Source organism: Pinus tabuliformis, chromosome 7 (genome assembly GCF_031772625.1).
Source record: "Pinus tabuliformis cultivar Carrire ecotype Pingquan chromosome 7, CPIR1, whole genome shotgun sequence".
Classification (NCBI taxonomy): domain Eukaryota; kingdom Viridiplantae; phylum Streptophyta; class Pinopsida; order Pinales; family Pinaceae; genus Pinus; species Pinus tabuliformis.
This window is the reverse complement of record NC_142293.1, coordinates 739,002,096-739,074,184: the sequence shown is the minus strand read 5'-3', so window position 1 is coordinate 739,074,184 and position 72,089 is coordinate 739,002,096. Positions and strand designations below refer to the sequence as shown.

The 72,089-nt window shown below is 35.4% G+C and overlaps 3 protein-coding genes and 1 pseudogene across 3 annotated transcripts; all 4 read right to left on the bottom strand.

Annotated features, from left to right (window-relative positions):
- Positions 1–24,453: 24,453 nt before the first annotated feature.
- LOC149249649 (uncharacterized) lies at positions 24,454–25,619 on the bottom strand (annotated as a pseudogene).
- A 20,380-nt stretch (positions 25,620–45,999) lies between these two features.
- Positions 46,000–47,102, bottom strand: LOC149249648 (uncharacterized). Its single transcript, XM_089456296.1, has 2 exons — positions 46,874–47,102; positions 46,000–46,772 (listed from the first exon to the last, which is right to left on the bottom strand). Exons 1-2 carry the CDS (start codon positions 47,070–47,072, stop codon positions 46,000–46,002), a joined length of 972 nt encoding a protein of 323 aa, XP_089312422.1. The 5' UTR covers positions 47,073–47,102.
- A 6,628-nt stretch (positions 47,103–53,730) lies between these two features.
- Positions 53,731–54,947, bottom strand: LOC149249647 (uncharacterized). Its single transcript, XM_089456295.1, has 2 exons — positions 54,749–54,947; positions 53,731–54,647 (listed from the first exon to the last, which is right to left on the bottom strand). Exons 1-2 carry the CDS (start codon positions 54,945–54,947, stop codon positions 53,878–53,880), a joined length of 969 nt encoding a protein of 322 aa, XP_089312421.1. The 3' UTR covers positions 53,731–53,877.
- Positions 54,948–61,637: 6,690 nt separating this feature from the next.
- On the bottom strand, positions 61,638–62,743 carry LOC149249646 (uncharacterized). Its single transcript, XM_089456294.1, has 2 exons — positions 62,512–62,743; positions 61,638–62,410 (listed from the first exon to the last, which is right to left on the bottom strand). Exons 1-2 carry the CDS (start codon positions 62,708–62,710, stop codon positions 61,638–61,640), a joined length of 972 nt encoding a protein of 323 aa, XP_089312420.1. The 5' UTR covers positions 62,711–62,743.
- Positions 62,744–72,089: the final 9,346 nt, after the last annotated feature.

The following is a 72,089-nucleotide window of genomic DNA, read 5'->3' as shown; positions in this document are numbered from 1 at the left end:
TGCAAAATCCCGAGGAGGGACAGTTTTCCAACAGGCAGACCATCAAAGTACCCATGTTGTAACCCAAGCAGATTAAAAATCAAATAACATTTATTTCCAAAATCAATTACATTGTTGTTCAGATCGTAAGTACATAACACATCGGCAGTTAGACGGCGGGACCACGTGGGCTGGCCCCATCAAGTGGTATCAGAGCAGCATTTTGAGAAAGTAGAAGAAGATGGAAGTACAAAGACGAGGATGTGGGAGAGGTGCACGTAGAGTAGCAGACGAAGGATTGAGAGAACAGTTGAGAATCCTTACAGCTCGCTTGGAAGCAGTAGAGGCGGGTAGGCGAAGAGACCCGGAACTTGGGGATGACAGTGAAGATGAGGCAGCAACTGTTACAGATGGGTCAGAGGAAGAAGCCCCAGAGTTAAGGCTGTTGCGATCAGTTCTGTTAGCCAGCAGCAAACCCAAACCGGAGATCCCTAACTATGATGGCAGTCTGTCCGCAGATGTCTTGCTGGATTGGATAAGCGAATTAGACAAGTATTTTGAAAATGAGGAAATCAGTGAGGATAAAAGAGTTAGATTTGCTGCAACTAAATTAAAAGGGCACGCCGCCTTATGGTGGGATAGTGTCCAAGTGGACAGGAGACGAATGAACAAGTTGCCAATAAGAAGGTGGCCAAGGATGGTGGCAAAACTGAAGGGCAGATTTTTGCCGAAGGACTACCAGGTTGAGCTTTATCGACGAGTGTAAAATTTAAGGCAGAAAGGTATGACTGTAAAGGAGTATGTTAGCGCTTGAAATTTCACCTCAGGCTGAGAAAGGAAAACTTCAAGGCAACATCAAACCACTTAGCCTCGTAGCTAGCCCTACGGGGCAGGAGAGGGCTCTCTCCGATCTATCTCGGTAAAGATCTTCAACGGGCGAGATAACCAATAAGGAAACACTGATTTTAGGCTAGTAAACTGATAAAAAGAGTTTGTTTTGGGATTTTTTGGATTTTGGTGGAAAATCGGGGAAAGGCAATTTTGGGTGCGGGGATTGGACACAGTTTTTGCAGGGGGTTCTTTGGGGCAAGGTAGGAGACTGTATTGATGCCTTTAAATTAAGTGAATGGGTAGGAATGACCGGTGAGGAGCTAAGGAGAGCAAGCAATCACCTTGAGTTCTCCTTAAACAGATGAAAACATTGATATTAAGCAAATTTAAAAGCAGAGCATGGAAATCATGAATTCTACTTTAACACTTCATTTGCCTAATTTCAGAAGAAAAAGAAAGAGGATGATTTCACATAACACACTTACAAGTACAAAGAGAAGCACACCATCAATACATGTAACCACAGGAATCCCAAAAAGGACTGCAAAACCCTGGTCTTTCTTCCTTTGCCAAAATTGCAGAGATACAATGAATAATACAATAGAGCTTTCTCCCTCAAGAGTCCAACCTCCAACCCCTGAAAATGACTAAGAAAATACATAATATAGGCAAGCTAACACCTTTCCTTGCCTCTAGAGGTCGAGCTCATCCTTCTAGGAGCTATTTCAACCAATTCTAAACTGAGCACTAAAATCTAGGCAGTCAAAACAACTTGCCTCTATAAGCTAGGAAACCAATTCATTCATTAAATGTTTTCTATTTCATGAATGAATCTTCTAGAATAGGTAAATAAGTGTCATGTCAACATGAAAATACATTAATTACATCAAAGAGGGTGAAAAATCCCATCCCAAGTCAAAACTGGCCAAAGCTGGGGCGAATTCCTGAGCTGTAGGTGAAAAATTATGAAAATTGCCTAATAGGTCGCGCCCTAATCCTGATAGGTTGCGCTTCTTTGGAGCTCCGTTTGAGGCACTTCTAGGTGTCCAAATGAGGCAAAAGTGGGCTTGTTGGAAAGGTCTGGATGTCTACTTTCCAACCCAACTCGAATTTCTGAATTTGGTGGCCATTTGCCCCTCCAAAATTGCAATCTCCCAAGACTGCTCCCTGTTTGTCAAAAAGGTGGCAGAAAGTCAATTTTTGCATGTTTTTTGACCTTCTGGAGGCTCAAAACTTGATGAAATCTCTTGGTAATTGCTGAGAAGGTGTATCTTTGCATGAAAAAATCCAGAAATGTTGAGTTTTCCTAAAATGAAGTTGTCCATCGAATAGGTCGCGCGCCGCGCGCCGCGCGACCTATCAAGGAGAAAAACCTGTTTTTTGCCCAAAAATTCATAAGTGACCAAAAATGCTCAAAACTTTTTGAAATTTGTGTTGTAGTGAGGTCATTTAATATCATGCTCCTTCAAGGAAGCCTCAACCAAGATGTGGAGGGGATCAGGCCTTTTTCGTCATTTTAGTGCCTTGGCCAACCGCCCTTGAATCACCTTCATTTTCGCCTTGCATACGTGCATTCGGGACCAATAGTGGTTTTTCATATTTCGGAGCAGGTCCTTATCTTTGTTGGCCTTAGCCAGCAGCCTCTCCAAATGAGCATTGACCCGGAGAAGCATAGCCTCTCGAGAGATAAAATCCTCCCATGGGATACCCTGCTGTTTTGACTGTTTAAATGTTGCTCCAAGGGGACAAAAACACAAGGGAGATGTTAGGGAGGGGAGACTTTGAAGGGAAATTGGGAAAAATATATGAAATAGGGAAATAGGGAGTTAAGGGGAAGAATCATGACATACATATCATCATACAATTCCATTTGCAAGGATGTTATAGGAAGTAGGGTTTAGGGTTCGATTCTTGATTTTTAGGAATAGGGGTAGGGTTTTAGAGGCTTTTGATATTTTGGTAGGGAGATTAGGTAGAAATGATATAGGAGGTGGTAAAGAGAAGTGGGGAAAAAGTGGGGTGACAAGGATGACCTTGAAACAACAAAACAAACCATAGTTCTACAAGAATTTTGACATTTTTAAGGCAAATATACATGAACCTCTCATTTCAATTTGACGACATTAAAACACCTTTCCCATGCTCATTTTTCTTTATCAAGTAAAATACTTTGATGATCAGAGGCCTACCTGCAGTCTTGAAGAATTTTGAGGTCGTTTGGGAGTTTACTGGCGGTTTTTGTAGATGAATTTCCCAACAGGTCGCGCGCAGGTGCTGATAGGTCGTGCGCGCTCGATAGGTCGCGCCAGTGTAATTTTTCAACTGGAGGAACCCCCTGATAGGTCGCGCCAGTGTAATTTTTCAACTTGAGGAACCCCCCTGATAGGTCGCGCGCGCTCAATAGGTCGCGCGCAAGTGCTGACAGGTCGCGCGCGGGCTCAGCTTGCCAATTTTGCTAAATTTCTCTCCAAATCGCCCAAATCGCTCTTCAGTATTGCTTTGAGACAAATGATGATGAAATAGAAGGAGAGAGGGGCTTTATAGGCTTGATTCAAATTAATTTCTCCTCAAACCCTCTTTCTAATGTTTTTAACTTGACACTTTTTCAAAATTTAATGTTGTTGACTTTATGGTTTCCTTTTGTCCTAAAATTGTTTGAACTGATGCTTTGTCTTGAAAATTTCTTGTAGGGATAGCTTCTGAGGATCTTGGCAAAGGGGACCAGGGCTGTATGCTGTCCTTTGAAATTTTTTGAATTTTTACAATTTTTTTACAAAAATGAGAAAAAGACCTTGTCTTTAAAAACAGGGTTTTTAAATCCAAGGTTAAAATTAACTGTACAAGATGAAATCTTTGAAGAAATATTTGAAGAAAAACTTGGATAGTCATCCCTCTGGCCTGCTGGGCATTTATTGACCTTTAAAGACATGACCTCAAAGACAAATTGGACCTAAACCCTAGACCTAGGACTTTGACAAGACAAGGAACCTTGAAAGAATTTATAGACTGAAACAACTTGATCCAGCAGTGCCAAGAGGGGAATAAAGACACCAGCTCCTCCATCAGGGTTATGGCATGCCTAATGGAATGCAATGAAATGACACTGATGAGACACCTACTTATGCAAATGCAAAGAGTTTTGATCGCTGATGGAGGGCTACTAGACCGACTCTAACATTGGCTCCAATGGGGATGGTAGCTCCTTGGAGGTACCAAGAACCTTAGACCTCTGGGAGAGCAGACCAGTGCCTTTCGATCATTGGGCAATGGAGTCATTATTTCATATGTGACCCAAAACGGGACAGCTTTATTGACTTTAACAACTAACTGAAAATTGGACTAACTTTGACCCAAACTAACTCAACCTTTGAACAGAAAATGGACTGATAAAAACAACATAAAAACTCACACCAACTAATCCCCATCTTCAGAATTATAGCCTTCACCGCGGGCCCCAGACTAAAGATGAAATATCAGTGCACACTTGCAATGAAATATAAAGTAAAATGGTAATTACAATGACAATGGCTAGAGCAGAAAATGCTCAGACATGATACCTTTTGAGCAGTCGGCCATTGACCGACCCTCCGAGACAATCATCACCGTTCATTTCTTTGAGAAGAAAGGCATTTGGACCACGGTATGCTGCAATTTTGTAAGGACCTTTCCATAAGTTATCAAAATTTCCATGTTTCCCTTTGTCTTCATTTCGGGCATCCCACCTCAAAACAACATCATCTATCTGAAAGTCATCCGGCTTTGCTTTTATGTCATAGATTTTCTTTATGCGCTCTTGCAAGTTGAGAGTATTCTGAAGAACGTCCTCCCGTGTCTGCTGTAAATGAATCATTTGACTAATCCGCCTTTGCATTGAATCTTCCTCACCACCAATTTCTTGAAGCAACTTTGCTACCGGAATACTAAGTGAAGTAGGAAACAACGCATCTGTCCCGTAAACCAATTCAAAAGGTGACATCCCAATTGACCTTTTCTGACTTACACGATCAACCCATAATGCATTTACTAACTTTTTGTGCCAGCTCTTTTTGTTGGTTTCCAGCAATTTCTTTATGATGTTTACCAAGGATTTATTTGAAGATTCTGCCAGCCCATTTCCTTGCGGATGATAGGCGGACGAATGCCCCAAACTGATATTATATTTGTAGCAAAAATCAATCATCTTCTTTGATTTAAATGCTGCTGCATTATCTGTAATCAACTTATGTGGACAGCCGAAACGTGACAATATGTTATTCTCAAGGAAAGAAATAATTACCGAGTCCGTGGCCTGCCGGGTGGGAATGGCTTCAATCCATTTTGTGAAGTAATCGGTGGCTGTCAATATCCATCGATGCTGTCCGGAAGATGCTGGATGAATTTCACCGATGAAGTCCAAGCCCCACTGCTGAAATGGTGCGCTGACTTCAATGGGCTTGAGAGGCAAAGGCTGTAATTTCTGCTTTCCTTGAAAAATTTGACATTCATGACAACTTTTGACTGCTTTATATACATCTGAAAAAAATGAAGGCCAATAGAAACCTGCCCTTAGGATCTTGTTTTCCGTAGTCTTCCAAAACAAGTGGCCACCGCAGTCACCTTTGTGGAAATCCTCAACAGCTCTCTTAGCTTCTTCCTCAACCAAACAATTCAGCAGTATGCCACCGGGGTCTTTCCAATATAGTGCAGATTTGATGATGCAGAATTTGGCAGCCTTTAACTTCAATGTCCTTGCTTTGTTTCGAGGCATTCCGGGAGGTGAAGACAAGTTTTGAAGCACATATACAATATCAGCATACCAAGGAGAGGAAACAAAGATATCGGATACCTGTAGCGCTGAATTTTCTTCATCTTCATCGGACAAGGCAGCAATCAAATTAATGTCTAGGACATGGAGATTTGTTTCAGCCATCAATTTAGCGAGACCTTGGCCCTTGATCAGCTTGGTAGGCTTGATTTCCACATCATACTCTAATAGTGCAGCAATCCACTTACCCCGTTTTCCTTCCGGCTCCGCTTGGATCAAAACATCTTTAACAGCCGCATTAGGAACATATGCCAAAATATGAGAATTCAATATGTACACACGGAAATCTTTCAAAGCTTTTATCAGCGCCAATGCTTGTTTTTCAATGATATTATACTTCAGCGCTCCATCCCTTATAATACGACTGAAAAAAGCTATGGGCTTCTCAACTCCATCTCGTTTTTGCATGAGCACAGCTGCCAATGTATGCTCAGAAGCAAATGAAAATAAAATAAAATCTTGTGTGTAATCCGAGCTGATTAGATTTGGGGCTGAAGATAAAATTAATTTTACCAAATTGAAAGATTTTACCGCCTCTTCGGTCCACTTGAGCTGGCTGTCCTTTTTGAGCATGTTAGTGATTTCTCTGAGGTGTTTGGCAAGATTCGGGATGAAGCGACGCAGAAAATTCAACTTGCCATTAAAGGACTGAATCTCCTTCTTGTTTCGGGGTTGTTCTAATTGCTGAATTGCTTCCACACGTGCAGGATCTATACGAATGCCATCTTTGGAAATGATGTGGCCCAACAGCTTGCCTTCACTCATGGCGAAAAGGCTCTTCTTCGGATTCAATGAGATACCATATTTTCTGCACTTTTCAAACACCACTGTCAAATGATACAAATGCTCTTCATCAAATTTAGAAAACACAGTTAAATCATCAAGATAAACGACCAAAAAGACATCTTTCTCATTAGCAAAGGCCATGTCCATCGCCCGCTGAAAGGTAGCACCTGCGTTCTTCAATCCAAATGGCATCTTGGCATAATGAAATGTTCCCCATGGAGTAGTGAATGCAGTCTTGTCGTGGTCATCCTCATGCACCAAAATCTGATTGTACCCGGAATAACCATCAAGTAGAGACATCCTTGATGCCCCAACTACCCGCTGCAATATATGATCCATCTTGGGCAGCGGATAATTGTCCTTTAGCGACACCTTATTGAGATTTCTGAAGTCTATACACAAGCGGATCTCACCGGTCTTCTTTCTCACGGGCACCAAGTTGGAAATCCAGTCGGAAAATCTGATTGGCACTATAATTCCAGATTTGTACAACCTGTTGACTTCCTTCTCAATCAATGGTAGCAGCTTAGGATTAATTCTTCTCAACTTTTGTCGGAAAGGCTTTTGATTTGGCTTTATGGGAATGGTATGCTGAATGATACTTGTGTCATAAGTTTTCAAATCTGAATAGTCCCATGCAAAAACATTAGAAAATGAAGACAACAATCTGATATACTCTTTCTTTACCTTAGGCGAAAATGCTTTCGATAATTTCACCATCTTTGGATTTTCAGCTGTTCTGAGATTCACTTCTTCGACACCTTCTTCCGTTGGCCTCAAGGTTGGCTTGCGAGCCACGTCATCTTGATCAAACAGCTCCTCCAAAGGAATTAATCCTTTAGGAAAGAAATTATCCTTAAGCTGCAATACATCCATTTGATTTACTTCCTCAGGTTCTGTATCTATGGAAATGTCTTTGAACTCACCTTCAACTTGCAAAAAATCCTTGATTTCTTCATCATCTTGGAAAACTTGCCAACATCTTTGATTGTCTGGGATTGTAGGACGGTGCTTCACATAAATCTCAAACTTATTGCTGGAATTCATGGGGATTTTTAGATTACTTGCTGCCTTAGCCAATGCATCCGCAACACCATTTTGGATACGGGGCACACATGTCAAAGTATGTTCAGAAAACAGCTTTAAGATATCTAGGACAACATTTCGATATGCTCGCATACGAGGATGCTTGGCCTGAAACTCACCTTTCACTTGCTTTATAACTAACTCGGAGTCGCCATATACTGCTATCTTCTTTGCCTTCAACTTCCGAAGGATTTTCAGACCAGCAATGAGAGCCTCATACTCCGCCTCATTGTTTGAACAATCAAATGCCAGTTTGTAAGAGCATACTCGTACCTTGCTTGGGACTTTGTTTCGGAAAGAAAATGGACTTCGAATCCACACACCTATACCAGCACCATCACTGCCCACAACGCCATCAAAATCCATGGTCCAAAGACCATCCTCATCATCCTCTAAATGTTGAAAATGTGATGTCTCTGCATTTTTTGTTTGCTGCCCATTGATCTCAGCTGTTGGCTTCATGACAACGGACCTTTCTTCACTTTCCTTCCTCAAAATTTCTCTGAAATTTTCTGAAATGTCTGGTATATCTTCTGCTTGAACTAACTGACTATCTATCTCATTAAAATTCTCCGCAAACAAAACAAACGACTCTAAATCTGTATGTACATAATTTACAGGATGATTAACTGGCTTTTCTTTACTAGTGATCATGTATTTCATCTTTTTCTCCCTATATAACTTCCTCATCTGACCAAAAACCGGGATTGTAGCATAAGAAAAATCGAGCTGAAGTGTACCTTTGAGCTTCCCTCCCCAAGATCTAGAAAGTAACATCCCGAATCGCAGAGGAATATCCGCCACCACCACATCCATCAAAACATTCTTTGCTGGGATTTGATCTAAGCTCACCACCAAGTCCTTGATCAAACCAATACATTTTACCCGGCTGGAATCAAATGAATACAAATCATGATATTTCCTTGTGATGTCTAGTCCCATCTTTTCCATAATTTCTTTCGGCATCAAATTATGCGAAGCTCCCGAGTCAAACATGGCATTATGTAAAACATATTCATGCAATCGCAAACTGATATAGAATGGAGGAACATCACTTTTGGGAGACTCACCATTTAAAGCAGGCCCAAAAATCAATTCTGGCTGATCATCTTCTACATTCACCGTGTCTAGCATTGGATCAAAATTCAGCATCTTGGAAATTTGGCTGCGGTAAGTGTTGTTCTTCATGATTTCCGTCAAAGGAATGGACACTTTCAACTTTGAAATTTCATTCTCCAAACTGAAAACTGAAACCTTTTCACCTTCTTTAGCAGGAACCTCTCTTTTGTCAATTTTATCTTTCGGTGTGTTTGATGGCTGATCTATCTTGCTTGCTGATGATGATTGACTTGTTGAAGGATCAATTATGTCTTTTCCTTTTGTGTGTGGGGGAGCCGAATCATTCTTTGCTGAAGTATCTTTCCTTTTCTGAATGGGATTTATGGGAACAGCTCGGTTTCTTAATTGTCTCTGCTGAGCGGATAAAGCATTTAGGTACCCTCTTTGATACTCTTCCGATTCTTCTTCAAGTGCTGCATCATTTGACAAGATATAGTGTTCATCCTGAGGGATGATGGAGTGATTTACCAATTCTTCTTCTTCTGTAACATAAGTGGGCAGATCATCAGGAGTGAAGAAGTGGTTTTCCTCTCCCACCGTATCACCTTCATCCTCTGATTCTTGGCTAACAAAATTCTGTTGAAAAGGAGGTTTAATTTGCTGTTGAACTGCTGCCTCTTGTGCCTTTGTTTCACACTGCTTGATTCTATATTGTGGCTGCTGTGCACCTCAGAAATTAGGATTACGAATCTAAGGCTCTAGCTTATCAATACGAACATTTTCAAGTGCCCTTTTAATCTTTTCAACTTCACGAAGAAGCTGATCTGATGTGGATGCTTCATCTTTGATTGTGACTCGCTTTTCCGCCTTCATTCTTGACCTTTTATCATTCAAATTCGCTTCAACACTAACAGCAATTTTCTGCATATCCTCCAAGGTAGGCGGATCTCTATCTTGTAATGAATAAGCCATCTCTGGATCAAAACCATCCGGGAATTTGAGAAGTGCTGATTTTCTAGATGGCCTCAAATCATCTGGAATAGCATTGTAAACTGTGTTAAATCTGATAATGTAGTCTTGGACCGACTCACCATGATTACGTTTGAGGTTGTTGTATTCGGCATTAATCTGAAGCGGATCCTTTCTGATTTCCCATCGATCTAGAAACTGGTTCTGAAGTGCTTCCAAGGTGGGAATGCTTCTAGTTGTCAAACCTCTGAACCATTTTCTTACTTCGCCATCAAATGTTTGTGCAAACAAACGCATAGTTACATCCTCTTCATCTATCTCATATAGATCAAAGAAATTCGTCATTTTGTCAATATGTTGCTGAGCAGAGATACTTTGTGGAGTGCCATCAAACATGGGAATTTTACTTTGATAATTGGCTGGCATATCATGCAGATTTTGGGGAAGAGCAAGTGGGGCAAACCGGGCAACCATTGCTTTAGGTAGATTGGGTCTAGGAGTAGCGGTTGGAGTAGGTGTAGCTGTAGTATGAGGAGTATGGGGAGGAGAAGTGGTATGGGATGTAGAAGGTGAACCAATTGTAGATGCGGGATAAGTGATTATGGGAGAAACAGAAATAAAAGGAGGATTGGACTACTCATGCGCCGTGATAGTAGATCCAATATGACCAGATATAGTTTCAACGAACTCGGCAAGATTGGTAGCATGGATATCCGACTGAAGAGATCTTAGGATGAAATTGTCAACCAATTTATTGTGTCTCTCAATTTCAAGAGCAGCTGCGAAATCAGGGTTAGGAACTAGAGAATCAAGTGCACTTTCAGATTTAGTTTTGAACAAGGACAACTCAAAACTCTCGTCAAAATCAATGTCTTCAAGATACTCAAAAATAGCTGGAAATGAATGAAATTTGAATATACGACCAGAATTGGAAGCCAGTTTGGAAATCAAGGAACAAATAACCAATCAGCCTGTGAAAACTCTTAACTAATCATCCAAAAGTTCAGAGTTTACAAATGAACTGGGGTAAAATGCAATTGAAGTGTTGTATTCACAAGCTCACGGAGATTGACTGAAGCAGCGTTTATCTACTTCCGCTTATGCAAAGCAAAAGCGTTTCGAAGGCTACCTGGCGTAACTTCAGGCTCCGTCTAAGACTTATGAAGCAAACACATCAATCAACAGACAATTTGTTCTCCCCAGTATGGTCGCCAATATGTTAGCGCTTGAAATTTCACCTCAGGCTGAGAAAGGCAAACTTCAAGGCAACATCAAACCACTTAGCCTCGTAGCTAGCCCTACGGGGCAGGAGAGGGCTCTCTCCGATCTATCTCGGTAAAGATCTTCAACGGGCGAGATAACCAATAAGGAAACACTGATTTTAGGCTAGTAAACTGATAAAAAGAGTTTGTTTTGGGATTTTTTGGATTTTGGTGGAAAATCGGGGAAAGGCAATTTTGGGTGCGGGGATTGGACACAGTTTTTGCAGGGGGTTCTTTGGGGCAAGGTAGGAGACTGTATTGATGCCTTTAAATTAAGTGAATGGGTAGGAATGACCGGTGAGGAGCTAAGGAGAGCAAGCAATCACCTTGAGTTCTCCTTAAACAGATGAAAACATTGATATTAAGCAAATTTAAAAGCAGAGCATGGAAATCATGAATTCTACTTTAACACTTCATTTGCCTAATTTCAGAAGAAAAAGAAAGAGGATGATTTCACATAACACACTTACAAGTACAAAGAGAAGCACACCATCAATACATGTAACCACAGGAATCCCAAAAAGGACTGCAAAACCCTGGTCTTTCTTCCTTTGCCAAAATTGCAGAGATACAATGAATAATACAATAGAGCTTTCTCCCTCAAGAGTCCAACCTCCAACCCCTGAAAATGACTAAGAAAATACATAATATAGGCAAGCTAACACCTTTCCTTGCCTCTAGGGGTCGAGATCATCCTTCTAGGAGCTGTTTCAACCAATTCTAAACTGAGCACTAAAATCTAGGCAGTGAAAACAACTTGCCTCTATAAGCTAGGAAACCAATTCATTCATTAAATGTTTGCTATTTCATGAATGAATCTTCTAGAATAGGTAAATAAGTGTCATGTCAACATGAAAATACATTAATTACATCAAAGAGGGTGAAAAATCCCATCCCAAGTCAAAACTGGCCAAAGCTGGGGCGAATTCCTGAGCTGTAGGTGAAAAATTATGAAAATTGTCTAATAGGTCGCGCCCTAATCCTGATAGGTCGCGCTTCTTTGGAGCTCCGTTTGAGGCACTTCCAGGTGTCCAAATGAGGCAAACGTGGGCTTGTTGGAAAGGTCGGGATGTCTACTTTCCAACCCAACTGGAATTTCAGAATTTGGTGGCCATTTGCCCCTCCAAAATTGCAATCTCCCAGGACTGCTCCCTGTTTGTCAAAAAGGTGGCAAAAAGTCAATTTTTGCATGTTTTTTGACCTTCTGGAGGCTCAAAACTTGATGAAATCTCTTGGTAATTGCTGAGCAGGTGTATATTTGCATGAAAAATCCAGAAATGCTGAGTTTTCCCAAAATGAAGTTGCCCATCGAATAGGTCGCGCGCCGCGCGCGACCTATCAAGGAGAAAAACCTGTTTTTTGCCCAAAAATTCATAAGTGACCAAAAATGCTCAAAATTTTTTGAAATTTGTGCTGTAGTGAGGTCATTTAATATCATGCTCCTTCAAGGAAGCCTCAGCCAAGATGTGGAGGGGATCGGGCCTTTTTCGTCGTTTTAGTGCCTTGGCCAACCGCCCTTGAATCACCTTCATTTTCGCCTTGCATATGTGCATTCGGGCCCAATAGTGGTTTTTCATATTTTGGAGCAGGTCCTTATCTTTGTTGGCCTTAGCCAGCAGCCTCTCCAAATGAGCATTGACCCGGAGAAGCATAGCCTCTCGAGAGATAAAATCCTCCCATGGGATACCCTGCTGTTTTGCCTGTTTAAATGTTGCTCCAAGGGGACAAAAACACAAGGGAGATGTTAGGGAGGGTAGACTTTGAAGGGAAATTGGAAAAAATATATGAAATAGGGAAATAGGGAGTTAAGGAGAAGAATCATGACATACATATCATCATACAATTCCATTTGCAAGGATGTTATAGGAAGTAGGGTTTAGGGTTTGATTCTTGATTTTTAGGAATAGGGGTAGGGTTTTAGAGGCTTTTGATATTTTGGTAGGGAGATTAGGTAGAAATGATATAGGAGGTGGTAAAGAGAAGTGGGGAAAAAGTGGGGTGACAAGGATGACCTTGAAACAACAAAAAAAACCATAGTTCTACAAGCATTTTGACATTTTTAAGGCAAATATACATGAACCTCTCATTTCAATTTGACGACATTAAAACACCTTTCCCATGCTCATTTTTCCTTATCAAGTAAAATACTTTGATGATCAGAGGCCTACCTGCAGTCTTGAAGAATTTTGAGGTCGTTTGGGAGTTTACTGGCGGTTTTTGTAGATGAATTTCCCAACAGGTCGCACACAGGTGCTGATAGGTCACACGCGCTCGATAGGTCACGCCAGTGTAATTTTTCAACTGGAGGAACCCCCCTGATAGGTCGCGCGCAAGTGCTGACAGGTCGCGCGCGGGCTCAGCTTGCCAATTTTGCTAAATTTCTCTCCAAATCGCCCAAATCGCTCTTCACTATTGCTTTGAGACAAATGATGATGAAATAGAAGGAGAGAGAGGCTTTATAGGCTTGATTCAAATTAATTTCTCCTCAAACCCTCTTTCTAATGTTTTTAACTTAACACTTTTTCAAAATTTAATGCTGCTGACTTTATGGTTTCCTTTTGTCCTAAAATTGTTTGAACTGATGCTTTGTCTTGAAAATTTCTTGTAGGGATAGCTTCTGAGGATCTTGGCAAAGGGGACCAGGGCTGTATGCTGTCCTTTGAAAATTTTTGAATTTTTACAATTTTTTTACAAAAATGAGAAAAAGACCTTGTCTTTAAAAATAGGGTTTTTAAATCCAAGGTTAAAATTAACTGTACAAGATGAAATCTTTGAAGAAAAACTTGGATAGTCATCCCTCTGGCCTGCTGGGCATTTATTGACCTTTAAAGACATGACCTCAAAGAAAAATTGGACCTAAACCCTAGACCTAGGACTTTGACAGGACAAGGAACCTTGAAAGAATTTATAGACTGAAACAACTTGATCCAGCAGTGCCAAGAGGGGAATAAAGACACCAGCTCCTCCATCAGGGTTATGGCATGCCTAATGGAATGCAATGAAATGACACTGATGAGACACCTACTTATGCAAATGCAAAGAGTTTTGATCGCTGATGGAGGGCTACTAGACCGACTCTAACAGAGTACACAGAAGAGTTTTACCGTGTAAATTTACGTGCTGGTTATACGGATGATACTCCAGAAAAAACAGCGAGGTATGTAAATGGCTTAAGGTTGGAAATATTGGACGAGATCAGTATTCTCTCTCCCTGAAATATTGAAGAAGCCTTTCAGAGTGCTGTAAAGGCTGAGGAGAAAATCAACAGGAAGCAGAACAACAAGAGAGGGAGAGGGAATGGCAGTGGACGAGGACAGTCCTACGGCAGAGGGAGAACTGCCACAAACAGCAAAGAAGGCAGCAGTTCCAGAGCTTCAGGGACAACAGAGAAGGGAGAAAGCACTAGAGGAGGTCGGCCATATCAGCGGGGAAGAGGAAATGGTCGCAGAAGAGGGACTAATGTCCAATGCTACAGGTGCCATAAGTGGGGGCACAGATCCTTCGAATGCCCGGAAGCTGAGCACGCTGGCTAGAGGGGAGCATTTGTTACGAAACCTGAGGAAGCTGAAGCACAACCCCAGGAGATAGAAAACGTGGCAGAAACGGGGGAAGCTCTAATTTTGAACAAAGTGCTGTTGAAACTAGCCAAAGAGATGGCTGAACAGACCCAGCGAAAGGCGTTGTTTCGAACAGTTTGCAAATCACAGGGGAAGTGCTGTAAATTGATTATAGACAGCGGGAGTATAGACAATTTGGTTGCCACCGAAATGGTGGAAAAGCTGGGCTTGAAGCGACTTAAACACCCCACGCCTTACAAGGTGTCGTGGCTACAGAAAGGCCACCAGTTACTAGTTGATGAACAGTGCGAGGTAGAATTTCACATTGGCAAATATCACGACACGGTGGTCTGCGATATTATGCCAATGGACGTGTGCCATATACTGCTTGGGAGACCGTGGCAGTATGATCGGAAGGTGACACACGATGGGAAGACAAATTGTTATAAATTTGTGAAAGATGGGATCAAACATACGCTTGTACCCATCAAAGAGGAGGATGCAGCAGAACCGAGTGGAACAAAAACATTGTTAATTGGAGGAAAACAGTTTGTGAAGCAGATTGAGGAAAATGAGGTCAATTATGCAATTGTAAGGAGGACAAGACCGATGTTGCTGAACACAGAAAAATCAGAACTGCCTGTAGAAATTCAGGAGTTGTTGAAAGAATTCCAAGACATTGTAGTTGACGATCTACCAGATAAGTTGCCTCCCAAGAGGAGTATTAGCCATCATATTGATTTTATACCTGGAGCAAGCTTGCCAAACAAGGCAGCGTATAGGATGAGTCCGAAAGACAATGAAGAAATTCATAAACAAGTGCAGGAGTTGCTGGATAAGGGAATGATCAGAGAAAGTTTGAGCCCTTGTGCAGTACCAACAGTACTTGCACCTAAGAAGGGTGGAGAATGGCGAATGTGTACAGATTCACGGGCTATTAATAAAATCACGATTCGATATAGATTTCCCTTACCCAGGATGGACGACATGATGGATTGTCTTAGCGGAGCAGCTTATTTTACAAAGATTGATCTGAAGAGTGGTTATCATCAGATCAGAATTAGGGAAGGAGATGAGTGGAAAACAGCTTTCAAAACTAATGAAGGGTTGTACGAGTGGCTGGTCATGCCATTTGGATTGAGCAACACTCCTAGTACCTTTATGAGATTGATGAATGAGATGTTAAAGGAATTTATTGGCAAGTTCGTGATAGTTTATCTTGATGACATTTTAATTTTCAGCAGAACAAAAAGAGAGCATCTTCAACATGTTCGAAAGGTGTTAGAGAAGTTACAGCAGAACAAACTGCTGATAAACTTAAAGAAATGCACTTTCCTGCAGAAGGAGCTGGTCTATTTGGGGTTTGTAGTTGCAGAAAATGAATTGAAAATGGACCCCGAGAAGATTGCAGCAATTATAAGTTGGCCGTCACCGAAGAGCTTATTTGAGGTACGTAGTTTCCACGGATTGGCAAGTTTTTATCGAAAATTTATTAGAAATTTCAGTGAAATCTGCACACCAATGTTAGAGACTATCAAAAAGGCCAGTCAGCCTTTTTGTTGGACCAAGATGGCAGAAGACAGTTTTCAGCTTTTGAAGCAGAAGATCACGGAGAGGCCAATCTTGAGGCTGCCCAATTTCAATAAACTTTTTCAAGTTCATTGTGACGCAAGTGGAACAGCTATTGGCGTTGTGCTCAGTCAGGAAGACAGACCAGTGGCATTTTTCAGTGAAAAACTAAATGAAAGCCGGCAGAAATATTCCTCATATGACAAGGAATTTTATGCAGTGGTCCAAGCCTTAAAACATTGGAGGCCCTACCTGCTGGGCAATGAGTTCATTTTGTTTTCTGATAATTCGGCATTGAAATACGTAATGCAGCAACACAAGTTAAACCATAAGCACGCCAAGTGGGTAGAATACTTGCAGAGTTTCACTTTTGTGTTAAAACACATAAGTGGGCAAGCCAACAAAGTGGCAGATGCTTTGAGCAGAAGAGCCTTGCTCTTACAGGAGAGTAGCATACAGGTATTGGGATTCAAACATTTGAAAGATTTGTACCAAACCAACACAGATTTTAAGGAAGCTTTTGAAGCCTGCCAAAATCCCGTATTAAGGAATGCAAGCCCATGGTTAGACTATAATTTACAGGAAGGATTATTGTTCAGAGGTGGGCAATTATGTATCCCGGACTGTTCAATGAGGGAGAATATTGTATGGGAAAAGCATAGTGGCGGATTAGCGGGACATTTTGGCATCAACAAAACTTTGGAGCAACTCGGACATTTTTATTATTGGACTAAAATGAGCAGGGATGCACAGAGATATGTAAACAGGTGTAAAGTCTGCCAACTGTCAAAAGGACACAGTCAGAATACTGGACTTTACACACCACTACCTGTTCCAAGCAGGCCATGGGACTCAGTCAGCATTGACTTTGTTCTCGGACTGCCTAGAACACAGTGGGGGTATGATTCAGTAATGGTGGTGGTAGATAGATTTTCAAAAATGGCTCATTTTATTCCTTGCCGGAAAACTAGTGATGCCACGTACGTGGCACACTTGTTTTTCACGGAGATTGTTAGATTACATGGCCTACCCAGAACTATCATTTCAGACAGGGATGTAAAATTCACAGGACACTTTTGGCGCACCCTGTGGAAAAATTTGGGCACACAACTGAACTTCAGCTCTGCGTATCATCCGCAGACTGATGGACAAACGGAAGTGGTGAACAGAAGCTTGGGGAACTTATTACGGAGTTTAACTGGAGAAAATTCGCGGTTATGGGATCGAGCTCTCGCCCAGGCAGAATTCGCTTATAACGATTCGCCCAATCGTAGCACCGGACACAGCCCATTTCAGATCTTGTATGGCATGCATCCTCGGGGAATACATGAACTGCGAGATTTGGGAAAGTTGGAACGGAGAAGCGCGGATGGGGAAGACTTTGCAGAAGCAATGAGCGAGCTTCATGAAAAAGTCAAACTAAGGTTGCAGGACAGCGTACAGAAATACAAGCAGCAAGCAGACTCAAAGCGACGAGAGGTGCATTTTAATGTTGGGGATGAGGTCCTTGCGAATCTGCATCGGGAACGGTTTCCTAAGTGCACGTATAATAAGCTAAAATATAAGAAAATTGGTCCCTGCAAAATCCTACGTAAATTTTCAGCCAATGCTTACGAGATTCAGCTGCCACCTGACATAGGCATATCACCTATTTTCAATGTGGCAGATCTGTTCCCCTATAATGCCCAAGCAGAGGATGATAGTGTGGTACAGCCACAACGGGACACCCAATTTGGATAGTTCTTGGAAGAAACAATTTCCTTCGGCCCAGTCCCATGAGATTGAAGGGATCCTCAACACCCAGGTAGCCAAGAAGACACGTAGGAAAGAATATATGCGTTACCTCGTCAAGTGGAGAGACCGTCCAATGGAGGACAGCTCATGGCTCGACGCGGCGCAGATACAGAAGGCTGGTTATTCGGTGGAGGAACTCATGGAACGGAGCCATGAATTTCTTTTACCCCGGGAGCCTGATGCAGGAGCATCTGGCTAACAGGGCGAAGACGGAAAGAAGGTTGACATGGTTTCTGAGAAGGACAGAGAACACGGCTCACTGGACGGACAGCGTGTCTGTCTTTATTTTTATCTGTTGTTTTTATTTTACTTTTCTGTTTAAAATGCCTAGAATAATGTAATGACTTCTAATTAGGAACAGTAGTAATTAGTTAGAATCATTCGTTTCCGAACAGTTATATTACTGTTGTAAATACAAGCAAAGGAAAACGTGCTAGTTATGAATAAGTTTCAAATACGAAATAACTATTGTAACTGACAACAAAACAACTAACAGCAGTTATCCAACTGTTCGAGAACAGTGATACAAAAGGAGGAAAACAAGCCCAATACGGGTTCGACTGTGAAAAAGCAATTAACAGAAAAGAATATATTCATTATTTTTCAGTGCACATACAATTCCTACGAGCGTCCTCAAATACTGTACAATTCAATGCTGTGCATTCTTTTTATGGTGTAAACATTGTTAAATTTTCACTATAGATTTTGAACCAGAACGAAAAGACAACTAATCAAAAGAAGAGCCAAAACGACCAGCGCGGGTCACACAGTCATAGCGTTCAGGCGTATACACTTATAACAGGTATGCAAACAAAACCATAAGAGCGGTTCCAGATTTATTTCCACATAAATTCAAAGGATTATAACATAATCATCCAAAGTCTATATAAGCATTCACATTCTCTGTTCACAATAATTACAAGACCAACCCAGTTCGCAGACATAGGAACTGACACGATTATAAACAAAAGCCATCAGCATAGAGTTCGAACTCATCTCTTGAAGCTACCACTAAGCTTAACAACTAAGGAAACAATGACAGACAGCGGCACAAGGCCAACAAAAACCAAACAGACCCTACAAGTCGGAAAACCCAACCAAGCACAGCTAGAACAATAGAACGATTCTACTTGTATACTGTTCGGGGCAGCCGGAAGTCTAGGCATCCAGACCAATGAATGGCTCCACTTGCACAAAGGCAAACAGAGGAAGGGTTAGGTTCCAACCACAGCAAAAAAAAAAACAGAGAACGGGAAAGAAGCTATTGAGTAAGATAAACAAGGGTCATTACCTGATAGGCGAGCCATAACTGTAATTTCTCACCCGGACGAACCCCTGCTCACAGAGGAGCCAGGCCATTAGTCTCAAAACAAACAGCTAAAGAAAATTCCAGCATAGAACGGAAGCTTACCAGGTTAAGTTGACGGAGGGACGAACAGAGCATGCCACACGACCTGTCGAATTTGGAAGCCAATGAACCAGAGCTGAAGCAAATGTCACCATGAACCTTACAGCTCTCGACTAGCTGTAAACCCTTGTGAGATACGGGTAGACATTGACCAGAACACACAGAGGCAGACATTAAAGCCGAATATATACCACAGTGACAGCGAAAACACATGCAAACAAATCCCGTAATGCAAACCTTACCAGGGTTTCGCCGAGCAAACAATAGCATACAGGCCGAGACTTAGAACGACTGAGACCACGACCGCAACCAAAAGCACACCACTCCGTCGACCAGGCAGGCAGAACTCACACACTCACCACAGAAAATACAGAAGTTACAAGGAATCGCCAGGAGCTCGCAGAGCCAAAGACCGGAGTAACAATGAAAGCCAAAGGAGCGCGAACGGTGTAAAACCCCAAACCAAGGCGGGTTTTGCAAAATCCCGAGGAGGGACAGTTGTCCAACAGGCAGACCATCAAGGTACCCATGCCGTAACCCAAGCAGATTAAAAATCAAATAACATTTATTTCCAAAATCAATTACATTGTTGTTCAGATCGTAAGTACATCACACATCGGCAGTTAGACGGCGGGACCACGTGGGCTGGCCCCATCATTGTGCATAACAATATCGGTTGAGGGTGAAAACGTGAAGATGGGTTACACTTTTGTGAGAAGCAAGCAGGGGAAAATCGCAACGACACGTTTTTGACCAAAATAAATTATTTTTCCCAAAAATATGGAAACTAGCATTTGGCCCAAAAACATATTTTGGTTGTACATTAGAATAAATAGAAACCTCTACATTCATGCATTAGGTGAGTTGTCGGAGAGAAAGAAAGATGACAACTAATTTTTTGATATGTTATTTTGGGCGAAAACATTTTGGCTGAAAAAATATTAGCCAAAAGGTTTTCTATATATACCAAATACCATGTTGATGGTCCATTTTTTAAATTTTTACTATAATTTGGACGTTGATGATGCCGAGGATGTTGTTGATGTTGTCAAGGATGTTTTTCTGCTGAGACCATTGAGGACGGTGCAAGGCTTTTGTGTTGCAATGTATATTTACTCTATTTCATTGCAAAATGCATAAATTCTTTAACTAGTAATGTCATAATCGACTCTTTGCATCATTTTGTAGCAATATGTTATAGTTCATTCATATTGATTTTTTTTAAATTAGTATCTTACAATGAGATTATATTTTATAAGAGCCTTTCTTTTTTTTTCCTTTTTGGGTAGAATCATAATTGGTTAGAAACTGAGTATCCATAGGATTGAATCCCTAAATGTGTGAAGACTTAACCATTATCAATAAAATTCAGAAATAGAAATATAATTCCAACAAGTAGAGATGCAACATTCAAATGATAGGATGTTCACTGTTGATTAACTTACATCCATGTGAAGTATGTCCACTAATTTATGTAAGAAGTTAGGATCACTCGAGCTAGTTCCATCATAATAACCCTCTATGCTTATGATGGTCATCCTTCTCTGCATAAAAGATGCAAAATACAAATAGTTAAGTCAATCCCTTTGCAGAATGGCATTGCACGAGACACCTATGCCTAGTAAGTAGGGGTGAGAGGATGGTTCCTTTGGCCTGAAAGTTATCCTTTTGCATAAGGGGTAGGAAAATCTTTATGTCAATCTTTTAGCTCTACGAGACTAGAAAACAAAGAATATCCCCATTCTCTTTGCACTCACCTTTAAGATAGCACCTATATCCAACATTTAGGCATTGATCTTGCACCTATTTCCAAATATAGTAGCATTTCCAACATTTATGCATCGATTTTCAAAGATGATGTGTTGTTCATGATATCTTATTTTGAACATCTTATAATGCACCTGCAAAGAGAATAAATAGAATTAGTAGTTAGAATTGTCACATTACCTTTGAAAATTTCATGATATGTTTTCGATACTAAGTAGTAATAAAAACTTAGCAAAATAATAGAGAGTCAATGAACTTTGACTGTGAAGCGAGTGCTATAGTCCTTGGCGAGGTAGGCACTGCTAATAATAATAATATATTGAAAACTTGTTAGAACCATACCTCTGAAATAAGAGTGGGCAATCAACTGTGTGCACTACTATATCAATGTGGACATGTTTTAATTGATATTGGAAAGCAAAATGAAAGCTTCTTCTGCACTCTGCATAACTTTAAACGATTAAAACATGTAACATTTTTCAAACTTTATAGTAAAAATAACTACAAAAATTTGAGGCATAAAAAATTTGGGTAGGTGATTCATTGTCCCCATTATTGTTTCTACATGGGTTCGTTTAATTTGAGCTTCCCGAATACTAAATGCATTTATGATTCGACATTTGTCAATTAAATAGTTATCATCCAATATTAAATGAAATGTCTTTGTAATGCATATGAAGCAGTGTTGTGCGAGAGAACAAGTGTGTGGATCAAGTAATAGAAAATTTCTCCCCTTCGTACGTTTCTAGAAATGGTCCCTCACACTTAATATAAGTTGGAATCTACTAAACATTAGGTAATATATAAAATCTCGAAGCAAATTATCGAAAATATACTTTCAATTAATATTTTTGTATAACATCTCAGAATTCTTTTCAGAAATTGGTAAATATATTTAGAATTTGAACACGGAGTAATTAGAATTAAAATTAGGATTGAATGCAGGTTCATGGTCTAAAGAATAATCTTTGTTGCATAAAGCACTTGTCAAAATCTGGATACTTAAATCGTAAAAGTAAATGTATTCGCCCAGATAGGGATTGTGATTGGGATCCCGTAAACTATAATGTGAAAAAGGTGTCTACAATGAAAAACAAGAAACTGCATCTAGGAATTAGATTAGTTCACAATAACATATCCAACATGCTAGTCTTTGAAATAAGGGTGGAAAGTGAACTGTGCGCACTATTATGTGTATGTGGATTTGTTTTATTTTATAGCAGGATGCAATTGAGCTTTAGCAAAATTTCTTTGCGAGTGGTCTGGTATCAAGTTCTCAAAACTATATTTGGTGGATTTGAGTGCAGTGGTATGGTTGTGTGCAGTTATGAAAGGAGCATAATTAAAATTTTAAAATATACATTATTCCAAGTGCATAGAAAAAAGTTTGACTCAATATAGTCCCTTCTCTTTAATGAACTTCCCCGCACACAATTTCTCCACATACCCTTTCTCCCGCACTTCCCGCACACCTGATCACATCCCATGGTTAGCATGAGGTCCTCCATATTGATGAGAGAAAATCTTCTCAGGAAATTCACTTCTTCATTGATAGCCAAAGCAAGAAAATATTTGAATCTTCTCATTTGTGCTTTTGCCTTATCAGATGACCCTATTTTTTTATGCTAGAATGTAATATCTTGTTTTTTCTTGTACCCCCATGATAAATCAAAATCATACCATTTACATATTAAATCTATATATAAAATCTTCTTCTACATATATGTTCAGCCCCGCACACCCTTTCTCCTTCTTCCAGATAAGAGCTCTAGTGAAATTTCTTTGTGGGGTTCTCAAAACTATGTTTGATAGCTCTTAGTGCAAAGATGCAGTTGTTCATGGGTATGAAAGGAACACAATGAAAGTTTCTTTTACACCTCTGCATCAACTATTTTGAAAAACAATTTTGTTCTGTTGAATTTGATAGTCAGTTGAACCTATATTGCCCCGATATTGCTAATTTTTAAATAATTTTTTAACTTTATAGCCACTTGCACTTCCGCACTTCGAACAATCAAAGAGGTGGGTGTGCGATAGTAATATGTAGGACAGAAGAAGTTCTTGTTCCTTGTTAAAAAAAAGTGAAGCCTCAAACACTTGGAAGCACTTGTAAATGAAATTAACTATTAGTTGTTTTGAACAAGTTTATTAAACATTGAAATAAATTGGTTTCCATCTGATTTGAAGAGTAATTTTAAAAATTTTAAAATATACATTGTGTTGAATGCAAAGGAAAATAGTGTGACTCAATAAAGTCCCTGATCTTTAACAAAATTCCCACACGTAGTTTCTTCGCACACCCTTTCTCTTGTACTTCCCACACACCATTTCTCTACACAACAAAATAGTAGTAGTTTCATATTAAATTAATATAAAAGTTTCATCCTCATATTTGTTCAGCCCCACCCAACCCTTCTTCCCCTTGCTTACATAAGGGACTTGCAACCTCGTCATTTTTTACATCATTGGCCAGAACACTCACCACTGAAACTAGCGTTTTTTATCCATGTCTCGACACTGCATATTAAATTAGTGTTGTGTTGCAGAAGAAAGTTTGACTCAATATAACCCCTTCTCTTTAACAAGCTACCTCGCACACAATTTCTATGCACACCCTATCTCCTTCCTCTACATATTTGTTCATCCACCATCCCATCGCTTACATAAGCAACTTGGAAGCCCGTCAATTCTAACATCTTTGAGCAAAGCAATAACAGTGTTGGGCATAACACTGTGAAAGCACTCACCCATAGAATAGTCACTCACAAAATTTGTCTTTCTTTAATTTAAAATGATTTGTCAAACACCGACGAATATAAAAAATAAATCACCCTCCACCAAAGAAATTATGTCACATCAAGACTCACTTAGCCAATTAAATATTAGAAATAAAATTTGTAAAAATTAAAAAATTATTTTTGAATTTGCAAAACAATTAGCATTTCTCTTCTATTTTGTTTAAAATTGCAAATACTCGAGCAAAATAATAGAGAAAAAACCCTCTTTGAATGCGAGAGAGTGATCTGTATATATATATATATGAACCGTTATGAACCGCGAAGATACTTTTCAAATTAAAATATACCATTGATCAATCTTATGAGTGAAATGGTTTTCTTCTTTTAACGATCAAGAGGGCTGTCATACATCTACAATATTCAGTAAAATTAGAATTCATAAACTAGAAGTAAAATAGTTCGCCAACCAGAAGTGAAGAATTCCTAAACCAGAAGTAAAATAGTTCTCCAACCAGGGAGACGCACATGGACAATTTCAATCCGTTCCAAAGTAATAACAATCATACATTGTTGAGCACACAATCACCAACTAGCACACAATCACCAACTATCCAATTCCATTATTCGTTCATGGACCTGTTTGATTTAGTTGGTGGCAAGCCAAATCACCGCCCTTATTACTTTTTCATCATTGTTGAGCACACAATCACCAACTATCCACTTTTTCATCATTGTTGAGCACACAATCACCAACTATCCAATTCCATTATTCGTTCATTCATGGACATGTTTGATTTAGTTGGGGGCAAGCCAAATCACCGCCCTTATTACTTTGTTATCAGCATTATCCCACTACCTGCGGCAAACAATCCCGCGACCACCGCCTCGCCCGCTGTTGCAGTCGAGTGCACTGGTTAAGGCAAATTGATAATCGCTGGAGGAGGAGGCGAAGCGACCTGCGGCAAACAATCCCGCGACCACCGCCTCGCCCGCTGTTGCAGTCGAGTGCACTGGTTAAGGCAAATTGATGATCGCTGGAGGAGGAGGCGAAGCGGGCAACTTTGCAGTCTGCGGCGAAGAGACTGGAAGTGACATATTTGGATTCCCCTCCCATGACCGGCATGGCCACCCCCATCTTCACAGGGCTCCTGTATTCTGCCCCGTATGTCTGTCCAAGCACACCGCTCACATCGGGGCTGAGGGAGTAGAACTTGAAGCTCAGCTCCAGATGGGCGAAGCAGTCCTCGCCGGCAATGACCCCGTACTTATGGATTCGAGACTCCTCTTCAGTGATAGGCACCACGCGGGCACTAATCTTCAACTTGTCCTCCACTTGAACCACCACTGCATTGCCGTAGTTGGAGCGAGTTACATTAATTCCAGAGGCAGTTGTCCATGTAGCCCCCACACCGGGAGGAAGAGTTATGTGTTGGCCATCCAACGACATGAACACCTGGTCCACTGAATTGTCCCACACGCTCACCTTTTTGGCGCCCAAGTAGAGTTGCCTACCATCACCCAACAGCACTCCAATGGACTGCACCCACGTGAAGTCTCTACCCATCCCTTGGCCTCTCTTGCCAATGAAATGAGCGTTGATGTGGAAGTTGGTTTCGGAAATGAGACAGAAATCCTGGTCTCTCTTGCCGTGGAAATAGAACATGATGCCATCCCCTCCTATAAAGCGGGGATCCTGGCACACTCCTCCAGGGTTATCACAAGCTGCATCACATTCACCAACACCATATTAATAGTATCATTCAACCTTAAAGAATATACTAATAATGAAAATAATATTACTTACAACAAACAGTCTTTCAGGTGTCGCAGTCCATGTCGCAGTTATATGGACGGTGAATCGTGATCAGGGCAATCATATTCATATCCATAGCATCTGGGATACCAGTTATCCGTGCATTTAGCTTTGCCTACTGCAGACGCCGCGTTAACCATGAGCATCAAGCAAACTGCAACAACAGCGACGACATTGATGAACATATTTGCAGCCATGATCGATCGTTCATGTAATTGCAAGGATTTGTTGTCCTTGCCTCGCTTCACTGCGCCGCTGTGATCAACTTCTTCAATATCAATCGCATTTTATAGCTGGTTCAGCCAAATTTAGCTGGTGGAATCACATCTTTCCTCCACTACTTCACGAATTCACCGCTACGTTAATGCATTATATTCTATTCATTAATATGTACAACTCATAAATCAAATCTAGATGGACCAACCACCATCTCTCATTCGTGGTTCGTGGGCGGCCAGGTGATTCAAGTGATTTCTCGTTTCAGCGATGCGATTGGGCAGTGGGAATCCCTTTTCATCATTTTTTGATTTTGTAGCCATAAAATCAATTATATAATGGATTAGGGACCTCGCCTACGCAATTACTTTTGGCTTTCCACAAATACGTGCAACGAGATTGCTTTAAAAGTATAAATGCTTTCTTTTCCTAATAATAAATTGTCTTTGAATCAATGAATTACAGGTTGCTAATGCAAATGGTACCTTAATTTTAATCGCTAGAAAATATTTTTGATTATTTATCGATATTCCTTTCACGCCGTACACATTGGTTCCCAACCGTTTTAACAGACCACTTTAATTTACGTACTCGGCACGATTTGACACACTTGCCACAACTTCTCAGACTGCGGAAATCAAAGAGCGTCATTTTCAAATAGCATGATCTTTAACTAAGATAAAAGAAAGAAAACAAAAGATCTAAGCAAATGAACATGGCACGGTGAATAGAATTGAAAAGCCAAAGGAAAGAATTGGAGGCGGATGCCGCCTTCTTGGTCATCAATAACATTTACAGGGTGGTCGCAGTAGACATTTGCTTTCCAATTCTGGTCTCAACTTTAGGACTTTGGTCTTAGGTTAGAGCTTTCTTTGTAAAATTTTGTTTTTGTTTACTATTCTTTACTTTATTTTACTTTACTTTACTTTGATGCTCCAAGATCATGATCAATCAACCATAATTAAACATGAGTCACTATTATTAAATATAATCATCCATAGTTAATGATGGATAAACATACACATTAAACTAAATTAACCTCAATGCAACATAATTCTTGATAAATGTTGCAACAAACATACACATTAAACTAAATTAACCTCAATGCAACATAATCCTTGATAAATGTTGCAACGCAACATAACTATTATGGAATGTAGCAATTTGACATAGGTTAACCAAGAAAATTTTAAAATGTGACATAACCATTGAAGAATGTCACATTTTGACATAACAATTAAGTAACAAAAAAAGTCCACAAAAATCAACGAAAATGACCATCACAATAGATATAAGCATTATATAAACATCTTCATGTCAAAATGTGATGTATTATTGAAATCAACTTTTTAATGTCATAATGCAATTATATAAACATCTTCATGTCAAAATGTGATGTATTATTGAAATCAACTTTTTAATGTCATAATGCAACTGAACTCTTAAGTAATGCAATAATGTAACCATAACCATAAATTGAGGAATATGGAAATTCAACATAAGTTAACCAAGGTGAACATTGCAATGTGAAATAACCATTAAGGAATGTTGCAATCTAAAACAAACCTAGAGTAATGTGGCAATGCAACATAATCCTTAATGAATGTTAGAATACGACATATGATTGAGTTAAGAATGACCAAAATGCATAATCAACTTAAGGATATCCTTCAAACATGGTCAACCATAATTAATGGTATTAAAATATGGTGAATCAAATTAAACTACAATTAGAATGCTCAACCAAAGTCAACCATATCACATAGTTAATAATAAGATTCAAACATGGTCATCGATAATCAACCATATTAACCCTTGTTTAACTATAAAGAGACAAGGTCAATTATATTTAACTATAGTCTAATGCAATAATTATTATTAATGGTGGTCAAACATAAATAACCACAGTTAAACCATGTTTAACCATATTCAAACATGGTCAAGCATGATTAAACATAATGTAGTCAAAAATAGTTGATCATCATCAACTATAGTTAAACATGATGAAGCATGGTCAAACATGGTTAACTATATGTCGAGGTGTCATATTTATCTATCTCAATAGCAAGGATCATATTAAACCAAACATGGACAAGTTTGATTGGGCCTCATCTTTGGGTATTATTTTAGATTTCTCTATCTCAACACTATAGTTAACCACATCTATAAAAATAATAGTCAACCATATCCAACCATGTTCAACTTAATTTGAAGTCAACCATAACAACACATGTCACGGAACATTGAAATCAAGCTCTTCATCTCATAATATGATTGAATATTGAAACATTTCCAACCATAGTCAAACATGCTCAAAACACAGTTAAATATGGTCATCCATAGTCAACTATGGTCAAACCAAGTTGACATGGTATACTTTAATTAACAATAATCAACCATGATCAACCATGCTTAACCAAATTCAACCATGCTTAACCAAATTCATCCATGCTTAACCAAATTCATCCATGTTCAACATAGTCATCAATAGTAAACCGTAGTCAACCATGGACATCATGGTCAACCAAAATTAGACATAGTTAACAAGTGTAAAACATCATGACCATAGTCAACTATGGTTAACCATGGTAAAACATGACCAACTAATGTCAACCAAGCTTAGTCTAACATAATTCATGATGAATGTTGCAATGCAACACAACCATTATGGAATGTAGCAATTGGACATAGGTTAGCAAAGATCAATGTTACAATGTGACATAAAAATTAAGGAATGTGACATTTTGACATATCCATTAAGAAACACAAGTCAACAAAAGTTAACCAAAATAAACACCACAATATATATAACCTCATTATAAACATCTTAGTGTCACATTGTTACATAATATTGAAATCAACCTTTCAAAGTCATAATGTGATATAACCCATAATGAACACTATAATGCAACCATAACCATTGATAAATGTAGTAGTTCAACATAAGCTAGCCAATGAATATCATAATGTGACATAACCATTGAGGAATGTTGTAATACAAAATAAAAATTAAGGAATACAACAAATCAAGATAACCCTTAATGGACATTGAAATGAAACATAATTAAGTTAAGGGTGGCCAAAATGGGCAACTAAGTGCAAGAACATTTTCAAATATAGTCAACCATAATTAACTATAGTCATACATGGTCAACCATAATTAAACATGATTAACCAAAGTTACACATATCTAATCATTGGCAATCATAGTAAATCATGGTTAACCATAGTCACCCTTATTTGAATCCATAGTGAAATATGGTCAACCATAATCAAACTTCACAACCATGGTTATCAATGGTCAAACCAATTTTAACCATATTCAACCATGGTGAACAATAGTCAATGACGTTTAAACAAGGTCAACCATGGCCAAACATATTCTTCCATCATCAATCATAGTCAAACATCGTGAGAAATGGTCAACTATAGTAAATCATTCCTAATAATATTCAATCATGTTTAACTATGAACATTTTATATTGAAGTCAATAATAGCAACAAACATCATAGAATATTGAAATTAATCTCTTCATATCGTAATGTGATTGAATATCAAAACATTGCCAACAATAGTCAAGCATTAATTGAAAATATTTCTTCTTCAATTTATGTGTATTTGAAGTGAAATGTTCAAATGATATCATATCATCTTCATTACCATTGAGATAAGTAATAATCACCTCTTAATTCCTTCTCGTGGAAAAACAATGAAAGTATCAAACACACTACTGCAAGAAGTTTTAACTACATTCAAATTTTCCTCTCATTATTCCTTCATTACAAGCATGCATTCCCTTATTAATCGTGGTCCCTTAAGATATTCAACAATTTTATGTTATTTAAGAAATGCATTAATTCTTTTATCTTTAATTCTTTAAAATATTCTTTTATGGGTGGAAACATGACGTCTTATTTAACCGTGAGTGGAAATATTTCTTCTTCAATTTATTTAAATTTGAAGTGTAGTGTTCAATTGATGTCATGTGTCCCTCATTGTATCTGAAAAAAGTAGCTAACTGCCTCTAAATTCTTTGTTATGGAAAATCATTGAGGCTATCAAACTCACTAACCAGTGAAGTTTTAACTACATTCAATTCTTCCTTTAATTGTTCATTTATTATAAGTATGGATTCTCTTATTAATTTTGATCCCTTATAATCTTCAACAATATTTGTTTTTATCTTCAATTCTTGTACCATTGGTAATTAAATATTGTAAACTACGTTTCCTTATCAACCATCATTATGGAGTTTGAGGGTAAAATCTATTGATTTGTATGAAAATCACTTAAACTTGATACTTAGAAACAAAAGGACTTAAATCATTTTTATAAAAGCATTTGTCATGTTTCGAATATTTTTTTAAATACCCCTTAAAGATTGAAATTGTTTATGTTTATGACAAATTCCTCAAATTTGTACTCGCCTCCCAAACTTCTAAAATGATATTTAATTTTTATTAATATTTTTAGTGAGATACAATATCATTTTTCTAAGCAACTTACCATCTTTCTTTATTTGTGTTGATGTCCTTGGTGTAATTTGAGGCATTTGATCTGGAGCAATAATAGTTAATGGTATTATAAACAAATATTTAGGACTCAACGCATCCTTGTTCTCCTTCTAGACTCCTTAAATTGCATATGATTATTTTAGACTCCTTATATCTACACATGTGAGTGGACCATGGAGTGGAATCAAAAAGGTAAAAGATAAATTATAGTTGAAAAATTATAAACTCACAGACATCAAAAATGAATAACCTCATTCAAACCATCACATCCATCCATTCAAATAGTGAGAGAAATAGATTTGAAGCAATATTCACAGATTAAATAGGACTGATGTCCTAGAAATTCGAAGTTTTAAATAATTTAATTCATTTAAAATCACAATATGCATAGGAGAAACATACATGAGATTATATAAATTCTAAAACCACAAATTTTATGAACTCCTAGAAAAGTATTCTATAAGATTCAAAATATTACAAATTGATGTTCAATTTTCAAAAAAGGGGGTGCCTATCACACAACAAATGTTCTTGATGATTAATAAACAATTAAAGGAAATGCATTTATCCAAATGGACTTAGATGGGCCTCCCATGGACCAAATAAAATAGTAGGAGTAAAAACAATAGTAGAGGACTGGCATATGGAATGATCTATCTCTTCAACATTAGTGTCTTCTCGTGTGTTTTTGTTGGGGGGGGGTTACTTTAGCATGAGGGCCTTCTTGTGTGTGTGGGAGGGGGAGGGGAAGAATTTAGCATGAGGGCCTTCTCGTGTGTGTGTGTGTGTGTGTTTTTGAGGGGGAGGGTGAGAAGGTGACTTTATCATTTCTATTGTAACTATTATTTGGTAGTTATTTTGGATTAACAATCTATTTTGAATGATTTTTGAGTCATTCTTAATGGTGGAATCTTGATGTCTTATTTAACCCAAAGTGAAAATATTTCTTCTTCAATTTCTTTATATTTTAAGTGCATTATTCAAGTTCAATATCATGTTGCCTTCATTATCTACTCATTATCATTAAGAAAAGTAACCAACAACCTTTTAATTCCTTCTTATGGGAAATCAATAAGAGTGTCAATCTCACTGGCACATGAATTTTTAACTACATTCAATTATTCCTCTAATTGTTCCTTAATTATAAGCATAGTTTCTATTATTAATTGTTTTACCCTAATATCTTCAAAAATGTTATATTCTTTAAAAAAATGCATTAATTTGTTTATCATTAATTATTGTTTTAACGGTGAAACCATGATGTCATATTTAACCTAGATGGAAAAATTTCTTCTTTAATTTTGAAGAAAAAAATTTTGACTAATGTCGTGTGGTCTTCATTATCATTGAAAAATGTAACCAAACACCTCTTAGTTCCTTCTTACAAAAGACTAGTGAGAGTATCAAACTCACTGACCCATGAAGTTTTAACTACATTTGATTCTTCCTCTAATCATTCTTTTGTTATAAGCACAATTTCTCGTATTAATTTTGGTCCCTTATGTATTCAATAATTTTATGTTCCTCAAGAAACACATTAATTCTTTTATCATTAATTCTTGTACAACTAGTAGTTGAATCTTGTAACATATGTATCCTTGTCAAACATCCTACTTTTAACTATTTTATTGTGCAGTTTGAAGATAAAACCTATTTATGAAAATCACTTAATCTTGACACCCAAGCAACAAAAGTACTTAAATCATTTTTATAAAAACATTCATCATGTTACAAATATTTTTTCAAATATCTTGTAAAGATGGAAATTATTTTCGAGAAAGTCCTCAAATTTGAACTAACTTCCCAAGCTTCTAAAATGGTATTTAATTGCTAATTAATGTTTTTAGTGATATACAATCTCACTCTACTAAGAAACTTAGTAGATTTGTTTATCCATGTAGATTTCCTTGGTGCACTTTGAGGCATTTGATCTAGAGCAACAATAGCTAATGGTTTTGTAAAAAAGGGTTTAAGACTCAATGCATCATCTAGTTTATTTATTCTTCTTTTTAATCTACTATTTTATAGCTCCTACTTTGAAAAAGAATGAACAAGAGCATCCAAAATAGTTATATGTAATTTAAGGAGTAAGAAAAGTTTATGTAAGAAAATATTTACGAATCGTTTCATCCTTATTCTCCCAATGCACTTTGAACATTAGATTATCACTTCATGAAATAAGAGCTTTGGTTGTTTAAAGACTTAGTTGATGAATATCATTTACTAAAACATCCTTTCATCATGTACCATCTTCTTAGTGACATGAAGAAAAAAAAATGGAAGTTAATTGAAAAAGAAAGTGCTTCATAAGAAAATGAGGCAATCAATCCACATTAACCCCAAATTACCACTTCTCATCTTGTGGATTGGAATTTCATTAATGAATCATAAGTTACCCTTAAAAAGTGTTCAAGGTGCATAATTAGACAACTTAAAAATTCACTAAGTGTGGAAGAGTTATCTAGTAGTGTAGAGGAAATGATATGTAGGGATGGAAAATGTATAGGGCATGGGTATACAAGGCTCTCTGCACCATAATCATCATAAAGTGACTTATTGTGCAACACATCTTATGTGGTATAGGATATTATGTAGAGTGTAGAAAAATATTCTTGTGTATTGTGCAGAGAAATTGTGTGGAGAAAGACTTTGTGCATAGTGACAATCTATTCAAAGAGAGTTTTAAGAGGAAATTCTCCATACAACACAAGGATTTTAGCATAGGTTATAAAAATGATTAAGTGTTAAAGAAACTATGAAATTTCTCTTAACATAATGAAACTATAGATCCATGGTGGATTATGAATTGAAAAGGAAAGAAAAGGAAAAGAAGTGATATGTATGATTAAACTTGGAAATCAAAGGTGATGTATGAAAATGGGTCAATGGGCACATGAATTGGGGCCTTTAGGATTTCTTTGACATGATTTACAAATTCAGATTACTAAGTATTCAAATATCTAGTAACCAATAAAACTGGGCTATGCATGTGACAATTTCAGGAGGAAGAGAAGGAGGAGGTGGGGATCCACCTGAGGACTAGGCCATATAAAAACATAGTGAGGATCAAGGTATCATTTGTCATTTTGTTGTTAAAAATTACATTGATACATATTTCTACTCATGAACCATTTCTTAGTTTATTGTTAACAAACATCACTAAAGGAAATTTTCTATATTCATGATGCCAATATTATTAATCTTTCTCTCTATGTTATCATACATCAAGATTTAAATGATTGGAAAACCTATGACATTTATTAGTCCTTACTAGTACTATATGGCAATAATCCAAGGTTATTAGTTAATCTATATAGAGTGACCAAAATATTTTTCTCTGTTAGTTGAAGTCACTTTTCTACGATAGAACTTAAAATAATTAATCTTATAACTTGTGCAAATATTTTTTTACTTTTGCTTAAAGGGTTGATTAGATTTTATAAAATATGATTTGGATATGATTTAGGTAGCATAATTTTTTGGTATGAATGTTATTATTATTATTATTATATTAGTAAATAATAAAAATTTAGTGATCAAAATAAATTAATAATAATAATGCATTTTATTTGATTAATTTTATAAAAAATTGTACAAAGGGGTTGGATTCAATAATGGAAAGTGGGAAATTTTTCATCATTGGGTAAGGTTCAATTCTCGTGAGGGCTTGTCCTTTAAGCCATAGTCATGGGACAACTTTAGCTAATGGTTGAATGTGTACTTCACTCCAGAGAGACTATATAAAAATGGTATCATGATCCATGCACACGGAAACGAATGAAATCCCACCTTTGTGTCTTCTATTAAGAACACCTTGAGGTAGTGGTTAAACATATGGTTCCATATATAGAGGTTATATAAAAAATGGTCTATTGACCCATGCACATGTTAATGGATCAAATCACACTCCCATTTTATTCTCTTATTAAGCCCCAAGAGTGTATATCAATTGGTGATAAAGTGCATTGTTAAGGTACTCCATGTGGTAGTGTTGTTTCAAACCTCAACTACATTGTGTCTACATGTGGGAAAGCATAGGTATGTTTAGAGTTTATAGTGGTAGTTGTTGGAATAGACTCGATGTCATGTGAGTATAAGTCCAACCTAATCGTCAATTCCAAATAATCATATAAATATAATGAAAAACTAAAAGATAAATGAAAATTTTAGTTATATGTGTGTGTGAGAGATATGTTTATTCATTATGTGAACCATATTAATTTACATGAGATATTAACAATTATTATGAGGCTACTCTGTCATAACTAAAATATTTATATTAACTTATACACTATCACAAAGTTTATACTTTGGTAGATGGTTCTAAATTGTTCGAGTTCTACTGCTCCACTTCCATGGTTTTGATTTAATTTATCTAGTAAAATGCAAAGGAAATTTGTTTTTTTTCAAATTTTGATTTATTGTGCTAGATAAATTTATAGAATGTTTTCAGCAACTTAATTATTGGTGGATCTATCACATGGTATTTAATAAATATTAACCAATTTCTATCTCTGTTTTAGGGGTTTCCTTCATTTCAACTCCTTTAAAAATCTCTTAACATATTGCAAAGAGTGATGCTACACTCGATCCAGTTGAAGGGGCCCTTGTCAGATGCTCAAATATCTCTACATTTAGATTCCAATATTATCTTTCCAAACCCCGAATCCGAGTGTCCAACTGATAGAGGGATGCATTAACCACCCTCATGATTATTGTGACCAAAGAAATTAATTAGAGAGAATGGTGGTGGCTCTGGCCTGCCCTCTCGGTTGCCAAAAATTCAAGTGCTAGTGATGGTGGGATGCTACTATCAAAATTTATGGCCTGACGAGGATTGGTACACTTTTCCACTTGATTGTTGTAATTGTCTGCTTGAGGAGAATGTTAAGAAGGTTGGAGGTGTTGGTAACATAAGGAAGAGGTGCTAGTTGCAGAAGGCTTAAGGTAATAGAAGGCCAAGGTGTTGGCTATAGTGTACATACACCACTGTTATGGTGAGAGAGCATGGCATATCCCAAAGGGGAAACAAAGACAAAGGCATGCCACCTCTCCCTCCTAGTCATGGCTAGGGAGAAGAACACTTTGATGACAACACCCCCCAATGATATCAGCACTTAGTTACAAACTTGGAGGCCAAGGAGTTAGGCAACATCAGCGACAATGTGGGCTCTTTGCAATTTGTTGGGTCACCACCTCAAAGATCAGGAAGATGTTACTCCGATTCTCAAGTGTCGTGTTTTGGACCTTGAATTTCACATGAGTCATGCCTGGGCAGCGTTGCGAGCTATTTTTGGTGTTCTTGGTGTTCAACTCCTAAACCCTTCCTCATCTTTGAACAATTCCTCTTCTCAGAGCTCCATTGGTTTTGCCTCACAAGACACCATACCACATATGAAGCATACATGAAGCACTAAGGGTGAATCTTCATCCAGGCCTTGGTGGTTGCACAAATCAATGGAGGACATTCTTTTGGATCCAAGAATGTCTAGCAGTAAAGGAGAAAAAACTAAAGTCCACAACAACATCAACCGTCATCTGCTAGTAGTCCACCATCCGCCAGTAGTCTGCCATCCGCTAGTAGTCCACCATCCACGAGTTGAGCACACTCTACCTGATGACGATGACTACCACAGACTAATTCCAATGGAATGGGAAGATCCACCCAAGATCAAGCATGGCAAGAAGAACCCCAACAAGTAGAACTTGGCATTTCTTAGGCTACCAATATAAATTAGGTTATTTTGAGGCTTCTGCCCTTCTGTTGTTTTCATGCTTTTTTGATGTTCTAAACTATCTAAAAGGTCATTTGGTTTCCCTCACAAAGACAGAGGGTCCTACCTATAACAATTTTATGACAACCAACCTTTTTTTCTTTTGGCTCAATACAGTAATTGGCTGGCTAAGTCTCTCCAAGTGTGTAATATTTGTAACTTTTTTATAATGCAAAGATTTCTCACTTTTATATATATATAAAATCTTGCTAAAATATTCTAATAACATAATTCATCAAAATTTGTCCAAATATTTTAATTATCATCTTAAGACATCTAAATAAAATAATATTACAATAATAAAATATTTTTTTAATCTTTTAACTTTTTTATATGTAAATAAAAAAATTACTTCAATTAAAACCTTACCATCTCTTAAATTTACAAAATAAAACTATAAAAATAATTATAAATATTAATTTTCACACACAAATGTTTTTTTTAAATAAATTAATTTACATCTAAATTTCCTTTATCCTTTGAAAATTATGCTAAATTGATTTTTATAAAAAATATTCCATAAAAATTAACCATCTATTTAAACTTAAATTATATTTTAATAAAATATATATTACTTAAAATATTTAATAAAACTAACCATCTATTTAAACTTAAATTATATTTTAATAAAATATATATTACTTAAAATATTTAATAAAACTAGATAAACATAAATATTATAATATATAATATACATTAATAAATTTAATACATCATGCTATTACATGAAATCAAGCACCTTGAAATTGAATTTTATTTCAAATTACCTCAAAAATAAATGATTCATTGAGTTTATTTGTTTATATGATCCATGTTACCATAAAATTTATTTTTAAATAATTAAATCTTAAATTTAAGTTATAAGTTATATATATAAATATAAATATAAATATAAATATATAGAGTAGGAAATATATATATTAATTATAGAATATAAAATATTTTAAAAATGGTATAATTATTTTATTGGTATAAAATTTAAAATAATTATCTATATATATATATAATTTGTTATTAATAAATAATTATATTTTATTAAAAATTTTAATAAATTTTTTATTTTTAAATATTATATTATTTAATTTTAACCCATCACAATTATTTTTAAATGTATTTAAATTCACTTATTCTTAATTAATTTAAATTTAATTAAAGTTCTAATAGTATAAAGATTGATATGAGTCTCCGAGATTAATCACATTGAGCAAGGATGCATCACTGTTTAGAGTTTGCTGTTGGAAAATAGCCGTTGGGAAATAGCCATTAGGTAACTTGTTATGTAATAAATAAATATTTAGTTTCGATATTTTAAAATGATAAAATTAAATTTAGTTATAAAATTAAAATTACATAACAGCTATTTTATAACTAAATTTAATTTTATCATTTTAAAATATGGAAACTAAATATTTATTTGTTACATAACAAGTTAACTAATAACTATTTTCCAACAGTAAACTCTAGGCAGTGATGCATCCTTGCAATTTATTTCAAAACGTCAACCAAATCCTAGCGATGTGATTAATCCGAAAAACTCATATCAACATTATAGATTTCAAAAATCTTAGATCTAAATAGTACAAAGATATCAAATCGCAATACTGCATGCCTTTCAGAGTTTACTCCGAATAGGATCCATAACGAATTATTATATGGAAAGTAAGACCAAATTAGTGCCCTTTCTTAACAGCTAATACAAAGACTTACAATGTTAATCTACCTTAAATCTATGGGGAAAAAAATTGGATGATCGCGAGGACTAAGAGCATAGAAACCAATTTGATCATATTAGTCAAGTCACGTTACTTTTGATGTAGTGACCTTTTAGCATGGTAAAGCCTCTGTTATATAATTATAATTTTATATATATATAATTTAAAAGGGGTTACTTTTAATAAACATTTTGACTCATTTACCAATAGAATAAATATTTATTATTTCTATTTAATATTAAATTAAAATTATATATAATTAACGTTTAGTTTAAATTATCTAAAACTTAATAATATAATAAAAAATATAATTTATTTCATTAAATTACCACATTTGCATAAATGAGATGGAAGATGAGATTTTAATGAAAAAAATGATAATAAGTGATTAATTTAAACATTTATAATTTAAATCGTCCAAAATTTAATCATAAAGGAAAAAATCATAACACGTGTTATTGAATTAACCATTTTATATTATTAAAGTAGCCATATTTATATGATTATTTCTAGATGGGGTGTTGATTAGGGAGGAAGAGATTGTTCCCATGTGACTAGGAAAAGTGGTTAGCTATTACATTAGTTGAGTAGAGAAGGTTTTATGGTTATTTTAGAGTATTTAAAAGGTGGTTTTGTATATGATGGTCATAGAGTGATGGATTGATTTGTAATCATGGCACAAGTTGAGGTTGGTTTACTTATAGTTAGTGTTAATTTTAGGGAGCAAATCTTGTGGAGGAGATTGTAGCATCAACCAATTTTAGGAAAGCAGTAGTTGAATTCAGACATCAAAATTGGTGGTGACTATGATCTTTCCTAATTAATATCTTATTCTCTTTTCTTAAGTTTTAAGTCTTTACATTGTTTTGGTCTACATTTTTTATTGAGGATTGGTCAATAAAGGAATTGAGTATTTTAGGAGGTTGGAGTGGTTTCTAAGGTAAGTATCCTATCACTCCCTCTGCACTGACCCAAACCCCTTCATTTACCCCTGTTTTGCATCTTGTTCATATTTATCTAGTGCACTTTGTGGTCTCCAACATCTCTCATTTCCTTTAAACATTGAGAATAAAACATTATGTGGTTTTGCAATTTATATGTTCTAGGGCCTCTCCTTTTGGTCTCCACTTTCCTAGTTTAGGTTCCTTCAAAGTGGTATTAAATAATCGATAAGGAATAGGAGGAAATCCCTTCTTGCAACTCCTAAGGGCCTGAAAAATGTTCTAAAAGTGGACCTTCCTATGGTACTATCTTTCTCCTTTTAGAGATTTTGGTTTGGCTAATTATTCAATTTCTTGTTCTAATGTTGTTCCTCCAAGGTATTATTCTACAGGTATTTTCTCTTTCATTTTTAGTGTCATCAAGCTATCAACAATGAAACCCGTAGGTAGAGGGGTTATCCTTGTCTATAGTAGGAGAAATGTTGAAAAATGAATTCCTCCTACTGTCGATCCAACCCCTCCCTTTAATAATCCTCAATGCCTTAGTTGGATGTGATAAAGGATGCCTCTAACATCCAATTCCATTTCTTTAAGGATACTAGAATCAAGGTAGAGAGAATGGAAAAATGAATCAAAAGAAAGGAACAACAACTTACCAAGAAGGAATTGGAAATGGAATTCAAAGAGTGGGTTCCAAATTCAATTTATTTTAGTAATAAAGGCACACAAAATTTTAACATGTCGAATTGTATAAGATGAGTAATATATTTCATAGTTTGTTGAAGAAAAAGGTATCCAAAAGTAATTTATGTTACATAAGCTACACATAATGGTTTGGAAAATGTATGCCCTTTGTTATGGAGTCTTCAATATGAAAATTACCATCAATAACCCATCAAAGTCTGAAGACACTCACATGTAAAACGATGATTAGATCCCAAAATGAGAACACTCCTTCAAACCCCTTCAAACCCCATCATAGTGGATGAGGAGAAAAAGGAGGAGAGTTACAAAGGCTACTGCGAACAAACATGAATATGGGTTGATTTCCTAAATCCCCTTATTAGTCCCTGTTGTAGGCACGACAGAGACTATAGTAATTGAAAATTTGGAATTAGCATTAGTTTCGGTGGATTGTTGTGAAAAATAACTAAATTTTTATAAGTTGCGGGTTATTTTCCTAATACAATTGGTTTGGTTGTCTTATTTAGCCTCTTCCCAGACAATCCAAAAACATATGTTAGATTATTTTTTACCTTCCACGTTTTCAAAAAGGGGAACTAATGTTGGGATTAGTTCAAAACATTAAATGGCAGTCGCTTGGGAGGCAATATAACTTACGCTAAGGATTTTCCTCCATGGCACATATATAAAAGATGGCCCAAGATCCTGAATATTGTCAGCCGATGCTCCATGTCTACCAAGAGCACACCAATATCATGCCCTAATTGACTAAGGCCACATAGGATAGGGTCGTGCAGCAATTCTAATGTCTACAAGCCAACCCTAAGTCACCTGCGTGCTCAGAATAGTTAATTGCAAGCGGGTTACCTCTCAATTGGTGCCCACCAGAAGGAGCGTAGCAAGGTAAACATACTGCCACAATTAAGAACTGGCCTTCATCGGATTTGCTATGCATGTTCTGAGTCAAAACAGAGGAGGCACTTCAATGAGTCGTCTGCACGGAGCACAACCTTAGTGAGCTACAACAAACCGACCAACAATTACAAGTACAACTTATAAAAGTAACAATCGCTTGCGACATTCAAGCACAGACAAGGCTGAAATAATAAAATGAATTAGAGATGGTCAAGATCCAGTTGCAACATATGTGGCTCGAGATGAGAGCAATTGACCCTGGTATCCCAGAATTAACTCTTGTCTGCTTGCCTGTAGAGAACATTGATATTCTCTATAAGTCTTAGGGCTAGTCAGCGAGCTAAAACATGCACACAGGAAGAAAAAAAACTAGGAGAGACCATGGATAGAATTCCTCAGTTGCTGGAGGAAGGTCGTAGTAGCGGAACCGAGTTGCGAAAAGCAGACGTAGAAAAGTAATCTAAACCACCATGCAGGATTGGATGTGCCTACTATAACAAAGGGAGGGGCCAGTAAATGAGCTCCGAGAAAAGAAACAACTATTGAATGATGATCTCACACTCTCTCAAACGCTGCAGAACAAGTGTAAAAGCTTTCGGAGATACAAGCTACGTATGATTGACTTGCAACCTTGCACGACGCGGTAATAAAAGACAACTAAGCCCTTCCAAGTTGATAACAATGGGTTCGTAACTTTCTAAGTGATTATGCTTGCCCTACCCCAAGCGGATTCAGTCAACTATGAGCTTCGTCTATTAACTCTATCCCTCTAGGCAAGGCAGTCCTGTCACCTAGTAATAGTTAAGGGTATTACGAGTTTGTAGAGATAAACCAATATAGTGATTAGATGGATTTTCGAATTAATACCATACCAAATGAGGAGGGGAAAGTGACTCATCTGTAATTCTAGACGCATATGAACCTTTTCTTTACACGTGAGAAATAACATAATGAATATAGGAGTATAGATAGCCCCTTATTTAGAAGGCAAGCTCTCCCCTCCTTGGTAAGGCAAGCAAGCTCAGGATTCTTGGTCAATACCTGCCCGATCAAGAAAAGTTAACGAGTATTCAACCCCTTCCTTCGTATGAAAGGCGCAAAGCCGCTTGCTCGACCAAAGAGAGAGCAAGGAGTTTATGGTCATTTTGTAAGGTCCATTAAACAGTCATTTCTACTCTACAGTCATTTTATTCCCTATTGAAAGCCAGTTTACAGTCCTATTTCAAGCCTACTTTCTGACCTATGTGCATTGAAGGGGAGTACTTTGTTCTGCAATTGGTCGATCTCTATTTTGTTATGTAAATGGGTCTTTTGCTCGATACATGCCTAGTTGGTCCCAATAGCCATCTTATCACAAATGTGAAGTGGAATCTGTTGTTGTTATCTAGTCAACCTATTGTTCCCCAATAAGTTATGTTCTCTATTCAACCATCCCAATTGAGTCTCTCATCACAAGTTCGTCACAACATTGTTTTCTTGCTTATGCCATTATAGGAACCTTTGCCACTAGTGATGCTTCCACTGCAACAATTGATGGTTATGCAATTGGTTTGGATGTTGGTGATCCTGCTTCAACTGTTATGGATAAAAAATTGGCTCAAGCCCCGCTCCCTGCTCAAGGCAGAGACTATGTAGCGTCTCTTGCTTATCTTAGTTTCCAAAGAGGAACATACCTCCTTAATCACTAGTTTATTTTTGCTTTTTTTATGTTAATAAGATAAGTGGGTATATATGTTTATTTTTACTTATTTTTTAAAAAGATTCATAATTTTTAAAGGTTGAAAACAAACATTCACCAATATTATTATGGTCCTTAAAAATAAAGCTAAGATAGTGATGCTCGATCTCTATTTCTTGTAATGTATATTAATACTCAGATAATTAATTTTAGAAAACAAAAAAAATATTCATAAAAAATATAAACAATAAATATATAATTATTTTATTAAGAAAAGTCTTCCGGTAGAAATCACATAAAAGGAATTTTTGGCCGACGCGTTTCGAACCAACCAGTGTGGTTCATCATCAAGACTAGATGAAGAGGCAGACAACGGAAAAGGCTTAAGTAGACAGAAATGTAGAGACCATAATTTTAAGTAACGACTATATTAAATGGCTAGTTTTTGAAAAATAATATTTAAATTAATTTATTAAAATCAAATATTATTTAAAAAATCCTATTATATGTGTCTGTGTGTGTGTGTGTGTATTCAAATAAAAGTATCAATAAATAAAACATGGTAAGCAATAAAATATGGGTTTGAGGCCCATTAAACAAATAAGACAAATACTAAAAGGAGTTAAAAATGAATAAAATGATAAAATACTTAGGGAAACACGGAAGATCAAGAATATAAACTCTAATGAAGAATAAACCAACAACAAATACTATAAAAAGGACACTAATACCTACACAGATAAATAAACAAACAAAATAAATCCCAAAAAAAAAAACTAGGAAGAGAGGATAGGGACCCAACTCATAATAATAATCTAGTCATCGTCTCTATTCAAATTATTGAGTCTTTTTTTCGATTTCTAGGGCCTCCCTCAATTTACAATGATGGAAATGACTAACCCTAGCAACGACTTGGTCCTCCTCAATGCAGATGTGATGCATAGATTTATATGCATGCTCTGCCAAAGTAGAGGAGCGAGTCCTGCCATGCTTGATGTCAGCGGCATCCTCATGAATCCTTTCATTAATTGAGTGACCAGACTCACCAATATAGGGAGTCCCACAAGAGCATGGGATAATGTAAACACCCTTCATATTCGTGGGGTCCACTGGGTCTTTTACATATCTAGGGGAGCTCTGAATGGTATTTAAAGGCCTAAAGGTTGATGCCACCTTATGCTTCCTTAGGATCTTCGCAATCTTGTCAGTGGTCCCTTGGATAAAAGGAAGATGAACACCAGAAAATCGATCCTTGGTATCTTTCTTAGCCTTAGGACCTTTTTCAGCTCTTAGGAAAGCCTTAGTACATTGATGTCTACTATACCCATTATTAAATAAAATACTTAGGAGATGTGTTTTCTCTTCATTGAGATGGTTATCATCATAAACTCTTAAAGCTCTAGTTGCTAAGGTGTTGAGAACACCAAGCTTTTGAGTTGGGAAATGATGAGAATTAACATGAAGATATTGTTCCGTATGAGTTTTCTTACAAAATATCTGATGAGAAAAAGAGTCATCATCATTCCTTGAGAGGAGGACATCAAGGAAGGGAAGACTACCATTACTTTCAAATTCCATGGTGAACTTTATGGAACTAGATTGATTGTTAAGATGGAGGAAAAACAGTTCCAACTCTTCCTTACCATGGGACCAAATGACACAAGTGTCATCCAAAAACCTCTTCCACATCTTAGGCAGAAGACGAGAAGAAGCTAAGGCCTTTGATTCAAAATCCTCCATGAATAGATTAGCTACCACAAGGGAGAGGGGGGAACCCATGGTGACACCGCAAGTTTTCTCATAGAATTCCCCATCGAATGAAAAGAAAGTAGAAGTAAGACAAATAACAACTAAATTAGTCGTATCGAGATCCATAATGCACTTGGTGACTTCGATGGCCTCGTTGATAGGGACAATAGTGTAGAGGGAGACCACATCGAAGCTCACAAGCTTGTCATTTGAATCAAGCTTGAAACTCTTTAACTCATTCACAAATGACGTAGAGTCCTTGATGAAGGATTTTGTATCGCCAACAAGGGGTTTAAGCTTTTTGGCTAAATATTTAGCAAGAATATAAGTTGGCCCTCCTATTGTGATGAAAATGGGTCTCAGAGGAGCCCCTTCCTTATGAATCTTTGGCAGGCCATAGATTCTAAAGGTAAGTGGGAAAAATTCTATAATCTTACATTACTAAACGATCTAACCGAGCTAATGGTCTTTATAGCAAGAGCCACACTTGTGGAAATCTTCTTCAGGGGATCCTTGTTGAGTTTCCCGTAGCTCCCACTATTATGGTGGTGGTTCAACATCTTCCTACGGTAATCATATTTATCAAGAATAACCACAACACCACCTTTGTTGGGTTTCAGAAAAATTTTTATAATAATAATATTGTCAGGCTTAATATTAATAATAATAAAAATATTAATGAGGTTAGTAACTCTGTTTTCAATTCTGATAATAGTAATAAATTAGGATTCGTAATAAGGCTCTAGGTTTGGATAATAATGGTTGTTCCAATTTTCTTTCCTCTTCTAGTAATAGAGTTGTCAATCTCTCTAGGTTTTCTTTTCATCCCCCTGTCTTCATTCTTTTGGAGAAAGGTTTAAATCTTTCTCTTACTCCTAGAAAGATCCCAATCAACGATGTCATCTGTGGCATTGAATATGGTATTAAAGGCTTACCGGATGTCACTAAAGATATCATTCGTCAAGACTGTGCAGTTGTCCTTAGAAAGGATAAGCCCCCTAAGAACAACATCAACAAACCTGAGTTTGATGCTCTCAAATCGTTAAACAATAATAAGAATATTGTTGTTCTCAAAGCCGACAAAGGTGGTGTTGTGGTTATTCTTGATAAAGATTATTACCGTAGGAATATGTTGGACCACCTCCATAATAGCGGGAGCTACATGAAACTCCACAAGGATCCCCTTAAGAAGATTTCCAAAAGTGTGGCTCTTGCTATAAAGGCCAATGGCTCAGTCAGCTCGTTCAGTCATAAGCTTATAGAAATTTTCCCTCTTACCTCCAGAATCTATGACTTGCCAAAGATTCATAAGGAAGGGGCTCCTCTGAAACCCATTATCAACACGATAGGAGGACCAACTTATCTTCTTGCTAAATATTTAGCCCAGAAGCTTAAGCCCCTTATTGGCCATACATAATCCTTCATCAAGGACTTTACATCATTTGTGAATGAGTTAAAGAGTTTCAAGCTTGATTTGGATGACAAACTTGTGAGCTTCAATGTGGTCTCCCTCTACACTAATATCCCTATCAACAAGGCCATCGAAATCACCAAGCACATTATGGATCCCGATACGGCTAATTTAGTTGTTATTTGTCTTACTTCTACTTTATTTTCATTCGATGGGGAATTCTACGAGAAAAATTATGGTGTCACCATGGGTTCCCCCCTCTCCCCTGTGGTAGCTAATTTATTCATGGAGGATTTTGAATCAAAGGCCTTAGCTTCTTCTCATCTTCTACCTAGGATGTGGAAGAGTTTTGTGGATGACACTTGTGTCATTTGTCCCATGGTAAGGAAGAGTTGGAATTGTTTTTCCTTCATCTTAACAATCAATCTAGTTCCATAAAGTTCACCATGGAATTTAAAAGTAATGATAGTCTTCCCTTACTTGACGTCCTCCTGTCAAGGAATAATGATGGCTCTTTTTCTCATCAGATATTTCATAACAAAACTCATAGGTAACAATATCTTCACATTAATTCTCATCATTTCCCAGCTCAAAATCTTGGTGTTCTTAACACCTTAGTGACTAGAGCTTTAAGAGTTTCTGATGACAACCATCTCAATGAAGAGAAAACACATCTCCTAAGTAATCATAATCATAAAATATCATTCATTGTTTTTTAATTTACCATAAAATCAACGCACGTTCACTTACCACTGTTAAGCTAAGGGACCAATCACAGAGAGACATCTGAACAATTTTATTTTGTTATTATATTTTACCACATGGTTCGTCGAGCACACAAATAACAATTCTCCAACATGGTTTGTTGAGCACACACAACAATTCTCCAATTACATCATTCACTTATTTGATCCTAACTTTGATTTGGTTTCGGGACAATCCAAATCACCGTCCTTATTGTTTTGTCATTTTCATTCTTCTTCTACCTGCGGCAGACGATTCCACGACCACCACCAGCGACGCTGTTGCAGTTAATTGCACTGGTGATGCCGAATTGATGATCGCTGGAGGAGGAGGACCCGAAACGGGCAACTTTGCAGTCTGGGGCGAACAGGCTGGAAGTGACATATTTGGATTCCCCTCCCATGACGGGCATGGCCACCCCCATCTTCACAGGGCTCCTGTATTCTGCCCTGTATGTCTGTCCAAGCACACCGCTCACACTGGGGCTCACAGAGTAGAACTTGAACCTCAGCTCCAGATGGGCGAAGCAGTCCTCGCCAACGACGATCCCGTACTTGTGGACTCGTGACTCCTCTTCACTGATAGGCACCACGCGAGCGCTAATCTTGAACTTGTCCTCCACTTGAATCACCACTGCATTGGTGTGGTCGGAACGAGTTACATTAAGTCCAGAGGCTGTTGCCCACGTAGCCCCCACACCGGGCGGAAGAGTTATGGGTTGGCCATCCAACGACATGATCACCTGGTCCACTGAATTGTCCCACGTACTCACCTTTTTGGCGCCCAAGTAGAGCTGCCGACCATCATCCAACAACACTCCAATGGACTGCACCCACGTGAATTCTCTACCCATTCCTTGGCCTCTCTTGCCAATGAAATGAGCGTTGATGTGGAGATTGGAGTCGGAAATGAGACAGAAATCGTGATCTCTCTTCCCGTGGAAATAGAACATGATGCCATCACCTCCTATGAAGCGGGGATCCTGGCACACACCTCCAGGCTTATCACAAGCTGCATCACATTCACCACAACCATATTAATAATCTCATTCAGCATTAAAGACATTAAAGAATATAGTACTAGGTATACTAATGAATAATGTTATAACTTACGACAAACAGTTTTGCAGGTCTTGCAGTCCATGTCGCAGTTATATGCACAGTTAGCAGGGCAATCATATTCATATCCATAGCATCTGGGGTACCAGGTATCCGTGCATTTTGCTTTACCTACTGCAGACGCGGCGCTCACCATGAGCATCAAGCAAACTGCAGCAACAGCAACAAAATTCATGAACGTATTTGTAGCCATGATGGATTGATCAAGTAATTGCAAGGAGTTGTGGACCTTGCGTCGCTTCACTGCGCTGCTGTGATGATGTTCTTTGCTATGAATTGTATTTTATAGCTGGTGCACGCTGATGTAGAGGGTGGAATCACATTTTTCTTCCACTATCTTACGAATTCAACGCTACACTAATGTATTATATTCTATTATTTATTAATATGTACAACTCATAATTCAAATCTGCATTCATCCAGGGGATTGGAGGTTCCCTTCCCATTAATTTTGGCTGTGCAGACTAAAATCAATTGCAAATCATAGAATGGATTGGGATGGGGCATCTCGCCTCCCCATTACTTTCGGCTTTCACCAATAGCTGCAACGAGATTGCTTTAAGAATAAGCTACTAGAAATGCTTTCTTTTTGTAATAATAAAGGCGTGAGTGAGAATCAATTAATTACATGTCGCGAATGCAAATGGTACCTTGTAGTTTAGTTCAATCGCCAGTTTTAGAAGGGCAAATTTAAGCTATATAATTTATTATATGTTTGATTTTCTAAAATGGTGACTTTAAATTATGTGATTTATGTATATCAAGTGTTCCAAAAATTGCTAAGGAATTTTAAAACACATTTCAAAATGACAAAAATACACAAACTTACCTAACCCAAAAAAAAATTAATCACGAAATTCCAAAAAAAACTGAAAACAGATAATAATTAATTAAAGCTTCCGGATACACTTTGGATTGTGACCATTTTAACTCACCACCTTACTTCTCAATTGGAGCAGAACACACTTGCGAAAACTTGCAATATCCTCCGAGTAACACTCGGAACACTTGCGACAACATGTTAAGCTTATGAAATAGCATTATTTTTAATACCCGGACGTTATTCCGGGTGATTGGGACGGTTCATTAATAACTTTTCTATTTAGGTTCGTATCATTAATGACTTTTCTATTTAAGTTCATATCACCGTTACCATTAATACATGATATATTGATGTTTGTTGATCTAACCATGATATAATGATAATAATATATATAAATTTTTCAAAAAATCACATCCTTCTTTTTTTAAAACTCTAAGTTAGTAACTTTATTTTCAATTCTGATAATAGTAATAAATTAGGATTGGTAATAAGGCTCTAGGTTTGGATAATAATGGTTGTTCCAATTTTCTTTCCTCTTCTAGTCAAGAGTTGTAGATCTCTCTAGCTTTTCTTTTCATCCCCCTGTCTTCAGTCTTTTGGAGAAAGGTTTAAATCTTTCTCTTGCTCCTAGAAAGATCCCAATCAACGATGTCAACTATGGCATTGAATATGGTATTAAAGGCTTATCGGTCGTCACTAAAGATATCATTCGTCAAGATTGTGCGGTTGTCCTCACAAAGGCTAAGCCCCCGAGGAACAACATCAACAAACATGAGTTTGATGCTCTCAAATCATTAAACAATAATAAGAATATTGTTGTTCTCAAAGCCAACAAAAGTGGTGTTGTAGTTATTCTTGATAAAGATGATTACCGTAGGAATATTTTGGACCACCTCCATAATAGCAGAAGCTACAGGAAACTCCACAAGGATCCCCTTAAGAAGATTTCCAAAAGTGTGGCTCTTGTTATAAAGGCCAGTGGCTCAGTCAGCTCGTTCAGTGATAAACTTATAAAAATTTTCCCTCTTACCCCCAAAATCTATGACCTACCAAATATTCATAAGGAAGGGGCTCCTCTGAGACCCATTGTCAACATGATAGGAGGGCCAACTTATCTTCTTGCTAAATATTTAGCCCAGAAGCTTAAGCCCCTTATTGGCCATACAAAATCCTTCGTCAAGGACTCTACATCATTTGTGAATGAGTTAAAGAGTTTCAAGCTTGATTCGGATGACAAGCTTGTGAGCTTCAATGTGGTCTCCCTCTACAATAATATCCCTATCAACGAGGCCATCGAAGTCACCAAGCGCATTACGGATCCCGATACGGCTAATTTAGTTGTTATTTGTCTTACTTCTACTTTCTTTTCATTCAATGGGGAATTCTATGAGAAAACTTGTGGTGTCACCATGGGTTCCCCCCTCTCCCCTGTGGTAGCTAATTTATTCATGGAAGATTTTGAATCAAAGGCCTTAGCTTCTTCTCATTTTCTGCCTAAGATGTGGAAGAGTTTTGTGGATGACACTTGTGTCATCTGGTCCCATGGTAATGAAGAGTTGGAATTGTTTTTCCTCCCTCTTAACAAACAATCTAGTTCCATAAAGTTCACCATGAAATTTGAAAGTAATGGTAGTCTTCCCTTCCTTGACGTCCTCCTGTCAAGGAATGATGATGGCTCTTTTTCTCATTAGATATTTCATAAGAAAACTCATACAGAACAATATCTTCATGTTAATTCTCATCATTTCCCAGCTCAAAATCTTGGTGTTCTCAACACCTTAGCGATTAGAGCTTTAAGAGTTTCTGATGACAACCATCTCAATGAAAAGAAAACACATCTTCTAAGTATTTTCTTTAATAATGCGTATAGTAGACATCAATGTACTAAGGCTTTCCTAAGAGCTGAAAAAGGTCCTAGGGCTAAGAAAGATATCAAGGATTGATTTTTTGGTGTTCATCTTCCTTTTATCCAAGGGACCACTGACAAGATTGTGAAGATCCTAAGGAAGCATAAGGTGGCTTCAACGTGTAGGCCTTTAAATACCATTCGGAGCTCCCCTAGATCTGTAAAGGACCCAGTGGACCCCAAGAATATGAGGGGTGTTTATGTTATCCCATGCTCTTGTGGTACTCCCTACATTGGTGAGACTGGTCGCTCGATTAATGAAAAGATTCATGAGCATGCCGCTGACATCAAGCATGGCAGGGCTCGATCCTTTGCTTTGGCAGAGTGTGCATATAAATCTAAGCATCACATATGCATTGAGGAGGCCCAAGTCGTTGCTAGGGTTAGTCATTTCCATCGTCGTAAATTGAGGGAGAACCTAGAAAAAAAAAGACTCAATAACTTGAATAGAGACGATGGCTGGATTATTAGTATGAGCTGGGTCCCTTCCTCTCCTCCTAGTCTTTTTTTTTTGGATTTATTTTGTTTGTTTATTTATCTGTGTATGTATTAGTATCGTTTTTATGGTATTTGTTGTTGGTTTATTCTTCATTAGAGTTTGTATTCTTGATCCTTCATGTTTTCTTAAGTATTTTATCATTCTATTCATTCTTAACTCCTTTTAATATTTGTGTTATTTGTTTAATGGGCCTCAAACCCATATTTTATTGTTTACCATGTTTTTTTTATCGATACTATTCTTTATATATATATATATATATATATATATATATATATATATATATATATATATTATTTTATTTATTTTCCATTAATTATTTTTATTTTATTTTATGTTATTTTATTTCGAATATATATATGTGTGTGTCTGATCTTGTCTTGGTAAGGGTCTTGACTCCTTTTTATAATTTTTTACTTCTTTACTTGCTTGGAGTTTGACTTTGATTTTTTTATTCTTCTTAGTTATAATAAAAAAATTAATAATATTTGATTTTAATAAATTGATTTAAATATTATTTTTCAAAAATTAGTCATTACTTAATAATATTTTTACTTTAATGAATTAATATCATAATTTAAATATTATTGCCTTTGAATTTTTTATTCTTGTTAGTTATATTTTTGGATTATTTCCCATTAATATAATTTTTAATAATATTTAATTTTAATAAATTAATCTAAATATTTAAGCAAAGTCTTTCGGTAGAAATCACATAAGAGAATTTTTTGGCCAACACATTTCATTTCTCTCTATTTAAGCCTTTGCCATGGTCTACCTCTTCATCTAGTCCTGATGATGAATCACAGTTTTTGGTTCGAAAGGCGTCAGCCAAAAATTTTTCATGTGTGATTTCTACCGAAAGACTTTGCTTAATTTAAATATTATTTTTAAAAAACTAATCTCATTACTTAATAATATTTGTTTTTTAATAAATTAATATCATAATTTAAATATAAAGTATGGTCTCTACATTGCTCCCTATTTAAGCAGTATGGTCTCTACATTGCTCTATTTAAGCCTTTGTCATGGTGTGCCTCTTCATCTGGTCCTAATGATGAACCACACTAGTTGGTTTGAAAAGTGTCAGCAAAAAATTTCTCTCATGTGATTTCTATAGAACGACTTTTCTTAATTCATTTTGGATCACAAAGCCTCAATTCAAAAATTATTTTATTTTTATTATATTTCAAAATATAATTTTTAATTATTTTAAATACTAATTAAAATTAAGCAAAGTCTTTCTGTAGAAATCACATAAGAGAAACTTTTGGCTGATACCTTTCGAACCAACAATTCTGATTCATCATCTCGTCCTGCAAGAAATGTGGTTCATCACAAGTGTGGTTCATCATCTTGTCCTATGACTAACCACAAGAAATGTGGTTCATCACAAGTGTGGTTCATCATCTAGTCCTATGACTAACCACACTTGCTGGTTTGAAAGTCTGGATGATGAACCACACTTGTAGTTTCCAAACACATCAGTCAAAAGTTTCTCTTATGTGATTTCCACCGAAAGACTTTGCTTAATTCATTATGGATCACAGAAGCTTGAATACAGAAACTAACCAAAATTATTTATTTATTTATAATATTTATATTGCTTAAAATTTTATAATATTTCTAAATATCTAGTAATAATAAAATTTGATATAAAGTTGGTTACACACACATATAAACGAACATAGATCTATTTTAACTCGATCTATAAGGGTCGAGAAAGGGTTGAGAGGGATCAAATTTCTCGAGGTGCAAACCTCATTTTTAAGTGGAAAAATTTAGGAAATGTTTGCACCTCAAGAGATTTAATCTCTTTCAGATAGATGAGGGGTTAAGATGGATCTATGCTGGTTTAATTATTAATTATTATTAATTTTAATTTTAATTATCATTTTCCTTTTATTTTTATATAATTTGAGAGTCGACCTAAAAAAATTTAGGCATGTGGTATTGATGAGTCATGGTATTGGCCCATGGTATTGTAACAAAGTTAATAAAGTTGGGGTGAATATGCATGGTTAAAAGTATTTTTATATGGTAAGTATTAAGTTTTTATGTGCTTATTAATGAAATTTAAATATGGTTACAAAATTATTATTTTAATTTATATGGTAAAATGGATCGTAATGTATAGCTATTATTTATATCTTATATATCTTAATGTGATAGAGGTTTAGATATATCTCAAAACGAATTATAATATTTTTGATTTTAGATTTAATTAATCAAATATTATAAATAAAACTCAAATAAAATAATGATAATGATTTTTTTACAATATCTATTAGTCCCTAGTATTGTAAAAAAACCTATTCACAACTAATAATATCTATGGTAAAGTTGGCATGAATATCCATAGTTAAAATATTATTATATGGTAAGTTTATTATAAGTATTAAAGTTTTTATGTGCTTATTAATTAAATTTAAATATAGTTACATAATTATTATTTTAATTTATAAGGTAAAATGGGTCTTACTTATAGGTACTACTTATATGTTATAATTTTAATGTGATATGTATATTATTATTTTATTTTATATAAAAAATTATTTATAAACAAAATTACAATATAACAAATTGAATTTTATTAATTTTAGTACTTTTAACTTTTTATTAAATGTTTATAATCATTTACATTCTATAAATTAAACATATTAAATGGACATTTAAAAATGTTTATAAACGTTCTTATATTACATCTACACATCATATATTATAGCTACACATCTGCCCTGTATTATGGGTCCAATAAAATTGATATAAACATAACAATATATATGTTTTAAAATATATATATTTTTTTGTTTTATTGTTTAGTTAGATGGATAAAATTACCCACTTATAATTTAAAAAAACAAACAAACAAATAAACTTGTTTTATTGGTTAATTAAAAAAAAAAAAAAAAAAAAATTATTTTATTGATTAGTTAGATAAATAAAATTACACACCTATAGTTTTAACATTTAAGAATTCCTTAATCATATATTTAAAAACCATTTATTCACTACTATGAATGAAATTCTTAATATTTATAATATAAAGTAAAAACAATATATACACATATGTAAAATAATAATGTATATAGTATTTATTTATAATTAAATTATCTATATATATATAATAAAAATATATCATTTCATATATAAAATTTAACTAAAACATTAATCAGCATCAATGTGCAATATCATTCGTCAGTCATACAAATAATTTAACGAGAAATTCTAGACCCTTTAACCTACTACTCTTAGCTAATCGACCTAACTACCACTGGTAAGGTGGTTAACCGCGGAGAGATACCGGGACAATTTATAATATTGATTCATCTTAAAATTATATTAAAATCAATTCCGTTCATAGGAATATACAATACTTGTGTTTTATAATTGTTAAAATATATATATATTTTTTTTTTCATAGATCAAATTTAATGTAAACTATATGAAGAATAACTGTCATAATCATAAAATATCATTCATTGTTCTTATAAACATTTGTTTTTTAATTTACCATAAAATCAACGCACGTTCACTTACCACTGTTAAGGTAAGGGACCAATCACAGAGAGACATCTGAACAATTTCATTCTATTATTATATTTTACCACATGGTTCGTCGAGCACACAAATTACAATTCTCCAACATGGTTTGTTGAGCACACAACAATGCTCCAATTACATTATTCATTTATTCGATCCTAACTTTGATTTGGTTTCGGGACAATCCAAATCACCGTCCTTATTGTTTTGTCATTATCATTCTTCTTCTACCTGCGGCAGACGATTCCACGACCACCACCAGCGACGCTGTTGCAGTTGATTGCACTGGTGATGCCGAATTGATGATCGCTGGAGGAGGACCCGAAACGGGCAACTTTGCAGTCTGGGGCGAACAGGCTGGAAGTGACATATTTGGATTCCCCTCCCATTACGGGCATGGCCACCCCCATCTTCACAGGGCTCCTGTATTCTGCCCCGTATGTCTGTCCAAGCACACCGCTCACATCGGGGCTGAGGGAGTAGAACTTGAAGCTCAGCTCCAGATGGGCGAAGCAGTCCTCGCCAGCGACGATCCCGTACTTGTGGACTCGTGACTCCTCTTCACTGATAGGCACCACGCGAGCGCTAATCTTGAACTTGTCCTCCACTTGAATCACCACTGCATTGGTGTGGTCGGAACGAATTACATTAAGTCCAGAGGCTGTTGCCCACGTAGCCCCCACACCGGGCGGAAGAGTTATGGGTTGGCCATCCAACGACATGATCACCTGGTCCACTGAATTGTCCCACGTACTCACCTTTTTGGCGCCCAAGTAGAGCTGCCGACCATCATCCAACAGCACTCCAATGGACTGCACCCACGTGAAGTCTCTACCCATTCCTTGGCCTCTCTTGCCAATGAAATGAGCGTTGATGTGGAGATTGGAGTCGGAAATGAGACAGAAATCGTGATCTCTCTTCCCGTGGAAATAGAACATGATGCCATCACCTCCTATGAAGCGGGGATCCTGGCACACACCTCCAGGCTTATCACAAGCTGCATCACATTCACCACAACCATATTAATAATCTCATTCAGCATTAAAGACATTAAAGAATATAGTACTAGGTAGAATAATGAATAATGTTATAACTTACGACAAACAGTCTTGCAGGTCTTGCAGTCCATGTCGCAGTTATATGCACAGTTAGCAGGGCAATCATATTCATATCCATAGCATCTGGGGTACCAGGTATCCGTGCATTTAGCTTTACCTACTGCAGACGCGGCGCTCACCATGAGCATCAAGCAAACTGCAGCAACAGCAACAAAATTCATGAACGTATTTGCAGCCATGATGGATTGTTCAAGTAATTGCAAGGAGTTGTGGACCTTGCGTCGCTTCACTGCGCTGCTGTGATGATGTTCTTTGGTATGAATTGCATTTTATAGCTGGTGCACGCTGATGTAGAGGGTGGAATCACATTTTTCTTCCACTATCTTACGAATTCAACGCTACACTAATGAATTATATTCTATTATTTATTAATATTTACAACTCATAATTCAAATCTGCATTCATCCATGGGATTGGAGGTTCCCTTCCCATTAATTTTGGCTGTGCAGACTAAAATCAATTGCAAATCATATAATGGATTGGGATGGGGCATCTCGCCTCCCCATTACTTTCGGCTTTCACCAATAGTTGCAACGAGATTGCTTTAAGAATAGGCGACTACAAATGCTTTCTTTCTGTAATAATAAAGGCGTGAGTCAGAATCAATTAATTACATGTCGCGAATGCAAATGGTACCTTGTAGTTTAGTTTAACTGCCGGATGCTTTTGATTTCTTTTTAAATGTTTTCCCGGTTTTAGAATGGCAAATTTAAGCTATATAATTTATTATATGTTTGATTTTCTAAAATGGTGACTTTAAATTATGTGATTTATGTATATCAAGTGTTCCAAAAATTGCTAAGGAATTTTAAAACACATTTCAAAATGACAAAAATACACAAACTTACCCAACCCAAAAAAAATTAATCACGAAATTCCAAAAAAAAACTAAAAACACATAATAATTAATTAAAGCTTCCGGATACACTTTGGATTGTGACCATTCTAACTCACCACCTTACTTCTCAATTGGAGCAGAACACACTTGCGAAAACTTGCAATATCCTCCGAGTAACACTGCGCACACTTGCGACAACATGTTAAGCTTATGAAATAGCATTATTAATGACTTTTGTGTTTAGGTTCGTGTCATTAATGACTTTTCTATTTAAGTTCATATCGCCGTTACCATTAATACATGATATATTGCTGTCTCTTGACCTAACCATGATATAATGATAATGATATATATAAATTTTTCAAAAAATCACATCTTTTTTTTTTTAAATTCTAGGTTAGTAACTTTATTTTAAATTCTGATAATAGTAATAAATTAGGATTGGTAATAAGGCTCTAGGTTTGGATAATAATGGTTGTTCCAATTTTCTTTCCTCTTCTAGTCAAGAGTTGTCAATCACTCTAGCTTTTCTTTTCATCCCCGTCTTCAGTCTTTTGGAGAAAGGTTTAAATCTTTCTCTTGCTCCTAGAAAGATCCCAATCAATGATGTCATCTAGGGCATTGAATATGGTATTAAAGGCTTATTGGTCATCACTAAAGATATCATTCATGAAGATTGTGCGGTTGTCCTTAGAAAGGCTAAGCCCCCCGAGAACAATATCAACAAACCTGAGTTTGATGCTCTCAAATCGTTAAACAATAATAAGAATATTGTTGTTCTCAAAGCCGACAAAAGTGGCGTTGTGGTTATTCTTGATAAAGATGATTACCGTAGGAATATTTTGGACCACCTCCATAATAGCAAAAGCTACAGGAAACTCCACAAGGATCCCCTTAAGAAGATTTCCAAAAGTGTGGCTCTTGCTATAAAGGCCGGTGGCCCGGTTAGCTCGTTCAGTCATAAACTTATAGAAATTTTCCCTCTTACCCCCAAAATCTATGACCTACCAAAGATTCATAATGAAGGGGCTCCTCTAAGACCCATTGTCCACATGATAGGAGGGCCAACTTATCTTCTTGCTAAATATTTAGCTCAGAAGCTTAAGCCCCTTATTGGCCATACAGAATCCTTCATCAAGGACTCTACATCATTTGTGAATGAGTTAAACAGTTTCAAGCTTGATTCGGATGACAAGCTTGTGAGCTTCAATGTGGTCTCCCTCTACAATAATATCCCTATCAACGAGGCCATCGAAGTCACCAAGCGCATTACGGATCCGATACGGCTAATTTAGTTGTTATTTGTCTTACTTCTACTTTCTTTTCATTCAATGGGAATTCTATGAGAAAACTTGTGGTGTCACCATGGGTTCCCCCCTCTCCCCTGTGGTAGCTAATTTATTCATGGAAGATTTTGAATCAAAGGCCTTAGCTTCTTCTCATCTTCTGCCTAAGATGTGGAAGAGTTTTGTGGATGACACTTGTGTCATCTAGTCCCATGGTAATGAAGAGTTGGAATTGTTTTTCCTCTATCTTAACAATCAATCTAGTTCCATAAAGTTCACCATGGAATTTGAAAGTAATGGTAGTCTTCCCTTCCTTGACGTCCTCCTATCAAGGAATGATGATGGCTCTTTTTCTCATCGGATATTTCATAAGAAAACTCATACAGAACGATATCTTCATGTTAATTCTCATCATTTTTCAGCTCAAAATCTTGGTGTTCTCAACACCTTAGCGATTAAAGCTTTAAGAGTTTCTGATGACAACCATCTCAATGAAAAGAAAACACATCTCCTAAGTATTTTCTTTAATAATGCGTATAGTATACATCAATGTACTAAGGCTTTCCTAAGAGCTGAAAAAGGTCCTAGGGCTAAGAAAGATACCAAGGATTGATTTTTTGGTGTTCATCTTCCTTTTATCCAAGGGACCACTGACAAGATTGTGAAGATCCTAAGGAAGCATAAGGTGGCTTCAACCTGTAGGCCTTTAAATACCATTCGGAGCTCCCCTAGATCTATAAATGACCCAGTGCATCCCAAGAATATGAAGGGTGTTTATGTTATCCCATGCTCTTGTGGTACTCCCTACATTGGTGAGACTGGTCGCTCGATTAATGAAAGGATTCATGAGCATGCCGTCAAGCATGGCAAGGCTCAATCCTCTGCTTTGGCAGAGCATGCATATAAATCTAAGCATCATATATGCATTGAGGAGGCCCAAGTCGTTGCTAGGGTTAGTCATTTCCATCATCGTAAATTGAGGGAGGCCCTAGAAATAAAATATATATATATATATATATATATATATATATATATATATATAAGACTCAATAACTTGAATAGAGACGATGGCTAGATTATTAGTATGAGTTGGGTCCCTGTCCTCTCCTCCTAGTCTTTTTTTTTGTTTTGGATTTATTTTGTTTGTTTATTTATCTGTGTATGTATTAGTGTCATTTTTATAGTATTTGTTGTTGGTTTATTCTTCATTAGAGTTTGTATTCTTGATCCGTCATGTTTTCCTAAGTATTTTATCAGTATATTCATTCTTAACTCCTTTTAGTATTTGTGTTATTTGTTTAATGGGCCTCAAACCCATATTTTATTGTTTACCATGTTTTTTTATTGATACTATTCTTTAGATTTATATATACTTGTGTATACTTTTATTTTATTTCATTTATTTTCCATTATTTATTTTTATTTTATTTTATGTTATTTTATTTCCAATATATATGTGTGTGTGAGAGATCTTGTCTCGGTTAGGGTCTTGACTCCTTTTTATAATTTTTTACTTCCTTACTTGTTTGGAGTTTGACTTTGATTTTTTTATTCTTCTTAGTTATAATAAAAAAATTAATAATATTTGATTTTAATAAATTGATTTAAATATTATTTTTCAAAAAATAGCCATTACTTAATAAATTTTTTACTTTAATAAATTAATATCATAATTTAAATATTATTGACTTTGAATTTTTTATTCTTGTTAGTTATATTTTTGAATTATTTCCCATTAATATAATTTTTAATAATATTTAATTTTAATAAATTAATTTAAATATTTAATCAAATTCTTTCGATATAAATCACATAAGAGGATTTTTTGGCCAACACATTTCATTTCTCTCTATTTAAGCCTTTGCCATGGTCTACCTCTTCATCTAGTCCTGATGAGAACCACACCGTGGGCCAAAAATTTCTCTTGTGTGATTTCTACCGAAAGACTTTGCTTAATTTAAATATTATTTTTAAAAAACTAATGTCATTACTTATTAATATTTGTTTTTAATAAATTAATATCATAATTTAAATATAAAGTATGGTCTCTACATTGCTCTCTATTTAAGCAGTATGGTCTCTACATTGCTCTCTATTTAAGTAGGATGGTCTCTACATTGCTCTATTTAAGCCTTTGTCATGGTGTGCCTCTTCATCTGGTCCTAATGATGAACCACACTAGTTGGTTTGAAAAGTGTCAGCAAAAAATTTCTCTCATGTGATTTCTATGGAACAAATTTTCTTAATTCATTTTGGATCACAAAGCCTCAATTTAAAAATTATTTTATTTTTATTATATTTCAAAATATAATTTTTAATTATTTTAAATACCAATTAAAATTAAGAAAAGTCTTTCGGTAGAAATCACATAAGAGAAACTTTTGGCTAACATGTTTCAAACCAACAAGTGCGGTTCATCATCTCGTCCTGCAAGAAATGTGGTTCATCACAAGTGTGGTTCATCATCTAGTCCTATGACTAACAACACTTGCTGGTTCGAAATTCTCGATGATGAACCACACTTGTTTCGTCCTGCAAGAAATGTGGTTCATCACAAGTGTGGTTCATCATCTAGTCCTATGACTAACCACACTTGCTGGTTCGAGAGTCTCGATGATGAACCACACTTGTTGTTTCCAAACACATCACCCAAAAGTTTCTCTTATGTGATTTCCATCGAAAGACTTTGCTTAATTCATTATGGATCACAGAAGCTTGAATACAGAAACTAACGAAAATTATTTATTTATTTATAATATTTATATTGCTTAAAATTTCATAATATTTTTAAATATTTCATAATAATAAAATTTGATATAAAGTTGGTTACACACACATAAACGAACCTAGATATATTTTAACTCATCTATAAGGGTTGAGAGGGATCAAATTTCTCTAGGTGCAAACCTCATTTTAAATGAAAAAATTTAGGAAATGTTTGCACCTCAAGAGATTTAATCTCTTTCAGGGGTTAGGGGCTTGATAGATGAGGGGTTAAGACGGATCTAGGCTGGTTTAATTATTAATTATTAATAATTTTAATTAATAATTTTATTTTTTCATTTTCCTTTTATTTTTATATAATTTGAGAGTCGACCTAAAAAAAATTGGGCATGTGGTATTGATGAGTCATGGTATTGGCCCATGGTATTGTAACAAAGTTAATAAAGTTGGGGTGAATATGCATGGTTAAAAGCATTTTTATATGGTAAGTATTAAGTTTTTATGTGCTTATTAATGAAATTTAAATATGGTTACAAAATTATTATTTTAATTTATATGGTAAAATGGATCGTAATGTATAGCTATTATTTATATCTTATATATCTTAATGTGATAGAGGTTTAGATATATCTCAAAAGAAATTATAATCTTTTTTATTTTAGATTTAATTAAACAAGTATTATAAATAAAATTCAAATAAAATAATGAGAATGATTTTTTTACAATATCTATTAGTCCCTGGTATTGTAAAAAAACCTATTCACAACTAATAATATCTATGGTAAAGTTGGCATGAATATCCATAGTTAAAAATATTGTTATATGGTAAGTTTATTATAAGTATTAAAGTTTTTATGTGCTTATTAATTAAATTTAAATATAGTTACATAATCATTATTTTAATTTATAACGTAAAACGGGTCTTACTTATAGTTACTACTTATATGTTATAAATTTTAATGTGATATGTATATCATTATTTTATTTTATATAAAAATTTATTTGTAAACAAAATTACAATATAACAAATTGAATTTTATTATTTTTATTACTTTTAACTTTTTATTAAATGTTTATAAATCATTTACATTTTATAAATTAAACATATTAAATGGACATTTAAAAATGTTTATAAATGTTCTTATATTACATCTACACATCATATATTACAGCTACACATATGTCCTGTATTATGGGTCCAATAAAATTGATATAAACTATATATATATATATATATATATATATATATATTAGTTAAATAGATAAAATTACCCACTTATAATTTGATATAAATAGTATATATATTAAATAAAAAAATCAAAAAAACAAAAAATACTTGTTTTATTGGTTAGTTAAAAATAATAATAATAATAATAATGTTTTATTGATTAGTTAGATAAATAAAATTACACACCTATAATTTTAACTTTTAAGAATTCCTTAATCATATATTTAAAAACCATTTATTCAGTAATATGAATGAAATTCTTAATATTTATAATATAAAACTAAAACAATATATACAAATATGTGAAATAATAATGTATATAATACCGGGACAATTTATAATATTGATTCATCTTAAAATTATATTAAAATCAATTCCGTTCATAGGAATATATAATGCTTGTTTTTTATAATTGCTAAAATATATATATTTTATTTTTTCCATAGTTCAAATTTAATGTAAACTATATGAAGAATAACTGTCATAATCATAGACTATCATTCATTGTTCTTATAAACATTTTGTTTTTTAATCTACCATAAAATCAACGAAAGTTAACTTACCACTGTTAAGCTATGGGACAAATCAGAGAGACATCTGAACAATTTCATTCTATTATCATATTTTACCACATGGTTTGTCAAGCACACAAATAACAATTCTCCAAGATGGTTTGTTGAGCACACACAACAATTCTCCAATTACATTATTCATTTATTCGATCCTAACTTTGATTTGGTTCCGGGACAATCCAGATCACCGTCCTTATTGTTTTGTCATTATCATTCTTCTTCTACCTGCGGCAGACGATTCCACGACCACCACCAGCGACGCTGTTGCAGTTGATTGCACTGGTGATGCCGAATTGATGATCACTGGAGGAGGAGGACCCGAAACGGGCAACTTTGCAGTCTGGGGCGAACAGGCTGGAAGTGACATATTTGGATTCCCCTCCCATGACGGGCATGGCCACCCCCATCTTCACAGGGCTCCTGTATTCTGCCCCGTATGTCTGTCCAAGAACACCGCTCACATCGGGGCTGAGGGAGTAGAACTTGAAGCTCAGCTCCAGATGGGCGAAGCAGTCCTCGCCAACGACGATCCCGTACTTGTGGACTCGTGACTCCTCTTCACTGATAGGCACCACGCGAGCGCTAATCTTGAACTTGTCCTCCACTTGAATCACCACTGCATTTGTGTGGTCCGAACGAGTTACATTAAGTCCAGAGGCTGTTGCCCACGTAGCCCCCACACCGGGCGGAAGAGTTATGGGTTGGCCATCCAACGACATGATCACCTGGTCCACTGAATTGTCCCACGTACTCACCTTTTTGGCGCCTAAGTAGAGCTGGCGACCATCATCCAACAGCACTCCAATGGACTGCACCCACGTGAAGTCTCTACCCATTGCGTGGCCTCTCTTGCCAATGAAATGAGCGTTGATGTGGAGATTGGAGTCGGAAATGAGACAGAAATCGTGATCTCTCTTCCCGTGGAAATAGAACATGATGCCATCACCTCCTATGAAGCGGGGATCCTGGCACACACCTCCAGGCTTATCACAAGCTGCATCACATTCACCACAACCATATTAATAATCTCATTCAGCATTAAAAACATTAAAGAATATAGTACTAGGTATACTAATGAATAATGTTATAACTTACGACAAACAGTTTTGCAGGTCTTGCAGTCCATGTCGCAGTTATATGCACAGTTAGCAGGGCAATCATATTCATATCCATAGCATCTGGGGTACCAGGTATCCGTGCATTTTGCTTTACCTACTGCAGACGCGGCGCTCACCATGAGCATCAAGCAAACTGCAGCAACAGCAACAAAATTCATGAACGTATTTGCAGCCATGATGGATTGATCAAGTAACTGCAAGGAGTTGTGGACCTTGCGTCGCTTCACTGCGCTGCTGTGATGGTGTTCTTTGGTATGAATTGCATTTTATAGCTGGTGCACGCTGATGTTGAGGGTGGAATCACATATTTCTTCCACTATCTTACGAATTCAACGCTACACTAATGTATTATATTCTATTATTTATTAATATGTACAACTCATAATTCAAATCTGCATTCATCCATGGGATCGGAGGTTCCCTTCCCATTAATTTTGGCTGTGCAGACTAAAATCAGTTGCAAATCAATAGTATAATGGATTGGGATGGGGCATCTCGCCTCCCCATTACTTTCGGCTTTCACCAATAGTTGCAATGAGATTGCTTTAAGAATAGGCGGCTACAAATGCTTTCTTTCTGTAATAATAAAGGCGTGAGCCAGAATCAATTAATTACATGTCGCGAATGCAAAGGAGTAGTCTATGGAGGCAGTAGAATGGTACCTTGTAGTTTAGTTTAACTGCCGGATGCTTTTTATTTCTTTTTAAATACTTTCCCGGTTTTAGAATGGCAAATTTAAGCTATATAATTTATTATAGGTTTGATTTTCTAAAATGGTGACTTTACATTATGTGATTTCTGTATATCAAGTGTTCCAAAAGTTGTTAAGGAATTTTAAAGCACATTTCAAAATGACAAAAATACACAAACTTACCCAACCCAAAAAAATGAATCACGAAATTCCAAAAGAAAATAAAAACAGATAATAACTAATTAAAGCTTCCGGATACACTTTGGATTGTGACCATTTTAACTCGCCACCTTACTTCTCAATTGGAGCAGAACACACTTGCGAAAACTTGCAATATCCTCCGAGTAACACTACGCACACTCGCGACAACATGTTAAGCTTATGAAATAGCATTATTTTTAATACCCGAACGTTATTCCGGGTGGCTGGGATGGTTCATTAATGATTTTTTTATTTAGGTTCGTATCATTAATGATTTTTCTATTTAAATTTGTATGACCGTTACCATTAATACATGATATATTGCTATCGGTTGACTTAACCATAATATAATGATAATGATATATATAAATTTTTCAAAAAAATAACATCCTTCATTTTTTAAAAAAGAAATAGCATTATCTTTCACTAAAATCGAAAAAAAATTTCAGATAACATCTCCGCTTAAGGTTATATACCAGAGATCCACTTAAAGGAGTGCCATTTTTCCATATGCATGCAAAAGGATGTTATAAGAGATTTACGTCCATGGTTGTCATTTTTTTTCAAATAAAATATTAAGTTTTTTATATAATATTTTATTTTAGTTCAAAATAATGAGTTATTTTTTACATTTAATTTAACAATGTAAACTGAGTTTATTTTGACTGATAAAAACTAATGCGTTATCATCATCAGCTTTACGGAGGTAATTGGCTTTGTTATAATAACTAAGATCTTTTTTTAGTGGTTGAGTTTGAACTTTAAAAAAACTATAAGATCTTTTTTTAGTGGTTGAGTTTGAACTTTAAAAAAACTAAAACATATATATTTTTTATATAGAATATAAAATATATATATATATATATATATATATATATATATATATATATCTTACCAGCAAAACATCTTACTATTTCATACTTAAAATCAAGATGGTAATTCTCTCGCATAGAATGCAAGGGAATTTTAAAATATAATAATAATAGAATGTTTAATAAATAAAGTTATTTTAACAAAACTTGAAAAGCAATATCTTAAATTAATTAATATTAAGCAATAATGTTTCCAAAAAATAATAATAATAAATAATTATAATATATTTTTTTATTAATAAGTTTTTATAAGTAATTTAATTAGTGATCAAAGTTTTATGAAGTGTTATGTATTATGAGATTCAGTTCAAATACCATAAACTAATTATTGTATATGAAAGCGAAATGTTATGATATGATAACTAGTGTTTATGTAAGGGAAATGTTATGAAATGGTATGTGCCATGAGATTCAAGGTCCAAATCCCCCAAACTAGCCCATGTCTATGGAAGGGACAAGCAAAGGCGCCTATAGGTTATAAGGATAGTTGTTGTTAGGTAATTTAATTGTCTTTAAATTTAGGTATTTAATCACCAATTCAATTGTGTAATATTGTGAAGAATAAGCCCTATATGTGCGTAAATTAGTATATCAAAACTACCAATTGACACTAATTAAACTATCTACAAAGATTTTTTTTTTGTGATTTACAAATTACTTTTGTATCCCCAAATTATAGTGTCCAACTATGCACATGAATGCTAATTTCCCTAATTATTATGAAGGTTACAATATATTCAAATCAAGGATTGAGTTTTAAATTCTTATAGCTTTCAAATACAATTTGGGAAGGAATCAATGCCCTTTCCATAGACATTGAAATTGTGATATCAAGCCAAATAAACACCAATACGAACAAGATTAAAACCAAATCAAAATCGAATTGGAAAATGTAGTTAATAACTATAGTTAAATTTCAAAGTAAAACAAAAAATGCAATAAATACTTTCTGTAGTGGGTCCTCCTTCCTTAGGTCTTCATTACTAATTCTGCTAAAGATCAAGGCTCAACTCAACGTTTACACACTCAGATTGAGTTCATGTGGAAAATATTAATAGAGTACAAAATATGAAAGCCTTCTACAATGGGTCCATTAACATATGCTTAATATTCAAAGAATGGCACAATATGCTTCTCATCTTGTTTTTATAGAATTATCTAATGCTTTATCAAACTAAAATTTCTATGACTATGGCTATAGATTAAAAATGAAGTATCCATGAAGCAAAATAGAGGGTGTGGGATTATAAAACAAAGGATCCAGGAAGAAATGATTCTAATAATTGTTTTGGATTTGATTTTATTGACACCTGGTACGAAGATCCATTTATTTTAATTCATCATGATCACTTACTCATATAATTGAATCGAACAACTATTAAATCCATTAAATACAACATCATTGACTCAATCAATGGCCATCCTTGCCACATTTTCTTATTGCATATATGATTTAGTTGATGAACATGTATCCACCTTCATGATGGTCGGTGTCTTCTCCAACTCGCGGTTTATCTATTAGTACATTTCTTATGGATTCTTTAAGCATAAAAATATCTTCAAATTTTGAAACTGCAAAAGTTATTGATTGTGTAGCTTGGATTTCTTTGTCACTTATTGTCCCGAAAATTTTAGGTTCTAGTGGAGACTTGGAAGAAGATGTTTTCTTGAAAATATTAATCAAGCTTTACACTAATATATCGTCATCCTCTAGGCTTTGTTCTTGCAATAAATCTTCAAATTCTATTATTTGTTTCCATGAAATTTTGCATCACTTTTATGTTATTCTTGACTCCTAATCATACTTATAGTCTTCCTATAACAATAGACATCCATAAGGATTCCCTCATTGTTTCAATTGTTTGTTTTTCCTTGTCCTAGGGTTATGGATCCTTTGTTCCTTATTCTAGTTGAAATTTGTTCTAAAATTATTTCGTCCTCGGGGCTCTTAGAACCACCTTTCTTTTGGTGAATTTAATTATTTTTCTCGAGCTTCAGGCTTAATCTCTATATGTTTCCTTCTTCTCCCTCTAGTTTTATTTTTTCCTTTTCAACTCTCAGCCTAGTGAATGCTAGGGTTTTCACCTGGTTTCCTTGCCTCCACTAGTGACTCTATAAATCTATTTGTTACCAAGAACTCATTCTAGGTCTCATTCCTCTTTTGTATCTCATCCATAACTAACATTTTAATTAACCCAAAATGATAAATATTATGTTCTTAGTTTCAAGGTTCTTTTAAATACCATTTTCCATCATTTTAGGGCTACTTAATAGGTAAAAGGGAAGATTGATCATTTTGTTAACTTGAAAATGCATCAATAGCCTTAATTGATAAAAGAAAACTAACCTATATCACTCTTTGCAAGTGACATATTTTTGTGTGATAAACAGAGCATCCCTCCATTTCTTTTTTAGTATCTTTAATGGAATGGCTTTTAAAATTTTGATAGCTCCCTCAAGGTATTTAATAGTTTCCTCTAGCTATTTTCCTTCACTTAATAGTTTTTAAACCATTTTTCCCCATCGTGTGGAAATTCAGTAACCCTGGCTATAAATTCCTATGAAATCTATAACCATAAATATCCCACTTGTGCTCAAATACCATTGAAGTCTCTGCAAATTATATTGTTACTCTCTAATTTTCTCATGTGAACTTCTACAAGAAGGGTAGCCACCCTGCTCTTTGAAACTTCTTGTTGCACTTTTGATATGCTTGAATAATTTCAAACCCATTGGGTTTGTTTCTTATTATTGGACCCCTTATTCACCCACCAAAGTTTGTGAGCATAAAGATTCAAGATTTTTTCCCTTCACACTATATCCTTGTGTTTGTAATTTATTGTAGTGCCTTATATAAATGGCACAACAATATGTGGAAATGGCATTTTTAGATTATGAAATTGGAAATAAAAGTTATGCACTATGTTACATCCACACCGTCAAAAGCAAATGGATAGTAACATTTTTCTACATTAAATCATGAGTTAGTGTGGAATAAACATAATTTTTTAACATGATTTTGGTTTATATCACATGATTACCACAATATGTGGTCAATCAGGTAAGTTACTAAGTCATAATGACCAGGTAAGGTGTGAAATTCAAATGAAATGAGCGATATAAGAAAAGGTTAGGATATATGAAATGTGTTAAAAGAAACTTTGAAGGATATACACTAATAGGAATTAAAAGGATTGATTTTTACTTTATACAAATTTCGTACTTTTTGAATAGTAATTAGATTAGAAACTATTACCTCATATTTACCTTGAAGTTGTAACCTTTTTTTAGCTACAAAATTATTGGAGGAATGCCATTATTGATATTTCCTCTAAATACCTTCTATTGTTTATAATAATATGCTTGAAATGTTCCTTGAACAATGAATAATTTCATGAAAAAAATGCATGAAATTCTTTGAAAAAATAAAAGAATACGTTCTCCTTTTGAGATTTTGGTAGCTACATAAACAACATTATTATTATTATTATTATTATTATTATCATCTTATTTTCTATTTTTGAAATTCTTTTTAAATTTATTGTGAAAAAGAAAAAAGAAAAAATAGTTTGAGATAGAAGTAGGAGGAGAATTTCTCTTACTCACAATCTCCAACTCATATCGTTGTAACAAATTGTTGGTGAACTTCTCCATGGTTAAAGGATTTTGCTATAATCATAGTCTATTACTATTTACCAAAAAAGTGGTTCCTTCATCATCAATAGTTTTAATTTTCACTAACCCATTATCAAAATATTCCAAACTTTCACATGGTCCTGACTAATGGGTAGTGAACTTCCTTTTAAAATTTTTGAATTTGGAATAAAAAAGAAGAGCCTAATCACCAACTTGAAATTTCATTTTGTTCAAAAAATTATCATGTTGTTTCATTTTCTATCAGTGAATGAGTGTAGTATTTTGAATGGCCTCTTCTGGTACCTCATCTAATTCATTGAATTGATTTATCTTATGTTGTTGTGCTTTTGAAAGATTTAAACCAAGTTTTGTTATTTTTCAGTTGATCTTTATCTTGGACTCAATAGGAAGAAATACGTGTTTCCCATATCACCAATTCATATGGTGAAATTCCAATCCAAGTGATCATGTATGTCCATGATGTTTTTGGAAGTCGGTCCACCCAATATTTATGATGAATTTGAACTATTTTGGCGAGAATAGCTTCTAGAATTTCATTGGTTGACTCTAATTTTCCATTGACTTGTGGATTATATGGAGTATATTTAAGCTGCATGATCTAGTACTATTACATAATATTCGACACAAGATTTGATTTAAATTGAGCACCTTGATCTATTACAATTTCTCTAGCTACACCAAAACATGTAAATATATCTTCAATTAAGTCTATAATTGATTGTCCATTATCTATAAGGAGAGTTTTAGCTTCAAACCACTCAGTAACGTTATCTATATATACCAAAATATAGATTTTATTTATTGAAGTTGGAGTGATATGTCCTACAAAATCTAGAGCCCGTTTTTTAAAAGGCTTAATAAGTATCAAAAGAAGCAGAAACATCTCATCATCTGATACTAATAAACCCATGTGTTGGAAATTGTCACAACTCCTAATGTATTATTTTTCATCCCTAAAGAGAGAAGGCCAATAGTACCCAAAGTGTAATACTTTATAGGTTGTTTTCCTATCTGCAAATTTTCCTCTACAAGGTTCATCATGACATGCTTTTAAAATGTTATATACTTCATCTTCTCACACACATTGTCAGGTGATCAAATCAGGTCTTTTATGGAAGAGATCCCCTCCAATCTTAGAATATTTGGCACTTGACCTTATAATCTTCATATTTTATCTATGTGACAAATGTTGCAGTAACTTTCCTATATCCAAATCAATTAGAAATATAAAAAAACTGAGATAGTAGAAATTGCAAATAAATGTTCGTATGAAAATTTACGAACTATAGGAACTAATTCATCTTCCCGATGGAGTCTAGAAAGAAAATTTGCAACTTAATTTTGTTTTTTGGGTCTAACTTGTAGTAAAATAAGCCACCTATTTATCTTGCCATTGGCGATTGGTTTTTTAATTAGATATAAAATTGAAGAATTATCAATATGAATAAAAATATTGTAGCCTATGATATAGTTCCTGTATTTATTTATCGCATGTACCATTACAAGATATTCCTTTTCTATTACTACAGAAATAAGCTTTGCAAGTGTTAAATTTTTACTTACAAAATAGCTGACATAAGAAATTTGACTTTCTTTTTGTCTTAAAATTCCCCTAAAGCTATATTTGAGACCTTAGTAGATATATGAAAAAAACGAGACCATTTTTGTCTACTCAAAATAGGTGCTTTAAAAAGTTTCTTCTTCAATGTATCAAAAGAAATTTGACAAGGAATATTTCAAACAAAACACTATCATTCACAAAAAAATCATGGCGAGGTTATTTTGTAAAATTTTCTATGAATCACCTATAATAAACTACATGTCCCAAGAAAATTCTCACATCTTTTTTAGTTTTAGGTACTAGAAGTTTAGAAATAACTTATGTTTTTGTTGTATGGAACTTGAATCTTTCATATGAAATACAATGTCCCAAAACAATTCCTTTAGCTTATAACATGTGGCATCTCTCATAACTTTATGAAAGATTAGTTCTTGGCATCTAATAAGAACTTTTTCAATATTTTTCAATGCTTCCTCAAAAGAATTATCGTAAATTATAAATTAATCCATATAAACTTCTACACCATCATGAATCAAGTCAGAGAAGATACTTAAAACAACTCATTAAAAATTAGTAGGAGTATTAATAACCTAAAGGGTAATACTTCGTAAACATAAGTCCCCTATGGAGATGGAAACATTGTTTTATCTCAGTCTTCTGGTGCGATTTGAATTTGATTATAACTACTAAAACCATTAAGACAGGAAAAATACCTTTTTTATACTAATGTATCTAATTTACTACTTGCTCCCAATCTATCTTTTCCTTTACTGGGCCATGATTTCCAGCCTTAACCTTTCTGCGTGAGCTGCTGATAGAAGATTATGGCTTTCTAGACAGCCTCGTTCATTCTTTTCAAATTATCAATCTCAATTCCTTCCTTGTATGGAGGAGGGACATAGTTAACAAATTTTCGTACCTTCTCTTTTTCTTCTCGGATATAAGGAACATATCTTAGTAGATTTGAAAATTTGACCACGAACTCATCCATAATCATTTGACCCAACTTCAAATCATGAAATTATTTTTCCTTGTCATCATAATATCTTTTAGTTTAGTATTTTTCCTTGAAATGTTTCTGGAATTATTCCCAGCTCACTATTTTTCTTCTAGATTATGTATGATTGTCACCTCTTCCCATCGCAGTGAGGCTTTTCCTTGCAATTGGTAGACAATTAGTCTAGGCTTCACTTTGTTGGAATATTCATATACTTGGAAATATTTGGTCATGTTTAGCAACTAGGCTTCTGTTGCTTCTTTTTTTTAACCATCAAATGCAGGTGGTTTGATCTTTTTGAACTCTCTCTAAAGTTTTATTTTCTTTTTCTTCCTTGGTTTATATGCCTTTGAAGATGTTTTGTCTAATTCGTCCTCACTCACAGGTTTTTCATTCCCACTCTCATGTTTATCATTCAAACTCTCAACATTACCGTCTACATTTGTTCACTTTAACGAGTCATCTTGACCCTCCTCCGCCTCTAGATCTAGAGGTATGTGATTTATCTGTTCAATCAAATCCTTAATGAGTTTCTCATGCTCTGAACTTTCCTTCAGCAAATGCTCATCACTAGCCTTGATACTGGCCAACTTTAGTTTCATGTCCTTTACCATTTCCAACAGTTGGGTTATTGGAGGTGAGATTTCATCTCTTAATTGGACCCAAATATGCTCTCCTTCACCAAGATATTTCGCAGAAGATTCCACCTTTACTGTAGTATTTTCTTCTTACTTATATGTAGCACAAAACAATAACTTAATTAGTTTTCAAAAACACAACAATAATTGTATTAGATTTAAGTTGTGGTTTGGCCCTTATGCCTCAAAATTTGAACCTACTATTGAATTTGTAACTATTTTTGGTATTCATAATGTATATTTTACCACTTGATGTATTTTTATTAATTATTGCAAAGCATATTCTAAATGCTAGGGTCAAAATAAAAATATATTTTGAGTCAAAGTCCCATTGCGATTTTTAAAAGAAGAAAACTAGAATTTTTGAATTTGAAATTTTCGGCTCCAAAGTTTGCAATTCAGCCTCCCTCCAAGTCAAGTCGGTGCAAGGAAAAGGACACACCCATTCAACCTAGCAGATCACTATATAAATGCAGTTCAACCTCATTCTCATGGCACCAATTTTCACTTCCTTAAGAAGACATTTTCTGGGCATCTTAGTGAACATCAAAAAGGATGAGGAAGACAAAAAAGAAGAAGAATTTCATCTCTCTCTCTCTCTCAAGCTTGCATGTGTGGCTATTTTCTCTCTCTCTCTCTCAAGCTTGCATGTGTGGCTATTTTCTCTCTCTCTCTCTCAAGCTTGCATGTGTGGCTATTTTCTCTCTCTTCTAGTTCACAGATTTTCTAGGAAGTTCTATTACACGGGGGTAAAATTCTGGGTAATTGTAGGGGCCAAAATTATGGGTTTATTGGCAATTGAAAGAGGGTCAAAATTCTGGGCCAAATCAGGCAGAGAAATTTTTGGATTAGATTGGGAGACTAGACTGGGAGGAGTTGACTAGGTTTGACCATACGTATAGGTGTGTCTCTTATTGAACAAAAGAAATTTTCTATTG

Coding starts and splice junctions, on each gene's coding strand:
- LOC149249647 (XM_089456295.1), bottom strand. CDS start 54,947: ATGGCTGCAAATACGTTCATGAATTTTGTTGCTGTTGCTGCAGTTTGC. Junction 54,648..54,748: donor GACCTGCAAGACTGTTTGTC/GTAAGTTATAAC, acceptor AATGTGATGCAG/CTTGTGATAAGCCTGGAGGT.
- LOC149249648 (XM_089456296.1), bottom strand. CDS start 47,072: ATGGCTACAAATACGTTCATGAATTTTGTTGCTGTTGCTGCAGTTTGC. Junction 46,773..46,873: donor GACCTGCAAAACTGTTTGTC/GTAAGTTATAAC, acceptor AATGTGATGCAG/CTTGTGATAAGCCTGGAGGT.
- LOC149249646 (XM_089456294.1), bottom strand. CDS start 62,710: ATGGCTGCAAATACGTTCATGAATTTTGTTGCTGTTGCTGCAGTTTGC. Junction 62,411..62,511: donor GACCTGCAAAACTGTTTGTC/GTAAGTTATAAC, acceptor AATGTGATGCAG/CTTGTGATAAGCCTGGAGGT.